A 59,764-nucleotide genomic window follows, 5' to 3' on the forward strand; every position below is an offset into this window, starting at 1 on the left:
TTATTTTACCTTAGAATCAGGCTTACCCTTAATTTACTAGTGTGAAAAGAAAAAAAGCAAACACCGAAGTAAACACTTAACTGATAATGTTACTGAAATAATACATTTGGAAAAACTTCCTGCCTGGAATGTTTTCTGAGGTATGGATCAACTCAAGCTTTGCCCGAGCATCATGCTAAGGACACACACTGTGTCAAGGGTTTAGAACAATGTCTTCCATAAAATACTACTTGTCACTTAGTGTTGCATGCTTAATGCAACTTAAATGGAATAGGCAAAAATATTGCCTTTATCTTTTAGTTTATGATAAAAGCAGAATAGATTGTAAGGAAAAAGAAACTCTCTTTATACACAACACTGTTCAAGAACATCATGTTTTGATTCCCATGGTTTCTTTGTGGAAGATTTGGGGATATCTACTGAATGAGCCCTAAATATTTGTTAAAGATCATGCAAGTGTGGAAAAAATAAGGAATGTGGGGCTGGGGATTCTTTTTTGGTTAATTCAATTTTAATGAAAACAAATAATTGGACATTTAATCTTCCTTTAAAATCTTCCTTCTAGCCTTCAGACCTAGTTCTAATTCCTTGGGATGTGTTACTTCCCCACTTCCTGATTAGGACAGGATTGTTTAGGCTTGTGTAAGATTTGAGTTCCTAAAATTTAAAGACAAATTTCAGGGAAAAAAATGCATCCAGGTGCTTTTTCTACCCTAAAGCGGTACAAAGGCCTTAAATTGTGCTAAATGAGAAGCATGCTTATCTCATCTATAAAAGTTTCAAAATATCTCAGTAAGCAGATGTCCACACAACTTTAACAAACAGTTCTCTATGAATCTCTACTTTACCACTGGATTGTTGCAATGCAACATAGCAACTCTTTGACAAATGGATTGAAAATCAATTGTAGACAACGAGCTCATAAGCAGCTCTGTCATTTGATACCTCAAAAGTACTAATTTCTGTGACTGAAATAATTTGAAGACCCGTATATAATCTTACCAGGTTTTGACTTAGAAGTTCATAGTCAAAAACTTCCTTTTCATATTGCTCTGCAAGTTCTTTACATAAAGCTATGGCTTCTTCCCACATCTGCAATGTAACCACATATTCAAAAAGTAAATCCAGTACCAACAAATAAGTTTTTAATGCATCGCTGTTTAACTACAGTTTTATTGATTATGCTATCTTTAAATTGCAGTCATTTGTTAACCGCAGATTTAAAATGGAAGACTCAAGGCAATCATAAACTCCAGGAAAGCAGATTAATGTAAAAAATAAAAGTGTTTTATGGTTCATTGTAGGAAGGAATAAGTAAACCTACTTTATTCTTGCAATAAGATAATAAAAAATCACCTAATCTTTCAGATACATTAAAAAAGGAGAATAAATCACTTAGGTGCATAACATCCAGAATATACCCCAAGCATGGGAGCGGTGTATGAGGGAACTGACATCTGCCTGTCTTTAAAACAAACACAATTTTATGAGAAATTCTGAAGCATGTGTAATCATAGGTAGCCTTGCATATGACAGCTCTCCTAGTCAGCCAAAAAGTTACAAGACTTTAATTGCCACTCGCCCAGAGAAGCAGCTTCTTTCTTTCCTCACAACTTAATAGCTACCTCTGAAAATTACGATGAGGAATTAGAGCTGCACTGGAAAGACTAGGACAGTTCTTCTCAGCTGCTATAGGCACTTAATGTACGCAGCACAAAAGTGGTCTTAAAGCAGACAGAAACTCTCTCTCTTGAGGATATTTCTCCAATTCTGTCATTCTTATCCATTCAGAATAAAGGAGACAAAAGGGATTTTCTGGGCATCATTCTCTACTGATGTAAGGACGCTGGTGCTCACAGACATTATGACCATTTTTACGTGGTGCCATGTACTTCTAGGCTGGGTAGTTCTGAACCTGACAGCTGCATTCACCTGCCTGCAAACCTCTTCTGACATGTCTGTGGAGAACCTGAATGCCAGGCAGACCAGAAATTAGGAAGATTTGATTATTCTGATACAGTGGGTGGAGAGTGCTACATTGTGGTTATTTCAGATGTCAACAAAAAAAACCTGAGAAATTATAAATAGCACTGCATTCTCCTACACCAAAAATGTTCAGTCTTCTGAATTACAGGAGAGACTTTGGTGTCAGAGTTATGCCTTCCCCCCTCACACCTTTGGATACAGCTGAACAAGACATAATGACCCAAAGGCCTTACTGGGTCGTAAGATTTGTTATGCAGCACTACAGAATTTTTCCCTGCTTTCTAGTCCTTTGCTTTATTTCCAGAAATCTCAACTCTACTCTCATTGTATTGACAAGCAATTTTAGTAACAGATTTTTTTTAAAAAGCTGAACTAAACCCAGATACTGAACATCAAACTACTAAATTTTAAGTTCGAGATGCAATTCTCAGACTTCTCTGAAACAAACATTTCTGTTTTGATCTGTCTGGTTTTTGGGGAGATAATGGCCAAATGGTTTAGAAATGCAATCTGCGTAGTCCATATTGTTTTCCTAGTAAAGTACATTCAACATTTTTTATTATTTTATTACTGCCTGACAGAGATGCTTGTGACCAGTATAAGCATTAGCCTGCTTTCCTTGTGAATGTGGTTACTAAAAGACCGTGTTTATATAGAACACATATACTCTGTGAATAAGCCTTGAGGACACAATTTTTACTTGACCCACATTTCCAAGAGGATTTTCTACACAAACATTTTATAGAGAGAATTATTCATTAAATATTATTATACAACGTAACACATTAAGAAGAGATTTGGCAGGGGGAAAAACTCTGTAGACCTACCTTTCCTTTGTCAAAGTATTCTATGATCTTCTCATACAAATTCTCTTTCAAGTGTCGATAGGTCTGTGAACACTGGAACTCTGTTGACATGACTTGGGGTGCACACTGTTCATCTGACCACTGAGAATAAGACCACATTAAAAACACATAAGACCTCAGAGTTCAATACTTCACACACACGTCCTCCCCCCCTCAGAGTGTGGTCCCCTGGGCTCCTCTGAGTGTTTTTTTTTTTTCCCAGGCATTTTTATGCTCCCACAAAGAAACTGGGAAAAACACCAGGAATGTTTTCATTAGCTCTTCAAACAAGTGCTGTATTTCATATGATAACCAGGACTACACATAACATGTTAAAAACCTGTGTTCCTTCCTGCCCCCCACAAAAATTCTGAATAAAAATCTATGTGAGAAAATGAGTTCATTTTATTTCAGTGTTGTTGTCTTCCCTGATTTGGTTTTGATTTTTTTTGTATTAAAACAGCTGCATATAATATTATCTTTGTCTATATCAATACATACAATATACCTCATATTTTTGTATGATCAGAAAAGTCAAAATGAAGTTTAAGCAAAATAGCACTGTGAAAAGCCAAATTTATATGGTTCTGCACTACAAGAAATTCCATAAGAAATATCAAATTTTTGCTGAAGAATATTTAAATTTTGAATTTTCCCTTGAAATGGAAATGCATCTTATCGGCCATTTCTATTGATAACACCAGTTACAATGAGATTAAACATTAGCTGTAGCAAAAAATAATTACCAGCTTAAAAAGAAAGCAAACTTAATTTGGCAGAGTGATCCATATTATTTAAAATAAAAAGTCAGATGTCCCCCTCTGATAGCTGGAAAAAATTGCATTTAATTTTCATCATTGTTATGTTTGGGATGGTAAGAAATTAACAAAATGAAAACCATGTGGAAGTTAAATGCCCTCAGAATTTATACAGAATATTCTTTCTATAAAGTAAAACTATTTTTGCTACAATCTTTAGTTTTGCCAGTATGCAATAAATCAGAGATTAAGACAATCACTTTTTAATTTATAAATTTGAAAATTGCCAAAGCTTATTTATATATTGTGGTTAGAAAATCTAACCTTCAAGAGCCAAGTATGCAGTAGAAGGGTATATGCTGCTTCCGTGTAATTCTCACAATCTAAATGAAGATCTCGCAATTTATACAAATATCTGTTAGAGGACAGAACAAGAATTAGACTCAATATTGACATGACTGTAATACTAAGCATCAAAAAAGTTGTAGATAAACTCTGTAATGGAAACTTCATAGATGTCCCACAGTCACCACCCAAAGAGTCTTTAAGGACTCTCAAAGAAGCTCTGCACATTTGCTCAGACTTCTCTGTACTCTCTTTGTATGCTGAAACATTGCACACAAAAGGAGGAGAAAGAGCTAACCTCCTTCTGTGAACTGCTGTCAGCTCCACCTCTAAGAGGAAGAACTACTAAACTCAAGGTCTAAGTCAGACCTCCAAATCCTTTATTTCTGGACTATTACTGAAGGGAGCTGCTTTTTTCTGAAGCACTTCTCAATTGCATGGGAACACTTTCTGTGTAAATAGATGCAAGCACAACAGATAACACAAGGTAAAGGAGAAAACGGAAAATACCAGCCCAGAAAGACAAAGCAAGTCCCTGTACAACTTGGAAAGTGGTAAGGGCATAAGTGTTGTTCTATGTTGCCAATGTTCTCCCTGCTCCCTAGGGCAGCATTGCCGCTACAAGCACAACCACTCCCCATTGTGTGACCCAAGTCCACATCTCTTCCAGTAGCCGCAAAGAAAAAGTGCATCCCATCCTCTAACACACCACAGGAGTTTTGAAACAGGAACTGCAACACCTTGCTCTAGCAGTTCAAGGCATCACCATTCCAAGCTGTCAATCCAACTGAAAACGTGTCCCCCTCAGCAATGTCCCCCTCAGCAATGCCCACAGAGGGAGTGTTGTTCCTCCCTGGCCACTCCAGCTGCTAGCTCCAGGTTTAGCTCTGAATCATCTTCAGTGCTCATCTCAGCTGTGATTCTGGGCTTTGTGCTGCAGTGGCTGAGGTGCTTGTGGTTCTGCAGACTTTGCAGAATGAGAGGAGAGGCAGGAAATAATTGTGAGCTTTTGAACAGCAAGATTTGCTGCAGGTCATATGCCAAACCCTTGGAGACAGCAAGAGGCCATGACATATCTGGAAGAATTTGCCAGTATAGCTATAGCTCTTACACAGAAACACTTTACTAGTAATTCGCCATTGCGGGAAGTGTTGCATATTTAAAGAGACTTGGCAGACTGCACAGTTCAACAAAACTTGAATGTTTTTTCTCCCATTCTAAATGTATGGTACACCCTCTGTCAAACCTGAAATCTAGCTGCATTTTCTTTGTTTGAAATAATAGACAATGAATATTGAGTGATTTGATCAACTAAAATTTGATTCTTGGGGAAAAAATGCTGCGTATGAATACAAATTACAGATTCTAGACTGCTGAAGGCTGAGCAAACGATGGAGCAAGAATATAAATGAGGGCAAGGCTACAGAGTCATTATGGACAGTAACTAATGTTAAGTAAAAGAAATCCAAGTACAATGATAAAAACCAAATTCATACAACAACATTATCGCCCTCTCCAAAACAGATCCAACAGAACAACTGCCATACCTGATATACATCTCTTCACGGTTAATGTCCTTGTAGAAATTCTAGGGACACAAACATTCAAAAGTTATCTCTTAGTGACTTTTATTAAAGCACAAGATAAAAATATATATGCTGAGGTTTTGCTTTTCTTGCTAGCTGGATAGCTTAAGAAATACTTTCTTTACAGACTATCTTTAGTTTAAACCTGGCACTACTGCTTCAATTAATATTTTAATTAGTTATTAGTATGTGTTGTTATTATTAAACATACATACGCACACTTCTAGTTCACTAATTAAATCATTAGTGAAAGTTTTTCTGTTTGAGAAGAGGAAAATACAGTGATCTAAATGCGTTAAAAATAAACTACATGCTCTGGCTATACTTGATGGCCAGAAAAGCAGCCAGTATTTATTGAAGCTGACACGTAACACTGTTGATATCTAACACTGTTGTGCAATACCTCTAGAGGGGCTAATTCCAGGGTTAAGCCCATTTTTGTCACCATAACACTTTGTCAGGTATATGAGTTGCTAGGGCTGTGCAAAATGTACAACAAGAATTGCCTCCTGAATTGCTGCAGAAATTTATACCACATTGTGCAGTGACTGCTGAGGAACTGAGAGTGAGTGCAATATGTATTAACCACGTTCCCTTTCCAACTTTTAAAGTTGATAAACGTTCCTCTTCGGCTTAGAGGAATTTCCTGGTGGAAGAATCTCTATATGTGACATCCTCATTACAAAATAGGAATAGAAATAAAAAGACGGGGTGGCCTAGAACCAGATCAGACTCAAATCTTGTTGGCGCCTTACTGCAAGTGTAACTTGCAGGCTTCTTCCCCAGATTTCAAACCCATAATTGTTCAGTTGCTAAAGCAGCAAGTGGGTTAGTTCCTCATGCAAAACTTGACTCCGGCAGAAGCCCACTGTTACACTAAGCCTATCCACAGGTAAAGGTATACGAACACTAGACTTCCTTACTTATCCACAGAAACACAGTGGATAAAACATACAAGCAAAACCAAAGAACTGAGTGGACACTGCCTTCAGGTGTGTGCATACAGCCATGCAAATAGATACAAAAACCTCTTGCCTCAGAGTTTAAATCACTACTGAGCATCGTCAACCACTCCTGTCCCCAAGAAGATTTACCTTCATCTTTAGTGAACGGATTCTAGAGCTCTCCTCAACTCTCACACAAGAATTACGAGAGGAAACATACCAGTAAGTTCACAGTGCAGCTCATGCGGTTGTCCTTGCTTTCATCATTCATCACTGTTCGGTAATCCAGCAGTTTCTCCAAAAGGCCTTTAACCAGGCTGACAAAACTTTCAACCAAGTGGAAAATGCCGGGGTACTGACTCGCACACTCTGTAAGACTGCAAACACAAAAAAAATCCTTTTACAATACTGCAAATGTTAGTACCCCATCAGCTGAAAACCTGTTTGGACCTGGAGGCAAATGCTGAATTAGGGCTAAAGCAACTGCAGAACGCCCAGGAAACTGCCTTTGTGGGTTGGTATTTTATATATCCAGAAGACAGACAGGATGCAAATCCAAAGAAAAAAACTAAACATTTACTTTTCCTGTCTGACAATGACTTCAGATTCAAGGGTGTACCCACAATTTCAGAATGGAGCAACCTGCATCCTTGGTATAATGAACTCAAGTCTCTGGAACATCACACTACTGCAATAAACACTAGACCTTGCTTTCCTCTGTTATGGCACAAGATAAAATGCAACAATTATTTCTTGGTAAAGTTATGTGCAAGTAGAAAGTTCAAACTAACATAAATTACAATTTTAAGTAAAAAAAGACATTCACTAACAAGACCTCACCAGAGAAATTTGCCCTTGAGAAATAAGGAAAACCAAACAATAAATATGGATTAAAATAAGGAGTCAGTTCTCTTCTGATAAAATTATAGGAAAGCAAGTTTTATACTTCATCAACATATTCCAATTTACATTAACAAAATATTAGTATAAGCTGTTCCTATAAAGTGCTGAAGTATTTAGGAGTAGATATTTCACATTACTAACATAGCTTTGTTTTCAAAGCTTAACTGTTTAAACATTGAAGTGATTACCAGCATCTCATTAAGGATTATTTTTTTCTTTGCTTAAGAGCTTATTTCCTCCCTTTCACATTCTGGTTTTCCATTGGGATTCTCTCTGACAAGCTGCATTTTTAATATATATCTCTCTCTATATATATCTATCTATATTCACATATATATTTATATATGCACGTATTGTGTCTGGCTGAGCTGGAGTTAATTCCCCCCAGCAGGGCTGCATGTTGCACTGGCAGCTAGGAGGGTGTTGATAACCCAGCAGTGTTTTGGCTCCTGCTGGCACAGCACCAAGGCTCTCTCCAGCATTCCCCCTACTCACCCCCCAAGGCCAGTGGGCTGGGGGTGGGCAGGATCTTGGGAGGGGACAGAGCCAGGACAGCTGGTACCCAAATTGACCAAAGGAATATTCCACACCACATGACATCTGCCCCTCAGAAATAAAAGCTAAGAGAAGGAGGAGGGGGAGGGTATTTGTCTTCCAAAGCAACTGCTGCACCTACTGAAGCCCCGCTTCCCGGGAAGTGGCTGGACATCACCTGCTGGTGGGAAGTAGAGAATAAACGTTTTGTTCTCCTTTGCTTCTGCATGCAGCTTTTGCTTTATTCAACTGCCTTTATCCTGACCCACAAGTTCTAACCCACCTCCCCGTCCCCATCCTACTGAGGAGGGGGATGATAGAGCGGCTTGGTGGGCAGCTGGTGTCCAGCCAAGGTTAACCCACCACAAGGCACACAGTAATTACATGTATATTTGGCACATTCTATTACTGACATATCAAAATCACCATGTATGTCACAGGAAAATAGTAAAAACAAACTAGCAATTGCAAAATTATCCCTGAAACTATGCTATGTGCTTAAGCTGAGTAGTTTCAATGACAGTATTATTAACGTCTGACCTCTTGGTGTCTCATTAACAGCGCTCAGTTGATATACAAATACATTTATTAATTTATTATTAATCTTTAAGTACACCATCATTTTTTAAACTTTAATTAAAAAGTATTGTTTTAATTAATTGCAAAAATAATGTTTTAATCCTCAGAATTATTTAAGCTTTCCTCAGAATATACATATTCATATTAACTTCAACTGCAAAGAAATGGATTTGCATTTGAAGCTTTGGCCTAGAATGGGACCTCAGCAAAGTACCCAGTCCCAAAGTTCTAACTCAAGCAAAGTAAAAACAGCACATAATATTTATTCCTGTGATTGTACAGATCCAACAGTTATTTGGCTGAGACAGGGAGTGTGTACCTGCCTGTCTGAAAGAACATTTATACTGCACAAGATGTGACAGACAGAGGCTAACAGATAAAACCAGAACACTTTCATTGTTGTTGTCTGACTAGTCTGAAACAATAACTGAAATATTTAAGTAAATTATTGAAACATAGTTTATGACATTAAACATATTGCAAATAGAATGTTAAATACTAAAGGGTCGGGAGAGTTGACAACTGACAGAATAGGCTGGAGCAGTTAAATTATATTTGTGGAAAATAAAGTAAGAAAACCTCAGAATCATATAGGAGACTAGAATACAGGAAAAATTGGGTTATTTTCTATATGTAAGTATCAGAAACAGGATACGATGCTAACAAAGGAAAGTACAGTCACCATTTAAGTGAGTAGTATGAAGTTTTACCATAGCTTCACTCGGAGTGACAGCAAATGAGGCAGACCTGTGAACATTACTCACACTTCTTTCCAATACAGGTAGAAAAACACTGACATAAAACACAAGATATTGTTAGAGTTCAGCCAGGATATAGTACCTAGCTCCAGTCACTAAAGAAAGATGAACTGGAGTGCATGTAGAGGAGAAGAACTACAAAATAATCAGGAGAGAGGAGCACCTGTTCCATGACAGAAAATTTAAAAAGTTGTCTTGCTCAGCTTTATACAATAATCCCAATAAAAAGGAGCCATAAAACTTTAGAAGATTTTTCTTCCCGCAGAAGGGAGCAAGAAATCAGTGAATTTTTGAATAGAGCTCACTCAAAAAAACAACTGCATAACATAGTCCACTGCAGTGATGGGGAACTGGAAAGCTACCAAATGCTCTTTTCTGTTTATATTAGCAGAATTCATTCTCCAAGCTTCTGGAAAAGTGGCATAGTGGCATGTATTCATACAGCTAGATTCTCCTCCCTTTCCCAAAACAAGGGAGCCCTGTCTCTTCTGTCTATTGAGAACAGCCTCTCCTCTGTTCCGTATTACCCCAACTCCTCCTCGGTGCTGTCTGGGACAGCATTCACTAGCACAGGTCACAACCCCGCCACGGCACATGCCAACATTTAGGACTACGGACAACTGCAAGGCAGCACTTAAACTCCAGTTGATCCTATTTAGTTTACTGGGTGTGGGGAAGTGCCCAGCAGCCAACCAGTGTGGGTAGGTGGTGGTTACAGAGGGGAGCACCAACACACACAACAGTCATTGACTGTGCTGAATATCTGCATCCAGGTGGCAACTGGAAAGATGCAAGAATACAGACAAGTTACAGGAAATGAGTTGATGAAAATATGAACAAATGAATAAATCTGGAGCTCAATTTAACTGGGTTTCTATCCAGCTAGAACAGGGAGTTGGGGATAGAGGCTTGAAATCCCTGCTTTGAAAGGTGTGAAGGTAGGAAGACTTAAAGCAGAACAAACCAACCAAACAAAAACAAGAGAGAGAAGAGAACAGGGTCCTACCACAGACAAGTCACCAGCCTCTGCTTCAGCTGCCCCTCTACAGGCATCATTAAACAAATTCAAGCATGGAACACAAAATACTATCTGGAGATACTACAAAGTGATATTTTTAGAAGTGTGGAAACCTTGAAGTCTTGCAGAACATGGGAGAGTATCAAGGGGAAAAAAAGATGTCAAAGAAAGAGGGCACCTTGGGAAGGCAGGAAGATCAAATGCTGTGCAGTAGGTTTGATGAAACTATTTATAACCACACCACTGAAAGATGGGGTTTAACTGGATAGGTACCAGTTCTCCAGAAAAATATCTGAATGCAAGAGTAAACAGCAAACAAGACAAGCAAACAATGTTTCACAGCTCAGAAAAACTAAACTTCAAAGAGTCTCATACACAAGACGTGAAGGAAGCTTTTCTCTTTGCACTGATAAAGTCTCAGTTTGAACTCTCTCTCCAGCTTTAAGGCAATGTAGTATTTCAAAAAAGATGTAGACGCTGCAGGAAAGCCCGTAAAATATTGCATATGATAAAATGAAATACTGGGGTTGTTTACTCTAAAGAGAAGACCAAAGGAAACTTGACAGAAACTTTTATATTTGTTAGAAGCTGCTACAAAGAGAAACAGAATAAAGGATTCTTTATGTCCCCTGTGGGTAAAACAAGAAATAATTGGCTTAAACTGAAGCAAGGAAGATTTAGTGTGGATATTTGGAAAAAAAACTTACTAGCAGCAAGGAAAGTTTAGCACTGCAATAAATGTCCTCTGTGTCAGCTGAATCCCCAGCATTAGAGATGATGAATTGTAGCGACAGTTTAGGCAGGCACCGTGGTTTAGGCTTTGCAGCAGTACAATTAAAAAAACTACGTACTTGCAGGCCTCTTTTTGGTCATACCGAGCACTAGTCTGAGCAGCTCTGCATTGCCTCTTAGCTATCCTAAGAATTGAAGCCAAACAGTAAACATTCAAACTTGAAAAATTACTCTTGCTCTCACTTTACAGTCATTGCGTGTTAGGAAGGGAAAGACACATTTTTAAAACTTCATCTGTCCTTGCCAGTGTATCAGTTTAAAAAAATAGTTTTATATTGCTTACAAAGTGTCAGTACTTTTACTTTTTTCAAGTGTGCCTCTCTGTATTTTATCTGCCTCCTCACAGGACAGAAATTAAAATAACCTAGCGAACACTTAAATTATGTTTGATTTAAATGATGTTTCTTTTAAATTATACTATTTAATAAGAATATAATTACATATTGTCTACATAAGGTAACATTTACATTATTATTATTTAAGTATATAACTCAGTATTTTTTACAAAATTACATTTTCACTGAAAGTAGATGATTTTCCATTGTGGTACACACAAAGTTTTCATGCTCCATCTGGTGACTTTGCGGAGATTGCTACCCCTACACAAAAATACAGTACATCCAAGGTAGCAGGCTTGAGAAAGTAAAACCATGCACACTCAATGTCACAAAGCGTATATCGGTTTTGTCCCATAGCCAGAGTGCTACAGCATTTTTATGGTTAATAACTCATAGGGTATCAATGTTTGAGAAAGTGTACGGTGAGTGAGGTACCTTCCCACTGCTACAGTGTACGGCACAACGCTAGGAACAAATTCTCAGAGGCAGGCGCAGGAATTCCACCGCTGCCCCATACATCACACACACAACCTGCCACAAGCGCAGACACAGCTATTAAGTCCGAGAATAAAACAGTGTGGGCAGCCAAGAAAACAAGGAGATGCTATATCAGGCTTTGGGATTGTTACAAATATAGAAATAGAAATATTTTTATTAAACTGTACCACCTCACAATATTCTCCGTCCAGGATAGTCACGTTATGTACATTCAGGTTATGATCTCTTGGAGTTCAATTTAGACACTAAGAAAGGCAAGTAAGACATTTTAAAATACCTTTTTCTTATTGGTGTGAAATAAAACCAAGAAAGGTTATAAAGAAAAATAGGAAAAGACTAAAAAGTGGGGTGAATATTTGATTAGTTGATTATCTTTGCTTAAAGGTTGGATAAAAAAATGCAGGTTAGGTGTAATTTCTTTATAAATTAGCTGGAGCACAGAATATTGAAAAGTAACCAGGGAAATAGTTTCAATGAGCAAAACTACAATTCAAATCAGGTTTACTGAAAGAGTATGCTATTTCCAGTCCCCTCATTAAAAAAAGCTGCGAAGATCCTTGTTTATTTTTAAGTGATGTTACCAACTTGAGAAATGGAAACAAGATAAAAACACATCCTGAAGGCATTTTATTCTTACGCAGTACTTACATGGACTCAAACAACTGCATGTAGTGTTCATCCCCACGTCCTCCTTCCACCTCATGGTCCAACTTCAAAATGATTTCATTTTCAAACTAATAAAGAAAAATCAGAACACTGAGCAGCTATCCAGAGGTCAAACACATTTCAATATGGCATCAAAAGCCCATCTGTGTACAGTTCTATCAGGTATTCCCGAGGGGTAAATGCTTGAATCTATTCCAGGGGAATAATGCACATCTGCCTGTCTCCAGGTATCTTTGTACAAACTGATAAAATAACCAGAGGAAATACGCTTACGGTGTCTCTATTATGGGTTTTCACAGAACACCTCTGATTCAAAACGCAGAATTTCAGACTAAGTAGAATCACTTTCACCCAGATAAAACACGAGCAATCCTACAGTGTGCAATACCTTATTTAATGCTATTTGTTAGGTCTGTCTAGACCCTAATTAAGAAAAAGCGACACACAAACAAAGCTTACAGAGAAGCACTACATCCCAGTCTGCACAGTCAGCCTTGAAACTTCAACCTAACTACTGGGATCAGTCATTCCTATAATTTTTTTTTTTTTTTTAAGCTGAGTATCTGAAGATGTTATCTATATTATTTACTTGCCATTCCTGTTACACCCTGTAACAATCTCTCATGTACTCTTCCAGTTGTTTTACATAATTAAACAAGGGAACCACAATATTCAGAAAAAGATAAAACTTATTTCCCAAGTTTGTCACACAGATAAAGAAACGTTCTCTCGGAAACTAATGCTAACCTGTAAAATTGTTGTTAGAAACACGCATGCAAATTGTCAATGACAATAACTTGACAGCTTTAAAATGTAATAAACTCCAGCAACACCTCTGGAGAATTTCCAGGTAATATACCATACTAATATACCATTACCCCTTAAAGAAATGGGAGTACCTGCTGGATTATATTCTAACCCAGCACTTTGCAGGGTCATACCCTAATTATATAAAGCGTCTATAAATTGTTAATAAATTGTTAATGTTTTATTGCAATATACCTACACAACTCTAATCTGATGTTTCAAAGCCTTTGCAATACATTATACACAGGAAACTGCTTTACCATCTTGAGTTAATCCAATCTGATATGTCTAGATCAGAATTTGTAATTAGTTCACAATGCTTTTATCATATAGTATTTAGGTCCAGGAAATTAAAACCTGGAAACTATAAAACATACATATGGTTTGTTTGGGGTTCTCCCCCAGCCTCCTCCCTTTCCAAGCACCTTAAAGCATGCCAGATTTGCAGTTTCAAAAAATGTCCTCAAATAGTTGATATTTATGTAGTGTACTCGTAACAGAAATAGACAAGATGAGTTGAGGGGGCTTTTTTGTGTTTGGTGGTTTTTTTTTTTTTCCCTCAATATAAAATGAACAATACCAGTAGAAAATTAAAGAAAAAAAAAATTAAATATAACTTAAGTCAGTTGGAAATTTACCGGGAGAGCATTCCAAGGAAAATATATCCCCACTAATATTGTCCAGGGTCGATCCAGGCATTTTGAACCAAATTTACTGGTGTGCTAGCCTACTGCTGTCCTTAAAACATGATCTGAAACAATTAAAAAAAAGTGCTCAAAAAAATAAAGTGTTTTAAAAATAACCTAGCTGGTTATTTCAATTTTGGAAAACAGAAAACTAAGTAAAATTAATGTAATATAAAAATATTTCATGTCCGAAAATAATATAATTCAATAAGCTTAGCAGAAATAAATACTAATATCAAAATATCACAGGTTTTAAGATATATATATAAAAAAATCACTAAAAGGCAGCCAGCTTATTAGCATAATTTTTCCCAGGCTTCAAATAGAACGCTGTGAAGAAGCCGGTACCTTTTTGCACCTGCAGGTTGGAAACTCAGCACAAATGTAAGTACAACACGAACAGAAATCCCCTTCAAGGCAGAGCCATTCTTTTATTGCCCAGGCTCTAGCTCTGACTACCATAGGAACTCTTTTATACTCTCTGGTTACCGAAGTCAGTCTGACCTTGTTCTGTGCTGTGCCCTTACTGAATACCTTCATCGCTTCTAAGCCTCTTGATGGATTATTTTCTTTGATTCTTCATTCTTTGACATCTCTTTTTGGTTTGTTATATGAAAACCCTAGAATTTATAAAAGCATTCCAAGATTCATTGGCTCGATTCACAGCCTGGGCTTTTAGCACTGCTGAAAGCCTGGACGCACCCTTTCACTAAGTTTCCATTCCCCTGGGCGTGCCCTCTGTGTGATACGCCAAACTCCAAGTGTAAGTGCAGCCACAGTCAGTCTTTGTTCTCATCCAACTCATGTTATCACGTTCAGATTCCATCACATGAGAAAACGACTTGATACAGACTTGTAAAGAATCTGCACTGTTTGTAATGCTTTACAGGTTTTTAATGCCAACGCTTCTTTCAATTTTCCTAATGTGGCTGTTAAGTTCCTCCTTATGCAGTCACAACAAGTCTCCATCCCCTCACCCCAAGATTTCTACTAAAACATTTGAATATCAGATGAATAAATTACCCAGGCATGGCAAAATTTATATTCAATTTTTATTTCTAACAGTTCATGTAAGAATGTAAGACATTGTTCCATACAGCACGGTGAGGGAGCAGAAAGGAAGGACTGCTTGTTTGTGTGTGTTCTGCTGCCCTGTGAGTCAGCTGCAGACACTGAAAATGATGGATTGCTCGTAAGCGAGCTATGAAGCACACACGCTAGTGAGAGCAGCAGGCAGAAGAGTGCAGGTAAGATGACATTTCAGAAAAGCAGGAACAAGTGTAAAACAGACTTTGCCAGGTGCTAAACAAAAAACTTGTGTCCTAGTAAGAGCTAGCTTCAGACAAAAGAAACCTTGTCACAGTATTTTCAAGAAGAGGTGGGAAAGATCTGCCACAAGGTTCTAGCCATTAACCCATCAAGAGGCACAGAGAAGCAATAAAAAACCAGGAGATCTACACTGAATAAAGCTCTGTTGCTTTATGTAGATATAATTATTAAAAGCACTGTAAAATGGCAGAGAATTCAGTCATGTACTAACACAGCAAATGTTTTTTCTTCCACCAAACTTTCAGTATATGAATAATTGTGTTTTTTCCCCGGACTGTTTCTGTGTAATGGAGAACTTTGGCAGACTGGGATCCAGATCATCCCATCAGAGAACTGGAAGCCTTTCAATGCAGAAAGAATTACTGCAGTATTTTATATGCAGTAATAACTGCAGATAACTGCAATGCAAGATATTTTTCCTTATTTAAATATATCCTCATCAAAAAGTTCAGCCCCAAGCTGGAGAAACCAAGCTTAAGGCTAGATATAACAAACTAGTTCTTCCCCTTAGAACACCCAGCAGGTCATGTGTATCTTCCGGCTTAGGTTTTGGAAGGAACAATTAATTCCTTCAGATTGTAGGGAACTGAAAATACGTTACTACATGTACTTCCTTCAAGCAGGTCATGATTTAAGCTCTCCACCCAGAAAAAGCACTCCCCGTTTTTCTGCAGAATATTTTATATCCTTCATTTTTGTCCTGAGATTCAGCTAAACAGGACCAGCAAACGTCAAAGATCAGACTCATTCCAGAATATAGGCCAATCAAATTATTTTACCCCTAAAATCAAGTGCAATTAGGTTAAAACCAGCTTCTTTGAGAAACAGATTTATAAGCAGAAATGTCTGTTTAAACATCCTTAGATCTATCCTTGAGAGCAACCTAAAAAAAAAGAAATACACATTCTATTCAAATGTAGAGTTTTAAGGTAACTGGCAGCTGTTACATGCTTGCTATCCATTCACTGCAGAATTTCTCAGGTTTCACCTTGTCACAGCAACAAGTACAATTCCATAGCGAGACAGAAGAACTACCTGGATTGCTCAACTCAAATGTTCATCAAAGACAGCAGGAAGCCATGCATCCAGCCCAGATCTACTGGGCCATCCCAATGCTGCAGAGGACTGAAGTGGGCTGTAGCTCCTCTGAAGGAGCTTTGACACAGTCTTGAGTGGCCTGACTTGTACACCGTCACACAGAAAGCACAGAACTAGGTGCAGGAAACTGGGTGATACAGATACACCCTCTTTTCTCCAGAAGCAGCAAGAAGGAAGGAGCAATTTCAAACACTTTGCATTTTTTACATCAAGTTAAAACAGCAAAACCACAGCCGTCAATGTGTGAAACCAAAACTGTTCGTACCATTACAATGCAGCACCAGACAGATACGCTTCAAACAGAAATATTTAAACACTTCCCAGGGGGTTGACATGATACACAAGACCTTGAATACAAGTTGTGTAAATACTATACAACAGCATAGAGAGGCGACTTCTCCAGCTCAGCACCAGGTATGGCATATTTAAAGATGACTGAGCAGCAAAGGAGTGTTCACGAAAATATGAATAGAACTGTTTTAAATGGACATAGAATGGTTAAAATCTTCTGCCATCTGGAGGAAGGGGAAAAACGAGAAAATACGTTGCTATTTATTATAAGTGAGATGCTTACATATGAAAGGTCATTGCTGAATATGAATTTGCAAACCTGCGTAGTATGAATATGAGAAAAATTCATAGCAGTATAGGACTAACTTCAGCACAACGGAGCAGCATGTAGTCATCCACTATTTCAACAGAAGTTGGCAGGGAATGTTTCATCTCCGTGGCGTACTCAATAGGCTCTACACTGCCCCTCTAAATATCGAGCTCAGATCTCAGTCTCCATTTAAGAGACACCTCCCAGCGTTCTCCGAGAAAACTATCCATTTTTCAGTAGAAACAGCAATCCCGTTTTCTGATTTGTGTAGAAGGAAAGGACTACTACATTAGTACAATTTCTTAACTACTTGTTAATAGGAGTGTCAAATAAGAGGGAACCTTATTTTTTTCTTTAGAGACCACAAATAATTTTGCTTAGTTAGGAGTACCAACACTCTGTGATCCAGAACAACTCTTTGTCCTGTCACTTGCAGGTTTTGCCGCTCTAATATTAGCTCTTTCTCTGTAATTAGAATACAAATTAAAGATTGCCGGTGGACCAGTACATACTATACCAACAGTAGAGAATAAAGAGCTTTCATTGAAATACAGGAAAAAAATTACTCTGGCAGGTCCAGGCTGCAAAAGACATTTAAATAGCTCAGAATTAATTTCTACTTGTAAGTAGTATGTGTATTAGCATATACACATGTGTATTAGTAACATGGGTAACACAGGTACATGGCAGGTTTGGGACAAGGCAGTATTAAACAAAAACATCCAATCCAGACATTTTCTAGAGCTGAAGTCTGTGGACTTGCTGCAGTAAGAGAAAAATCTATGAATATAGTGCAAGCACCAGTTAAAAATCACCTCTTAAATCCTTCCTAGTACTTATTCAGCAGGTAGAGAATTGATTACTTCTCTAAAAGGCAATAATTTCACAGATGCTGGATCTGAACAAAAAAACCTCTTCCTAAGCATCTTTCCTGCAGTTTCTCAACAAGCTGCAAAAAAAGCCAGTTGTTAGAACCAAAATAAATAAAGAAGCTGGCAAATACAGAATTAAGTTTTAATGCGTCTGTGCCCTGGAAAGGGTCTTTCTCCTCTAACTTAAACAGAGTGTGCCTAATTGTCATTGGCCTCAATTTGGCTTTAAAACCACCTGCTTATCTCTCTAACAGATCCAAGAAATCTCCACATTTCCGAACACACTTCAGTACTAAAGCACTAAACATCTCTGTTTTTTCTCCATGGATCTGTCAGAAGCACCAAGCCATACAAACTTGGTTTCTGCTAATGGGACGATCTCACAGCCTTCTGAAATCCTCATGCATAATGACATTTCAAGAACTGCTGGTAAGAAATATGGGTATTGACAGCAATTGTAAATCACATGCACCAGGCAGAGCCTGCTGAGAACACCTATATTCACTCCTTTAGGAACCTTTGAGAGTTGTTAGCTCAGAAAGATACGAGACTGCAACAAGTTCACTAAGAATAAACATCTGTCCTCTAACCCCCCCAATAGCTAGGTGAGCCCAGAACACACCATTGCTCAGCACTGTTTCCTGGCACAGTCCAACAACAGTCAGGAAGGAAAGCAAATATAGAAAACTTCCCCAGATGGCTTCAGCAATTGTTGGAACCAATGAGAGATACTAAAATGAAAACACCAAACACAAACAGAATGACTTATCTGAACAAAAATATAAACACAGATGAATTAATCTTTCCTAAACCAAGTTAAATCCTTAATGTAACTTGAATCCAGGTTTATTTCAATGGCATTTTCATTTACTCTGCAAAGAGCTAATCTTTGTGGGGTTTTTTGTAAGTTTGGTTTGTGTTTTTGTTTTGTTTTCAGTAAGTCTTTTCTAGCTTTTGGCTTCAGATTATCAGTTAGAAGAAATAGTACTAGGTTGCTTGATGATGTGTCTTTCTTACGGAAGTCTTAATAAAACGTACAACCTTGGGTTATCAACATTTGGAGGATGGGATTCTTTTAACATCACGTGTCCAACACATAGGCAATGAACTTCCCTTTATATGTGAAGGGGAAGGGGATATATTTGCAGGACTACTTCTGTCCACAAACACTGAACCCAACCTGGATAAATTGCCTTTCCAAGATTCGTAGCCCTCTGAGCTAATGATAGGCAGAGCCTTGATGGTTAAAATCAGTAGATTATAATGTCTTCCTCCCTACATCTTCAATCAGACATAAAATTACAAGCATACAGAACATTTCTTCTGGGTGAATGGAAGTCATGTGCGAACTAAAAGGAAGGATCACAAAGAAAATGCCATACACCTACATATATATTCCATTCCTTTCAGTATATATGTACAGTATGTCATTCTTGAAATAACCGGAGGTGGCATTGTGCTTTCTCTCCAATTAGTTATTTCCTCGAAATAGCTAAATGAAATAGAATTCCTGCCTAATAAATGTAAATAACTTTATATCCTTACCACACACATATGCATAAAGCAGGACACGGCCTCCTGAGCGAGCACCAACATGTATGTCCACCCAGCACGGACACTGCCACCCAGCACAGTACCACATCGAGTTACCGAAAGCCATCTTTTTGGCAGTTTATTAAATCATGTGCCAGACAAGCTCTAGTTCCAGTGCCAGTACAGACTCAACTAGTGAAGACATCTCTGTGCTTTTTTTCCCCCTCTCTCATTAGAGAAGATTAGGTTAGAAATTAATTATTTATTTTTAAAGTTCAGCAAAATTATGTTTTAATTGAATGTCAGTCTAGGCTCCTAAGTGCCTAAGGCAGTCTTGAAATAACACGCTATGATTCCCAAAATTTTATACTAAAGCTTCAAGAAAATATCTTTTATAATATGAAATGCGAATCCAAATATGAAAATTGTCCACCAAAAGCTAGAGTTTGTGTTTGTGTATAATTTTCCATTCATATTAATTCTTTGCCTTTTCTAATTAAGATGGTAACTATTTTAAGTAATAAAATGTAATGTGCCTTTCCTTTAAAATATATATTTAACAAAAACTTACTAGAATTGCCAAACTTACAGATGCAAGTTGAAGAAATTTATCTTAATCACCTCATCCACAGGAAAGGAGAGAATAAAAACCACAATTCTTGACCAGTAAATGATCACAATTTCTAAAGCAGAACATTAGAATCCAGTGAGACTCAACTGCTCGATTATGAAATAATTTTAGTGTCATCTGACACTAAATGTGCAATAAAATGAATGTCCTTGTTCCTCAGCACTGAAAAAATATCACCTGAAACTTATCTATATTAGTATAAGAAGTGATTTAAGGGTCACCTAAGTGTCTGGCATCTTCCAGGCTCCTCAGCTGTTGTTCTTGTTAATCAGTCAGTATGACTGATGAGATTTCAGGATTTTTGGTCCGTACAGATCTGTGCATCTCTCCCAAGAGATGAAGTATAAGCCAAGAGCAGGAAAACATTTTTAAGAAGGTAAATATAAGAGTATTAGGACATGGAGAGAACAGATGCACAGAAGCAAAGCAGTCTTTAATCTTGGCCTTGAACCAAAAGCTTTGCACTGTGGAATACAGACCAAAACAGAAATTCCATCTGCTTGTTTGTTCCACACTTAGTTGACACAGAAATACCCCATATGATTTAAAGGATTAAACATAGCTGGGTATATGAGTGACATATTTATGTTTACTTTCCTATGAAAGTCTAAAGTTATGACTTTTGTTTGCCACTTACCATTATACAGATTTTTATAAATTAATTATTTGTGTAACTACAAAGCCTAAATCTCACATTTTTACTCTGAAAGGCAGTGTGCAAACACAGAATAAGGTTAGTCCGTGCCCAAAGAGCTTGCAGAGAATGGAGAAGTCAGCTAGGAAAGAAGCTGACACATACTCACAGCCCAGGGGGACAGAGCAAGCAGTGGCAGGAGATGTATGTTACATTCCCAAATGTCCTATCCCACCATCCCTATTTCTATTCCACCAATAAAAAATATTTAATACTTGTGATTTTAAAATCCTTCACCTTTTCAAAATCACTAGAGAAAATATTTTAGGAACGTCTGTTCTTCACAGTGGTTATTTTTCTCACAGTAAATATTCAGAAAAGTTAGTGTTTCCTGAGAAATCGGGTAATATATCATTAAATATTCACTGCTACTTCTGTTGGACATTCTGTATTAAAAATTGGAAGTTCTGGCTTATCAATATTTATCTCACAAGAAAGAAGTATAATGAAAAATTCATATTAGAACGGACCCCTAGAGGTCATTTAATTCTACACCCTACTTAACCAAGGGCCAATTTCAATGTCACGTCCTGTTCCTCAGACCCTTCTTCTTCTAATAATCATCTATTAAAATTTTGAAAATTTTAATAAAGATGCTGCAACCTCTTTGGGCCCCTATTGCAGCGCCTTATTGCTGTCATTGTGACGAAAGTTTTACTTAAGTCCAACTAAACCACCTGGAGAGCCTACACTCACTTGCACAAGAGCTCTTCCTTTTGTTTTTAATATTTTGGATTTTAATTTCTGTAAGCAGAAAAGCCCAGACAACCGAAATAAACTGACCACATGACATTTTAATGAATTTTCACACAGAATATTTTTAATTACCTTTTTGAATTCTCCTGTCCTTTGATATTCACACAGCATCATGTCAAAGAAAATTGGGATCGTGGCTTTTCGTAGTTCAACTTCTGGAATAAGAGTCATTTCCAAGATGGGTCCAACCATCCCTGGAATGAAGCAAATTTTATTCTGGCCTGAAACAGAAATGAAAATCAGGTATTTGAGAGGAGAGAAAAAGAAAATTGTTTTAGGAAAACACTTAGGACATGCAATCATTTAAAGCAGTGTTTTAAACCATCTACGTTGGTAAAGTCTTAGTCACTCATCTCTATTCCTTCTCAAAAGCTGATAGCATGTTAATGGATATAGTCTCATTCTAGGATGCCAGAAATCAGCATATACACCAGATGAGTTGACATTTTCAGTGAACATTTCAGTTCTTCAGCTTTTGACATCTCCTTTCAAATAGCTGCAGTAATAAAGCTAAGAGTCCCCCAAATTCTATCAGCAGGAGAGTGCCAGACGGTAATGCCACCTGGTGGAACCTTTCTCCCTTACGAAGGAGAAAAACATTACTTGCTTTCATTTGTGAATAACATCAAACATTGTAACCTACAAAAGAAACCAACCAATGCATCAAACATTGCAAGCAGTAATAGAAACACTAGCTATGCAACTCCTAAAACCACACAGAATTATCTTGTAGCACAACTGTTACATCATCTGTCAAATCCAAACCTGCAAAAAACTCAACCAGATGCAAGATGTTCTTGAAATGCTGCTTGTTTCATGGGGAAGAAAAATGTGTGATATGTGGAACAGACCAGCATCAAAATCCAATGACTCGTATAAGGATGTCAATATCGCCCAAAGCTTGGGAGGAGATAAAATATTCCCCTAAGGAAATACGACTAGACTTGTTCTATAACAAAAAAGTAATCTGATTCTGATCTTCCTCTCATATGGGTGCCACACTAATGTAACTCTAAGGGTAACTGAACTACAACTTCAACAGCTTTCTGCAACTTTTTTTTCTTCCACTCATGTTGATTAAAATCGTTATTAATCCTAGTTAAATCAGTAATGTTAATAAGATTGAAAAGAATCTTACGGTGACTGAATAACTTCCAATACCTATACGTATTAGAAATTATACGTCTGTAATTTTTGAAAGCCACAGAAATTCATGCATTACATAGCTGTCCATTCACCTCTCAAAATCTTTGCTCTTCAAAGCAATCCTCTTACATGAGGATTTCAGCTAAATAACGGCAACACCTATTGCTTGATCAAGAGACTAACCTTACACTTAAAACCAAAAGACCTTAGCACACCACTTTAAATAAATACATAAATAAATTTTTTAAAAGTCTTGAACACTATCCTGCCATCACCAACTGGTATTTCCATTTCCAGAATCAAGAATAACATTTCCTCAAACCTTACAATGATTGAATGACTGAAATGGACAAAGGAAGATACTCTGCCCCAGAGAAGGAAGCAATTCAATTCCTCATTTGAAAGGCACTCTTGAGGTCACAGTATGAGATTCACACACATTTGCCTGTTTCAGTCTTGCTGCATATGTATCCCTCAAATGGGGTTTGTACTTAAGATGCTCTGCTGTTTTTCAGCATGCAGATTCCCTTTTGTTAGGGCTACAGCATGAGCCTGAAAATTATAGAAAAATAAATGGAAGGGACATTTATTATTAAGTGAGAATTACTGCATATTAGTTTGAAACACTTCTCAGTCTCTATGCCTCCCATTTTCTATTGGGTATGTAAGACAATATAATATTAAATAAAGTAATAATGCATTTGGATATTAGAAAACAATCCCTTGGTCTTCAACATTATGCTAGATAAAAACTGTTAAAGGCCCTTAAATTTTTATAAAGCCGTTGTGTTTGCTGTTCTTAACATGGACTCTCAGAGTCTGCATGAGTAGGGTGCCAACAGCAAATATCAAACACATACAAGTGGAAAAGTGCTTCTGGAAGATTTGTTGTACTTGGTACTAAAATGAAAACTTGCAAGTTTATTTTAAGAAACAGAGGTTAACAGTTCTAGAATCAAGTGTTCATTTGAAAATTATTAATTTCAAATTTACCCCTACCAGCACTAAAAAGGATGACAGTGGTGTTAAGCCAGAAAATTAATGACTATGCTTAAAACAGGTTTGAGAGTTCACCAATAAATCAGCACAAGTATCAAATCCTTTAAAATCTTTACTACAACTTCCGATACACAGAGATTAAACAAGTTTTCCTGGATGAAATGACTGCATTTTAGCTGAGTCAGAACAAAGAGGACCTCAGGAAAATGGGAAAAATGCTATTAGCTTACACTCAGTATCATCATAATTGCCTTCATTATATATTTCAAAAAGCCTCCATAATACATATTTTAATTGAACAATATATTATTGTTGCCCCTGTTATAGACTCTAAAAGGAGCAGTCCAAACAGATTCCAAATCTGAGACTACTAATTTCTGGAACTGCAGATTCCAACTGAGCAGTAACCTTCTCAGGGAAAATGTACCTGGTTCTCAATCTCAGCAAAACAAGGTTTCTGAAACCTGATTTCAGCAGTCTTGGAAATCTGAGAGGAGGTTGTAAGTTTGCTTAGAAATAAAAAATAGATAGTAGTCAAACAGTATCTCATGTCAGTTCCAAGTTGAACCACAGGAGTGAAAACACTTTTTAAGTTCAAATAGCAGAAATATTTACAAAAGCACTTCATGTCGGATATTTTTCAATGAAACAAGCAATATGCTAGGGATTCAGGTGCAATTAAGTTAATTTCCCTACTCACCAAGTTTGTACCACATGTCACGGATGGCAAAGCCAATTAAACGTCTCATATCTCCATATCTAGAAAAAAAAAAAAAGACATATGGAAGGTCAAAAAAAAAGGACATATGGAATTATAATTTTCTTTATCATCATTTTACCACAAAATTTATGGGAAAACCTAAAGTATACATTTCTGCTTACTTGTTCTGGATTTTGTTGTATTTTGCATGGGAAAAGTTTTCAAGCTGTAGTGAATCCTGGGTAATAAAAGCCACAGCCAAATGAAAATAGTTGTTCCACAGCTGTAAATTGAATACAAGGAAATAGTTTTGAGAAAAGCAGGAATAATATTAAACTATAACGCTGAATAATTTACTAAACCAAATGATGCAAGCAATGAGATTTTTTATTATGCAGACATGTACATCATTAGTATTATGCAATTAGCAGAAAAGCAAGAAAGATGAATTTTAATAACCACTACTACACATTTGCTGTTAATAACACAGGAGCTGAATAAATATTGCTAAAAAAGATTCATATGAGATGCATTAGCTAACAGCATTAAACCATGAACCGCAGCAGGACTAGTGAACACGTTACCTGCCAGTGAATCTGAACAACGTGGAGCTAAAGGCATCCAATGTAACTACACTGTGTTTGAGAACTACTTCAAAAGGCACCTGCTGTCTTCTCTTGGGATTCTGACGCAGCAATGATTTGTGTGAAATTCCACTATATTTTGTTAAGGGCTCTCTACATGAAACAAACTCAAAGTACATCTCTAAATAACTGCTGTACTTGCACTAGAAGAAAAACCCTTGTCTTTCCAGTGCACTACCCTTCGTTTCTGAAGCCAATTACTTGTTCTCCAGACAAGCAAAATGAAATACTACTCTCACATGCTAGGGATGGGAAGGGGAAAAAGAAACTTCACTAGGAAGCACAAATTCAAGGAGGTAAATGCTATTTTCAGAGGCTTCTAGGCAGTCAGCAATGGCTGTAGACACTTCTTTTAAAAACACAGCTGCAGTTAAAAGTATGTGCAGTAGCTATCAGTGAGACAGCAGAGAGGCAAGAGTAAATGTATTCAGTGGTAATTTAAAGGATGGAAACAAAACACCTAACACCATGCTCTTAATTTTGTATGGTGAAATACAACCCTAGGTTGTGAACCGACACTAGAAATAGGTTTCATCAAAAACTTAAGCGATCTCATCCCTTATAACCTAGAAAACTCTCCTGTGCGCTAATAACCAGGTAAAACAGATACCAACACACAAAACCACATATAAAAACTCAGACTTTTCCTACAATACACAGAATTCTCAACTGTCCTCCGTAATGTGACGAAGATCCTGCATTTCATTTATTCCTCCCTTAGAGGCCCAGCTGAAGCTCTCCTTAGCAGACAAGGCTGTTTCTGTCGTTAGGTATTTACAGTCCAGAGAGCACAGTTATCCCTCCTGCAGACACACCGAGCAGCGCTTCGCTGGAGACAGTCAGTAAGCTGTTACATATTACACTATTCAAGGATGCTCTGAATTCACCCAAACCAATTACAGCTTTATTAAAACTACATTGGAATATGAGCACTAGTGAGGCAGCAGCTTTTTTCCCTCCTTAATACCAACATTTAAATTATGTTCATATCTAATTTTTGATTGCATACCAATACTACATACTAATGCAGAGCATTTTTCCCCAGGATAAATGTTATTTATGCCCTGAAAGGCCTGTTTTCCCCCATTATCAAAGATTTTAAAAGATTAATTTGACTAATTTAGAGTTTTCAGTCCCTTGAGAAGCTGTATTTATTGATGTGTAGTTGTAGGGAATATACTTTGCAAGTGTCAATTACACCAGTAAAATGGAAAATTTCTCAAATCGTTCTACATTACGGTGAGAAAAATGAAGCCTTATTACTACAGTTAATGGTCTATTTATTCACTTAATTCCAAGATCAATGCCACCTTTGTCAGAGACACATCCTAAACACTCGATATCTTTATTTATAAAATACATTTCCTTTCATCCTCAGAGTACCCAATGATGGCTGAAAAAATACGATCCTTTGCATCTGAACAGGACGTTCAAGCTAAGGACTTGTAAGCTTTGAACTATCAAAACTACCCTTTAAAGCCCTCAGAAGCAAAGCAGTCTCTCAAAAGTAAAAAAAAAGCAAAAGCTGATATAAAGTGATTTGAAAAACACACACAAAAAGTGCTTATGAGACCTGTTTTGTCAGTCACACGTGCTGGAAGGGCTTCAGATCTGTCCATATCTCTCTACGTTAGGGCTAAAGGAACTTAAAAGAAGAGGATCTCTCATTCTTTTTTTTTTTTTTTTTTTTTTCCCCTCCAGAAAACATGAAGTGCTTTCCCCCTAGAAATATGACTGCTGCAGTATTGGAAAGTGGAAGTAATTTAGTAAGACGTTTCTAGCCATTTCACACAGGAGAGGAGATCTGGATGATTTTTCAGAATAATGACCAGAAGTGAACACTGCTGCGTCCTCCTCCTCCATACACCCCTCTGAAACCAGTGCCTCTTTCGCGCTGACGCCTACCTTTTAGCCATTGTTTTCACTACAGACATCTTTGCTCCACTCTCTCTGATAATGCAGGAGAAACATGAAGTCTTTGGAAGACTTTTTAATTTATTGCAAATTACTGTAGTTACTGAATGCACTTTAGCATAAAACCTAACAGATAAGATGACAGTTTTGTTTATTTTTTTTCTTTAAATATTGTTGTGAAAGCAAGCTCAGCCCCTTGAGACCAGCAGACATAGTACATTTCAGATAGATACTCGGTTCATTACTTTGATTTGGTAGAAAAATGGCACTTATGAACTTTCGGCATCAATGCATAATTGCAAACTGTCTGTAGGTACCACAGGTATTGAGCTAGGTTAGCTAGCAATAACCTTTTGAACCTTTAAATAACATTTATAAGAAATGTCATATATCCTGGAAAACAGTGGATCATTCTCAAGAAGTGATGATTTTACCTCAGAAAAGTTCTCTTTCACATACTGGAATACATTTCTTCATTACTTTAAATAATTTAAAAGGAACATTTTTTTTTTTTTTTTACTATTTCTGTGAGCCTTTTGAGTTCAAACAATTTTTAAACAAATGAATAGCAACTTATGTTTTAAATAAATTGCTTTGAAGAAACACAGCACGTTATATAAACCAACAAAAGTTTGGTTTTTTCCATTTTCATTCTTTAATGATTTTCATGTCACATAATCCCATTCCTTGGTTTCATCATTAGCTTCTTGTTTAATGATGCCACTTAAGAAATATACTTGCAAATAGTTTCTACTTTAGACATCTACCATTCCTATGTTGGAAAACATCCCAAGCCTCTGAAATAAGGCACTACCAAATCCAGCAAAAATTAGTTTTTGTATGCAAAATCTTCCAGAATTTATATCCTGTGTATTTCTTTCCATTCTGAGCAATGAGTCCAAAGTCCAAAGAATTTGCCGATGAAATAAATTTGGTTTTTTCTGAAGAGCCCATCTCAACTCATACATCCCAAATCCAGTATTTATACATCACTGTGGTACGTTTGTTCCACTATCCTGCAAAAGCCCAGCTGCAAAGCATTGATCTGGACAGGCTGTCTGATCTCTGCATCTGAAATTGGCACATTTTTAACAAATTGTTACTTGATAGAAAACAGCAAAAAATGCCAACAGTGCAGTCTCCTTTAAAACTGTATGTTGGGCACATCTGAAATCACCTGCAGTTGCTGTATTTCCAAAGCTAAATCGGCTTTCCTAGTAGAAGCTGCTAATGAAAAAGAGCCAGCCCTACCCTACACCATCCCACCCCACCTCCACCCCCCAGACACCAAAGCCAACCCACAGAGACAAGTCCTCTTACAAATACACAACGTGATCCTGACTAGTAGGCACCAATATGTGGCAAGTAGTCTGGATACTGGCTGGCTGATGAGACAGTTTTGCAATCAATTAGGAGAATCCTTATGAATATAATTTTTTTAAAAAGTATAATGTTGAGAGCAAACACAAAAAAATAAGAGGGAAAAGAAAAAAAAAAGCAATTTACAATCACACAGTTAAGACGTTTTATTGACACCAAATGCAACAAATAAGTTAAAAAAACCCTGAACACCATTAAGACATACATCATCACGATCTTCAGAAAAAAGTCTAACTTCCAACCTCTTTGCCTAACTTATTTTTTCTATTTTTCTTATATATCAACTATACGTCTCCTTATACTATCTTAATACGCTCATTCTGAATAAAGATTCTTAAACTATTACACTTTCCATAGTTGCAAACCTTCAATGACAGGATTTACACTTCAGTGAACCTTTTCTAGTTGTAAACATAGAACATCTATCCGGAAGGAAACATGAGGAGTCAGCTAACCCTGCTCCATATCCCAAGGCAAGATCTGCTAAACTGCTTCAGACAGATGTCTGCTGAATTCTCTACAGAATCTTTAAGTGAGAAATATTTCCGAGCCTTTCTACACAATCTGTTTCAATACACAACTGTGTTTATATCTAACATAAATGCAAGTCAATACCTATTGCAAATACAGAGACATGAGTAGAATATAAACTGCTCGATGTTGAAATTTTTTACCTATTCCAGTAATTCCTACTGAAACTCCAGATCTCTGTGTATTAAATCTTCCTGCTCCAGGTTAATTTCAGTACTGAAGAATGCACATTAATGTATTATGCCAGACTCTTAAAAGGTACCGTATGCATTCACAAGCTTAAGGTACTGTGAGTATTGTGAGCCCTCATTCATTCTTGCTTCATGGTTTATTTTTGGTCAACCACTTCATGGAAATTCCCTCCCTTCTCTCCTGCAAGATTATGTGCTCTAGAGCTAACTGGGTTTTTTTGTTGTTTTTTTGTTTTTTTTGTCTGCACAATAGTAAACACTCCGTAACAAAAGCCTTTTAGCTTTACTGTTCTAGGTTTTGCTGTATGATGACATTGAAGAATACCTGCTGTATGCAATCTCTAATTGTGGCTTGTTTTCTGAGGGTCACTGACCTACGTCTGAATACATCCAGCACGTGAACTTTGCATGCAAAACTCAAAAAAATGCCGGAGAAAACCACCTCCTTACCCAGTAGACATCAGGTGACTATTTAATTCCCTCTAAGAACAATGATTCTCAACCCAAACAGCAACTCTGGCACTTGCTGCCTGCTCGCTGCAAGGACAACATCAGTGTCAAAGCACTGGAATTTGAAAAAGGGCTCTTTACTTAAATGGACTCCGTGAACCAAACTTCTTACATTCTACGGCAGAAAATTTAACAGCACATCACTGCTGTGCTGTACACAGTTTTGGTATTCATCTCTGAGGTATATAACAGCTTCATCCCTGGAGGGGTTCAAGGCCAGGCTGGATGAGGCTTAGAGCAACCTGGGCTAGTTGAGGGTGTCCCTGCCCATGGCAGGGGGGTTGGAACTTGATGACCTTTAAGGTCCTTTCCAACCCAAAACATTCTGTGATTCTATGATTCTGATTCATCATCGAACCTACTGCTTTAGGTTTATGCATAGTTTTAACTTCAATGTTGTAACTGCTGGCCATCAAATACACCACATCCTTTCACAGGTCCCAAGTGATGCCACTTCTTTCCTTTCTGCCTGAATCACCTCATGAGTGAAAAAAACAATTTTGCTTTGAAAACAAGAAAAAGGCCAGGAACCTTTTTTCCTCCATTTAACAAGTGTCAACAGAGTAGGAAAAATTTCTTCATCTTTTTGTCCAGATTTAAAATAGCCTTTTTTAGTTGCTCAATTACTTCACAGTCTACTTGGTTTTTTTAGTTAGGTTGTCTGCTATATATTGTCTTGTAATCTCTCAGCCAAGTGAAAACTCCTCAGATCTACTTCACTGTGGCTTTCAATTGCCTTTTAAAATTTATTTTTTAAATTAAGACTTTTCTTCAACTATTTGTTAATACTCCGATTTGCAAACACCATCCTACAAAGAGTATAAATCATTCACTTGTTCACAAAGAACTTAAAGATGTAACTTTTTTTTTTAAATCTTCACCAATATGCATCTCTATTTTTCCCATCCCAATATATACTATTTCTATAGTTTAAATTACCCTTAATCCGGAATATTAAAGTAGTTGCCTGTGTTTTAGCTTCGAAATTCTTGAGACATTGTTCTTGCTGCATATGCTTGGTAACGATCTGAACTTTACTCACCCCTTTTTCTTTGAAACCAGAAAATCAACAGTACCCATACCTCCAACAGGAGACTATATTGCCCGAAGGCTGCTGCATACTAAATAACTGACCTTTGAATAAACAGGTTTTGTTTGGAGCTTTGTTTTTTAAATGAAAATCCATTTGTTTCACAGAAACTCTCTATACAATAAATAAGTTTTTAGATCTGTAGTAGTCACAGGCATACAGCATCTTTCAAAAGTCACGTTAAATGTAGGTGCACAACTCCTATTCCTTATTCATATCAAGTGAAACAGCTGGACATTATTTGTAAAACACATTGAATGAGCTCACTAAAATGTGTCAGGTTCAGCAAGAGCAGAAGCACATCTCAAGATCACATCTTTTTCTGGAATTCAAAAAAAGAGCCCAACGTAAAGAGCTGATGTTAAGTTTCACTCCATGGTATGCGATTGCCTCTGTTCTGGTTTTAGGAGCATGTCCTAGATTTACTGTAGTCAGTATCTGGCCCACTGATCATAGCCATAAAGGAACCTGCTGGTGTGTACTGTGGCTTTTCTTCCTGCACACTCAGCTCCTCCTGACCAAAATTCACCCAAGGTTAGGAACAGACAGCGGGCTGCCCCTGCTCCACAGGGCTGCCCATGGAACTGAACAGGCCAGGTGGTTATCAGGCTGTAGCTCTTAACAGAACTGAAAGTTATGCTGCTCTCAATTTTTCTCCCAGATCAAAATAACAAAAGCAAGTTTTTTCTCCCAATTGGAAATTTTCTATATGCATGCAAATGAAAATAGCAATACAGCTACAGAGAGATTCCAAACTGGTTAGAAGCTTTGAATGCACCTCAAGGACATCGAGCTTCCGTCAACTGCCAGTTCCCCCCCACAGACACTTTTGTGCCACTGTAACATTTATCATCAGTTTGAACTGAACACTAAAGAAATAACATACCAGCATTTGTTTCCATCTGCAGACTTACTGTATGACTTTTGGCAATGACTGCATTCCCTATGGAATGTGAATGTATTGCTTATTTCATTAAGGCAAATGTTTCTCTAAAACTCCAAAATTTCTTTTCAATACAGACAAAAGATTTGCTCTCCTTTGAGGGAAACTGCATCTCAAAGTTCTACTTTAGTTTCCCATCACTATTCTGTATCCAAAAAGGCTAACAATGAAGCAATGGATACATAACAATGGAAGTAAGCTTGATTCCGCTTTCTTTTGCAAAGCAGCTGCTAAAACAGAAGCTACTTTATTATATTAGCCTGTTGGTACCTTAACTGCTAAAATAAAAACATTCAAGCACTGCAACAGCTGCACAAAGAAGGATTGCTTGTTTGTTTATTAACTAAAAATACTCCAAAACAACCGAGGAAAATCAAAAGGTAAATCTATGAGGAATAACAGCCCCAGAGGCTGCAACTGTAAAATGAACTATTTCATAAAGTATAGAAGTTCCTCCTTCACTTTCAGTTAACCACTGCTCATATTTGCTTACAGCCAAGATATATTAGTATAAGAATAAAAAAGTATATTGTTTCTCTTTTTTGTCATCTGCCCATAGTGATGCAGAAGAATTTTCTTGGACTATAGCAAATGACTTCGGTATCCGTGCTACTAGAGAACAATTCAAGTAAGTGCAATCCACATGAAAAATTACACCTCCCGGGCCAAACTAGCCACAGCCAGAAAGGACAGGACAAACGTGGATTTATACTGCAGAGTAGGAAGATGTAAGCAGTGACTTCAAAAGACAAGTTTTTTATTAGAAAAATTAGTTGAAGTTACTCCTCCTTCCACTCCTTACTATCTCCACTCTTGGTTCCTGTCCATTGTACCTCAGTGCTTTAGAGCATTTTAAGAAAATTCTGTAACTTTAAGGATAATATAGTATGCTTAGGAAAGACACAGACTGCTCTCTTACCATAAAAGGCTCTAGAATACTTAGGTAAAATTTGTGTTACAAATGATTTGGATAAAGTTGATCTTAAGAAAATTAATAAGGTTCGCTAAAGGACCTCTCAAGTTTCTCATTCCAATTAATAACAACATTTTTAGTTCTAAGTGCTTCTCTATATTCAAGCTTCCACAGTTGGAATAGTTGCAAGACACTGATTTATAGACTAAAAAAAAATAAACGTGAAAACCAGTAAAAACCTTTAAAACATTAATTAAATCCTCAGTTATCAAATATCTGAATAAGTATAGATAATCGTGGAAAATAAAATTTTATTTTTAATTAAGAAAATTAGACAATATGCTTTACATTATTCAGACCTTCTTTAGTCCAGAAGCAGCTTTTTTTAATAGGTATATTCAGGGTCTTGTGAGAAGGTTTTCAGAGTTTTTATTCATGGAAGAAAAGTAAACTATCTCCCTGCCTTGTACTTTTAAGTCTCTTCTGAAAACTATAAGGGTACTACAATTCTTTAGATTTACTTATTTACTAGAACATTGTTTAGCTTACTCAAAGCCTCCAGGTATTTGACAAGTCATGAATAAGAGATGAAGCATTAACACATTCCCTTGAACTACAACATTCCTTGTTGAACTACAACTTCCCTGGCTGTTTTGCCAGAGGAATCATATCTGAAATGACAGTTCCAGGTTTAGACTGCTGCTTTAACAAGTGTAAGGCAGTGTACACCTTAGCAGAATCTTGACAGATACACAGTCTTTAGAGTAGTTTGCATATTTTTGGTAGCCTACCCATACCGATGCCCACCAGACCTATTTTATTTGCTTTTAAAAATTACTGACACATTGTGCAGTAAAAATTATCAAGTGTTACAGAAACTATAGGTTACAAATTGGTTGTTAATAAATTGATACAGCCTAGGAGAGATTACATCACAAAAATTACAAGGATTTGAAAGTTTCCAGAATTACTAAAAATAAATTTTAAGTTTGTCAGAAGAAACATCCTTCCCTATGATTAAAAAATCTTCAATAATAACATACATATATACATTGATAAAGTCACAACTTTTGTAGGTATAACATTTTTAATGAAATAAATGAGGGAAACCTCTACATTTCAAACTTGGAGGCCCCTGTAACCGAGTATGAACTGAATGTTTTACCTTTCTTATTCCTATTGGTTTTTAAACTCTTCCTGTGTAACCACTCACATGACGGCTCGGTAGCTATTTGTGGCTGAGGTATTTTATGTTAAGGACCCAGAGACCAATACCCAAGCAGTGTTTAGCACAGAAAGCCTGAACATTCACATGCAGAAGAGGAGAACCACTTAAAGCAGATTGCAAGTTGCAAGATTAACCATAAAATATGAACTCAAAGAAATGAAGAAGGCAGAGCCTGAACTTTCTGTGAACTTCACAGCTAGGGTCAATAAGTTATTATCTAATGAACAGATTAGATTTTTCTCATCAGGAAGCATTTTTGAACTTAAAACAATTACTCTTAACTGCAGTTAATATAAAGACGGAAATAGAGTAATTTTTCATACTATACTTTGTTAGTGTGTTTTCTGTCTATAGCACACACCATAATCAAGCAGCATTTAGTGACAAATCCTGATTTCAAAACTGTATTCACATTTTGATAACAATTTAATGAATGCAAAAGCTACAGACATTTTCATTTTCATCTGAAGCAAGCCAAACATACAGTAAAATGCATGACCAAACAGATAAGTTACAAATTATGATACTGAGGAAACTAAGAAAAGAACAAAACCCTAATTTAAAATTATTCCAGAAGGCACCACCAAATAAATTAATAAATAAATAAATAAAAAGATACACTTATCAGAGAAGACAATAAGTTAGAAATAAAAATAAATTCTAAGTACTAAATACTCCAGGAATCAAACAAAGTTAATCTCTTTCTGCCCTACATACACAGGAGTGACATTGTAAAAGCTACGAGCACTACATCAAAGATTGCCTGACTGAATACACTGGGCTGGCTAAGAAAGAGAGAAAAAAGTTTTCTGCTTGCCAGTTCTGAGAGAATCAGTACAAAATATTCTGGGTGCCTTATCATAAATAATCAAAGTATGATTTCATATCATATCAAAGATGGCCTAATCCTGCCACACTCAAATCAGTCATCTTGATACTGATACAAAGTACCAGAAGGGGCTCTGACAGACCAGAATGATCCTATGTGCACATACTGCTTTGACTCAGCTAAAAAAGCCTAAATACTTACTTGGAGTTCAAAATTCATATTCTCCAGAAATTTCTGGTTCATTGTCTCTGCAAATTTGTTGATGGCTCTCAAGAACACCCTAAAAAAGAAAAGCAATGATAGGGATAAATGAATGTAATCTCTGGGAATCTATTCCAGCCACATGTGATCTTGATGGAAACACATTTAACCACTGAACACACCAGAAGAAGCAAAGTTCACCCATACATGAACGCAGCAGATGACATTCTGTGCAATGGCATGTTATTTATAGTCTGTTATACTTCAAAAAAAGTTAAGCCCATGGTTGTCAAAAAGTTTCTTGATCTCCATTGAAAAATTCAGACAATAGAATTTCTTCTCCTCTGCTGCACGCTGCATTGCATTCTCAAGAAAACACTGACAGCAATTCTTTCAAATACAATTTTACCTTCTATCTGACAAAACGGCACCGTTTCCAGGAGTGTTATTGCCTCCTCCTCATGGGTTTGACAGCTGAAAGAGTTCCTGTACTCACATTATCAGTTAGGAGCTGCCACGGCATTTTCCCAATTAAAAGATACTGTGTGCAGCTTTTCCGTTTTCTCACAAGTGGTGAGGGGAGGATGACACCACTGCCCGTATTCCTCCTCAGGTTCATTATAAAACCACAAAGCTGAGTTAACAGACAGTTACTTCTTCCAAGAGGAAGAGGGTGAACATTATCCCTGTGGCGTGAAAAGCAGCACCTATTTATGCTCATTATCAATGCAGCAAGATTAAGTCACATTTCTAAAGCTAATTTCTTTGTCTAACATTCCAACACAGTACATTCATAAAAAAAAATAATCAATTGTATCTCTTAATATTTATAAAGTTTAAATAATTCAGTTTCATTCAATTTACAATTTTGAAAACAAGTGATCCATTTCCTTCTGCTTCATACATAAAATTTTTAAAAGCCTGAAGTGGCAAACACTGGGGGGACAAACATACTACAACCTGAAAGAGGTGAACACAGAAAAAAAAAAAATCCCAGTTGTTCAAATACCATGACTGATTGTCAACTAACTATTACCAATCAGGAAAAAGACCTAATAGTATAGCAGACAGATCCACAAACCCCCCACTGTCTTCATGTTTAGTAGCATCAGAAATAGCAATAATTCAGTAATTGGAATTACTAACAAAAGATTAAGAGCCCACAGGATATCCACATGTTACTGTCAAAGGACTGCTGTCTCCTGTGTTGGCTTCTCTGTGGTGTTCTAGTCTCCCATCAAAAAGACACACAAATACAAAAAGAAAAAAGAGAGAACAAAACAAGCAAATAAATGTGACAAAGAAATGATCAAACACATCTAATGGATTGTGCCTGAGACCCGGTTTCTTTAGTCAGGGGACACTACGTGACTGAAGAGGGATATGCTGGCATCTATAAAAACAGAAGCACCACGGAGATGAGACTGTTCACTGTTCCTCGTACAAGCACAGGAGAGCGCTGAACAAAATCAGAATGTGCATTCAAAATAGGCAAAAAGAGATAGTTTTTATGATATGCTTGCTCAGCTATGCAACTCATTTCTACAGGATGCTGTGAATGCCTGGATTTATACTGGCTCAAGAGTCATTAGACACATCAAAGACACAAATGAAGGGAGGACTACAAAATGTCATTGGTCACTGGAGGCTGGGAGAACGCAGCAAACTGTTACTTCTTCCCAGCTCTGTTGTTACACTGTTCCCTAGGCAGCCGTTTATGAGCCACTACCAGAAACCAAATAGTGAGTGAAATGAATTTTAGTCTCACCACCACCACCACCACCAACAACCAAAAAAATAAAAAATTGCAAGAGCTAAATTCAGTTTCTTAATGAAGGAGGTAAAGCAAAAGTTCAGCTTTTGGCAGGCTTGTGACTAGGAATGCTATTTAACCACTACGCAATAGCCCAAAGAAGCGCACTGCTTCATAGGGCAACAACCTGCCTGGCTAGACTGAGACCCTTTGCTATGATAACAGTTTTCTAGGAGGAAAAAATTATTTGCGAAAACCCAAAGAATATTTTGTTACCATCCATGTAGCATTACTCTGTAATATTGTAATACTCATGTGATCAAGGAAATAAAGTGATTTATACATGGTATACTTTTTTTTTTTTTTTTTTTTTTTACTGCCATCATAGGGACACTACAGGTTTAACTACTGCAATAACTGTGGCATTGGACAGACTTCTAAGGGAGCTGTGCTGCTCTACTGCACCATCCCACACGTTCAGATGAGCTGCTTTCCAACGGTCTAGGGCACAGTCTGATCTCATCTTCCAGCAGTAGCTCAGCTAACCTTGCCAGCTGGATTAAAGGTCTGATCTGTGAAATTTTAAGTGTCTTCAAATCACCTCTAGTTGAAGAAACCTGATTTTGCTCAATACTGTTCCTGCTGGCTATCGCCACCCTCCTAAACCACCCCTGTATAATCACAGCATCGCCACGTGCATCCACTGCAACTGTAGCCTCTGTTGGTCTGAACAGGCTATTGTGCTTTATTTTCAGCCTTCGATGTGATCAATTCTTATTCTGGAAAATGCGTTTTCCTCTGACAGCTGCCTCACACTACCCACAAGAAAATAAACACATCCTTCCCTAATGCTTCACTCGCAGGGGTACATTTATCTCTGCAGAACTGCCTGATGCTTGACACAAACAGTTTAAGATTTTGCACAAAAAAAAGGGATCCTAAAAAGAATGATCTACTTTAGACAGCACCAAAAAAAAAAAAAAAAAAAAAGACACAGCTAGGCAGAGTCATGGACACCCACACGTTATTCTGTCTGTCAGCATCCCCATTACTCTGCCGAGTAGGAGTTTTGGGTCAAGGCCTTCTCAGCATCATGTCTCTTCTGTAGAACTATATTGGTCTAGATTCTCCTCTGATTTACAACGTATATTTCTTGCCAACTCATGTAATCAAGATCTTCAGCTCCAGCAGCTCAGAGACTAGCATTTCCCCTCACTCAGAAAGTTTTCATTGGGGCAGGAGGGGGTGTCTTCTATTTCTGAGACTTTTTTTATTTCCCAACTTCTTTGTATTTACACACTACTCCAGCACCTACGGTGAAACATGTCACCTACATGTCCTGTTTGGGCAGGATCTGGTATGCTGCTGATAGTTGGTCTTACATTAAAGAACCACCCCCACTTTCCGGTACGTTGTCTTTTAGTACAGAAATATTGTGCAAAATACATCCAAAATAATCATAACTTAAACACTCATGAAATGTATTCATGCAACTCTACTTCATAATATGGACATACTCTTTGTGTCGTATTTTCAAATTTTTGTGAAGAGCTCGTGGTTGAATGTTATCCATATGTAAAAAGCCCCAAGGACACCTGAGAAATACTGAGGTGCTTAGTGTCTAGTAAAAATTATTGATAATATTAAAACTATTTACAGGATTCTATACAATATGATTATATGTAAGCTACCTTCTGTGAATATCCCTTTCATTCTCACAGATATTTTTAACTGACATACTGGAATGACACATTTGCAGGAAGCATGCAATATTTCCAGGCTGCCAAGTTCCAAATATTTTCATGCATTTGTATTTTGCCTGAAGGGTGTATCTATTTCCGTCACTGGAAGTCACTTAGGCAGTAAGTTTGAATTCTGTTCCTGGCTCCTGCCAATGCCATGCTGTCCTACCTTCGTTATTTCATTTCTATATGCCTGAGTCTCCCCCCTTTCACCAAAAAGGGGTATTAATTAACTAGCCACAGGTAGAAAGCTGAGCAGGTATTTATAAAACACTTTCAAATTTTGATGAAAACAAGAGAAAATATAATTTTAATTATTACTGACAGCATCTTCCTATTTAAAGAATTAAATATTGATGCAAGAAGAGAGAGTTAAAGTCATCTGATTGGAGAAGTCATCATTCCTCACATGATTATACGTAACATCAGTTATCAATCATAACTGACAGAATGGAGAAGATACAGCTAGAAAAGAGATGGTAAAAAAGTGTGCCCCACAACAGCTCAGAAAAACACAGTATGTCCTGTCTGACTTCAGAAGAAGTTATTGAGAAAAATTACTGAAAGGAATTATCTTGTCAGTGCAATATAACTTGATTTCCCTTTCTTCTCTAACAGATCATTGGAGCTTACCTTTTCTCCAGTCTGGGGATTGCTGCTCAGTTTTGCTTTGCAAGTTTAGACCAGTGTATACTGGCCAAAGGACCAGATCTTGATTTCTCATACAGGTAATGCCATTAGGTGTTTTTTCTGGTAAAATGTTCTCCTCTTGTCACATACACCCTTAATTTTAAATGTCACACAAGGCTACAAATATGTTCAGGTGTTTAATTATGTTATCTTTTTTACAGTTACTTAGTACGGAGTTAATTTACCATCAGTTTAAATAATTGTGATCTAAAATTACTGAAATCCCTTTACCCACAAAAATATCCATGACACTTCCTGAGTTTACGGGGACTGACGCTTCTAATTTGCAGTTCATACCAATCCCTTGGGCCTGAAGATTGATGGATGATCTTCAAAGGCCAAAGTCTCTAGGCTTAACCTGGGTACAGAAAGGCAAGGTTTTGCCTTAGGACAGCAGCAGAATCACCATGGTTCAACTCCTGCTATCTCCTTTACCTTGCTAAATTTCCTGCTGCTTCTGTTTTGCTTTATTGTATTGTCAGGAAATTTCTTTCAAGTTCTGGCTTGAAAGAAAGCCCAATGAATAGAATCCTGTGCAACTGTACTCAGTTTCAAATACTTACATGTATGTTCTAAATAGGGATAGAACAGTACTGTAAGTAATTTATATAAATAATTTAAGACAGACAAAGCTGAAAATTTATAAGTCATCCTAAGACAAAAATTTTATTTCAAACTGATTCTCTCTCAAGCAAAATAAAACAGAGGGGCTGAGATAGAGCAAGGAAATAATTTTGGTTTCATAAACAACATGTTGTTAATCAAAGTAGGATTTCAAGGCTATTCCTTAGAAGATGATGATTCTGTTTAACAGTAAAATAGGTCTGCACATTGTCCTTGCTTTTGAAGTGTAAATAGGTGATAAACCTAAAATATAGATCTGGAACTCCAAGTTATTTTTAGCAAACAAGTTAGAAGTAGTGCATCAGCTCCTGGCAGCAGAAAACAAAGAGATGATTACAGTAAAAAACAAACAAACAAAAAACCCCAAAAAACTTTAAATCAGCATTGTCTGTTCTTCGGTGGCTTTCCAAAAGCAGGCCCTTTTCTGCACCTAGTTTCAGACACAGAACACTTCTGGGTCCACAAAATGACTCTGGAAAAGGTGCCTAATCAGGTAGAGAATTATAAACCTTCCAAAAATCATTAAATGATCTTTCCTCAGACTCTTACACATGAATTATTTTAAAGCAGTAGTCCAACAGCAGTGAAATGCTCTTGAATATCTTTTCAAGTTCACAAGACTCTAAAATTTAGGAGTTCACTCCTTCAACTTTGAGATGAGTAATCCAGATACTGAAGTGATGGCTGAATTAATTAACTTAGGTATTTATGAGCATCAACTCAAAGTCATGTTAGCAATGTCTTCCAAAGCTGTGATTACACTGATGTAATGACAAGTGGAAAAAATTAATCAAGTACAAACTTCTACTGGATAATTAGACAGAAAAATAGAGATAAGCTTTAAAAGAATATTATTTCCTGTGTTATTGTGAAAGCTCTACTGAAAGAAACCATTAAAATGCTGGAATATATGGGGTTTGTTAGTCACTTCTGAAAACAGATGGGACGTTTTTAAAACTCAGAACTTCCTCCCACAAACCCTAAGTGCTTTTCCTTCAGAGAACCTGGTCCAGAAATTAAAGTCAGAAGGAGTCACACTAACTGCAGTTTGGCAGGTGGTTTTTTTGTAATCCTCAAAGGCTGATCAATCACCACTTTCATCGGTGAATCCTCTACTTGAGCAGATGAGAAATATGAGGGGAGTTCTTACAAAGCCTAAGAGATGCATTGACTATTATTTTGAAGATCTCCGAGTTCTGATAGACATGGTCTTGCCAGTATGCCAATTATATGAAATCCAGAGTAGGGAATAGCAGAGCTGAAATATTATTCCCACACAATTTATGTTGACTTGATAGTAGCATCCTCATAAAATGCTTTGCAGAAGACACCTAATAGGTATTTTTCAGACGAAGCAAGAACAAAGGAAAAGCAGCTAAAGTTAACTGATTCTCTTGCAGGCTTCTGTCATCTTTCCTCTTCCTTCTTGTGTGCAAAGCTAGAACAAGTCATGTTAAATAGAGGAGACTACCAAAGCGGGTCAGACCCAATTCCAAATGCTGATCATTGTCAATGACTGAAACAGTGATCAGCAATTATAAACTAAACCTGGAAGATGCAAAATACACAGGAGACCAGACAAGCAACCAGTGTGACAAGAGAGATTAAAAAGACATGTTTACTATTTCAGTGAGCAAAACAGAACAGCCAGAGAAAGCCTGAGAAACAGGTAAAAAGATAATGACAAAAATCTTTACAGAGCAACAGCAGAAATTATGTCCTAATAATGTGGCAAGCTATCATTGATTCAGAAATGAACAGCAATGCAAGATGGAAACACTATTTAAAAACCTTGTAGCTATGTGAAACCTAGTTATTAAGAGCACAATAATGGCAACGCTTAGGAAGCAATCCACTTCCATGGTAACTGGAAAAATATGGCCAGTGGTGCAGAGAAAGTAGCATAATTTAATCATATTTCTCCCTTCTGTCAACTCAGTATCACTATAGACTGAAGAACAATTTTTGTACCATTCAGACTGAATTCTAATGATAAAGCAATTGCCATCTTCCTAAATTCTTTTTCAATGTACAGCAAGAGAATCTATCCAAATAGCACGGTCAGCAAATAACTGCTATCCACCTTCTCTTGTCTCAATTATATATTGCTTGTTATGCACAACTCATTTGCTTTATTACTATTATTTGAAAATTTACCTTGAATAGCTATGCCGAGCATACAAAAATAATACCTGCTATCATGTATTAGAGTTAATTTGACAGTGGTACAAAAGCAACACCTAGAGAAAGACAAGAATGAGTAATTGCTTTGATGCTATACAACGGAAGTTTCTATTTGAGATCTCGACTTTGCCAACAGTCTCTTTATAAGCAGCTTTTCCTTCAGCATCTACTTACAGCATGTTTTAAAGACTGCTTCTCTCTCATTTAGGAATCAAAATACATTTTCAAAACAGCTTCTTAGGTACACATTTATGTCAAACTCTCTTGAAAATGTGATGTCCAGCATGCTTTAAGAAATCTCATAGCTTGAAAACGAAGCCTACAACAAGCTGTCATAACAGACTCTTGATAGACGTAACTTAGTTTGAAAGGTATTTGAAGGAATTTTCCTTATCTTGTGAGTATCTTTTCACTGCAGTCTACTCTTCTTTTTTTTGTGCATTGCAGCTAATTGTTTGCAAAACAGAAATATCCTGAATGAAAAAAAATTCAAAATGACATGGTGTCTCTGCTGCTAGATCAAGTCTGGGAATAAGACAGAAAGCCGAAACCCAGTTAGTATACATGAATGTAATGGCTTAACATGGTAATATCAAGATGTCAAACTAATAAAAACTCTCATGGCTTTCACTTTTAAAGGAAGTTTGAATTGATACTGTGAAATTACTTTCCATTCTTCCACTGATTTTTTTTTCACCTGTTGACACTAATTCACCCCTGCTGTAATATTTGTACATATCATTTAGTCGTCATTTCTATATATCTAAGAATGGTACAGAGGTGACACTCTGGTAAACATAATTCCATGGAGGTTTCTAGGGGCTGTTTCTAGAATACTTTTGTTGTTTCACAAGTCAAAGGATTAAAATTGGAGAATTACATTAAACTAGTGGATAATGCTGTGGATAACCCCATCTCAGCCTTATTTTAGTTGAGATGGGCTTGAGCCCATCTCAGCTCTCTATTTTATTCATAATCTCACCATAAAACTTCAAAGGTAAAATGTAGTATTTGGGCTTTGCTTTTTCCTTCCTCCCATTAAATAAGCTTTCTGTATTTGAAATCCCTTCTCTATACCTGCATTACACTTGAACACAGCACATGTATTTGGATTTTTCAGATATTCTTGTTAAAAATACTTAGCAGGAGAATACTTTTTGTCTAGAACACATAATTCCTCTCCTTTCAGGGAAGCCTAGCTTTTTCTGAAGCTAAGACTATGATCTGTAATTACAGGTACAGACAACAACGCACCTGCCTCTTGTCTAATTGCTGCTCCCTTGAGCTTACTACTTTACAGACAAACTGTATCAATACAGAAGAAGCTGCATTGAATTAGCAGATTATGACTTTTTAAAAAAGATCATTATGCAGCAAATGCATAACACACAAGTAGGGTTATTTTGTGATGTTACTGTTTAAAAATACGAAACTAGCTGCTCAAAGTAATGATAAATATGAGAAAATTGTATGCATTTAATTTCCTGAAAATCTCTTAAGATGTGAAGAAAAGGGGACACAGAAAGCTTGCTCAGTAGCATTTGCTACACCTGAAGAAAATTACGAATACTGAATTCGTATTTTCAGTCTTCTCTGTAGTGACATATTTAGAACAGTTTATCTGGGTAATCTCTTCACTATTTTTTTACTCATTTGCACCTACGTTCCACGGAGTGGGAAACACTACTCCTTGCTTTACTCTCCAAATGTTTCACTGAAACTAAAATACCTGAAAACAAAAAATAACAGGCCACGTTAGAGATTTCTATATGCAAGTCAAAGTTGTACCTGGAAAGATAACAGTTGATCTTACTGACTTTCTGAAAACATCAAACCAACAAGTTGTTTTTCTGTGTTGAGTTGTTCTCTCCACTGAAGACTTTGCTTTTAGTTCAGGAGGCCTCATACTCTAGAAGCAGGAGCATCCTAGCAGCTGATACCAAGAAAGACAAGATACTCTGCAGTGGGAGCAAGAAAGAGCTATCTCGCAGCATGTTTTCTCTCTGCATTTTAGATAAAAGCCTAAATGACTGCAGTTAAAACACAACAGGCATCCATTGTGTACCACCACCAGGATGCGCAATAGCTGATCCTGCTGAGCAGATGATCTGCTGCAGTCACCACGTAATTAAGCGTTTAGATTCTGGGTAAGCAGATAATTCCACAACATGGGTAAAACCAGCAACATGCAGAGTTAGTGCAGAATAAGCATCTTACAGTATTTGGTGTTACACAGATACAAGCAATTGGGAAGTAGGGTTACAGGAGGCACACACCCAGACTCAAACACCCACAGATGGAAGAGATGATCTCTGCCAGGCTTGTAAGTGACAGCAGAGCATTGAATGACGCAGTCAGACATATCAGCCACAGCTGGAAGTGTAACTCTCCATGGAACAGAATTTACAACCCACAGTGAAACAACTGCCTCTTCTCTACCTGCCTTTTCCATTTTCCCAGGACTAACCTTATGCCACTTGCCCTATTACAAGTACTGACTGTTGTAGGCACTGGGAAAGACAACCAGGAAACAGTTACCCAGACTTAATGGAAAGAGATACAAATCTGAGAATACTGAGACACTGTGTACCAAATACCTTAGCAAGAAAAATAAATAAATAAATAAATAAATGACATGTCCTTTGCCTTTGAAAGGGATTTGATATTAACAGGGAAATTGCATTTCAGCAAGGACATTTTTAGTCTCATAGCAAAAACACACTGTCCAAGGACACATCTTATTACTATACACAATTAAAGCAATGACTGGACAGTACAAACTGTTTGAACTTGTTATAACACTTCATCTACCTTTTTGTGCATGTGTGAATAAAGGAATATTGTCATTAGACATTTATACTTGTTGCTTTAAATACTTGTTCAAATATAAAAACTCCAAAGTTCTGCAATATGCCACAAGCCTATGTGTAAATGTGTTCTGACCCCTTGAAAATTCAAGCTCTTAAGAAAAACAACTGCATTTGTCAGGCATGCTAGGCCAGTCAAAAGTTGCCAGAGGAAAATGAGATCAAAGAAAGGAGTTACTTGCATGTAACAGAGCAGCCTTCTAAATTCTGCCTTATTTGCACAAAATAAACCGCAACACCATCATCCAACCTTAGTTATATAAATGAATCTTAACTCCCAATACATCTTTGAAAAACATAAACCTAAGCTACGTGCATTTTTTTTCCTATTAGGAATAAATAAATAAATGCCCCTTTTTATTCTCTGCAAGACAAATAATGAGCCAGGCAATATTTTAAGCAAACTGTTAAAGCACAGCTGGATAGAATAAATCTGAGTCTTCTTCCACATTTCCTATGACAGCAGAAACTCTTCATATTAATAATCAAAGAATTAAAGTTAATTAATATTTTTTCCTATTTTTGTAATTAAAACGGTATTCTTGATTTTAAAATCTCATCGCAATTGTTATAAATTGAACAGCATATTACAGCACCAGCTGGAGTAAAGGACAGCACGTACTTCTATCAAGTGAACTTGTGTACCTTGTGTATAGCCAGATCCATCAGTGTCTGTGAAGAGTCACAACACCCGCTGAGATCAAAACAGCTATCACAGTATCAAATATTTCTAAAACAGGAAAATATGACAAGCTTTCACTTCCACCAACAGATAGATGGAAGACTGAGCAGCAGTTCTAATACTTGAATTAATTTTTTTTTCTCCCTTCCAACTTCAGACATTTGATGATTCTATGAAATCTAGTGAGTTGGTAGTAGCAGTTCGGTTTGCAGCATCCCTCCCATAAACACTGAAGCTTCTTGCTTGAGAAAGTCATCTTTCCCTACTTTCTGCTGTGTTCAGTTTCCCTTCTCTCACAAATTATTATAAATACCATTCTTGAATAATACACTTAAATTGTGATGACCAGCTGTTCAGGTTTTCTCTCCAGAAAATTTAAAAAGAAAAAGCAGTCCAACCGCCACTGAATTTGTTACGTGTACTTGTTACTTAAACACTGAGAATACAACTTTTAAAATGCCACCTCCTCCTAAAGCACAAAGCAACATTTTGTTGAGCTTCACAGGACAATACTATAAGCAGCTACTTCTTCTGAAAAGACTTTTCCTGTGCAAAGGTAGAGTTCAGAAACATACACATGTATAGTGTGGAAAACATGTTTTCCAGAAGTCATGTGTAACAGAGCCATCCACAGATCATCTATGAAAAAAAAACCAAAAACAACCAGGTCTGGAATCCCTACTGTCTTTTTCTTAAAAAGAAATCCCTGCAGTCCCTTGGCAGGTGAGGAATAGGGACTTCTCCCTCATGGTGCTGGTTGGCCAGGACCTAATGGCACCAACAGAAGCTACATTTCCTGGCAGTCTGAGAAATGGTGAGGTACCGGGGGTGCAGGGGGCACCGATCTGAAGCCATAATGAGATTGCACTGAATTAATAATGCAGCTACAACATGTGAGCTACATGGGAACCAGGGCTTGAGGGTGTTACAAAGCAGTTCATCAGCAAATAAGCAGCTATTTTTAGTATGCATAATGAAAGAGAATTGGCAACACTTCCAGCTGTTTTGTCAAATACCTGCAGCACTAAACCTTTCCAGTTAGATTTGAAAAGGGCTGGGGTACACTTGACTCCGACAGATGCCTGAGAACACTCAGATATACAGGTAATGAAAATATATTTTAGAAAAAGCCTCACTACTGGTGTTAGAAAATACCTACAGTGTTATCTCACATGAGGTTTCCAGCAAATAGGATCTGACCTTGAAATGCACTGGTGAAAAACTGCTTCCTTTTATTTTAAAATACCTAAAAATAATGTCTACAAGGTTCAAAAAACAACTCAAGTGGACACACAAACAATGAAAGTTCTTACTAAACCCCTTTTAGACACCAACCAAAACTGATTCCAGGTATGAATTATGATAAGATCAAGTAATTTCAAACTCTGTCTGAGCAATTACCATTTCAAAGCTCAAAGGAACAGAAGGAAGGGAGGGGAGTGCTTCCCTTTAGTCACTAACCTCCCTAACTATTTCTTTTATTTGCGGAATCTGACTCCCTGCACTCCCAACACTCCACGCTGACAATAAGGTACAGTAGTTTCCTGGGAGGAATTACGTGCCTCTGAATTAAAATTAAAAACAGCTGAGAGATAGTGGACTACATGGTATTACCTAAACCAGCAAGGCATTTCCCCACAAATGCCATGTACCTAGGAATTACGGCTTTTAATAAGCTAATAGCCAATAGTCTAAGTACTGTAAGTGGAATAAAGTGCACATACAAGCAGTAGCAACTAGTAAGAAGTGTGCAGTAAGCAACCTTCATTAGAACAAAAGTTAATTAAATCTACCATGGAGGATCACAAAAATAACTCGGATATTATATCCTCATGACCTCAATGAGGATTTTACTGTTTCCCTAAGTGTTCTGCCCCATCTAACATGCCACAAAAAAAGTGTTCTTCCCATATTGTTGTTAATGGAAAAAGGGAAAAAAACACAGAAAAAAAACCAAAACAAACAAAAAATCCAACAAAACAAAAAGTAGTTCATTTCCCTTTTTGATTCTGACTTGCTAACAGAATACTCCCAGTCCAGTGGGACTAGCACACACAGCCTCTTCCTCCTTCAAATTGGCTCTGGGAACCAGAACACGCTTTGAGAGCAAACAGCACATTATTTATAACAGTGATTTAAAGTAATCCAAGTTAAATCATTCCATCCTGGTACAGGCAAAGCTTGACTAAGTAAGTTTAGTCAAATAAGCTTGTATTGCCATTCTTTCAACTCCCTCCTACCACAGTTTCTCCTGGACATAAATGTGTCCATTCTCCCTTCCTTTGGACAGAGGTGTCTCCCTTCCCAGATGGCACTCTCTTTCTCTTCCTCTCTTTCAAAAAAGAAAAAAAAAAAAGATTTAAAAAAAAAAATTCCCCAGGACCTTATAAGAAGTCATTCTCTCATTCTTTTCTCCTTACCTATGCCAGGCATTCAGTAGAAATATCCCTGATATCATACACGCACTATCTGTCCTTATGTATAAGACTATAATTAGAGTGTCCTGCTCATCAGGAACACCCTTTACCCACGAACAGGACCAAACTTGCAGTACGAGTTATGCTCTTCCCTTTCCTCTGATTTTCCATTTCTGTACTGCAGTATATCCTACAGCAAAACTCCTCCAATGCCCACTTTCCCCGCTAGGTACAAAATACAAGAGATCATCTGGACGAGCCTGTCAGGCTTTGCTGAATGCCCGCAGGGAAGAAGTGCCAACTACATTCTGCCATTGGCTAGGTTACACAACAGACGTGCCTTACGGCCTGGAACGAATATTTTTGCAAATTCTGAAAGGGAAAACTCTTAAGGTAAAATACATCCTTCAGGGCGTAAAAAGGCCCACATATAGCCTCCTGCTCAGAACCGGTGAATTAATATAAAACTTTACCTGTGGTAACAGTTTTTGTGGTTTTTGTTTTGGTTGGTTGGTTTTTTTGAATTTATTTTCTTCTCTCATTGTTATTGTAAGATACCCCAGTCTGACCTCTTGGGACTTTTTCTTTGCTATTTCTCTGGTGTAAAACATGTTAATAAGACAAATCTAGAAAACTAAATTAGTTTTCAACTTATTTCATAGAACACCCACTCCTTCAATAAAACCCCACACAAACAAAAAAAAACCCACCAAAACCAAATTTCTATAAAGACTGGTAACAAAAATCCCCTCTCCCAGTTCTTGATATAATTAAGATCAATAACTCATTTCCTTATGTAATCTTGGGAACAGCAACATCCTCAGAGTATAAACAGTGCCAAGTCAATTTAGGTAAGCAATCTGTTTACAGAAGCACTGTTAAATAGCTTCTAAACATTTTTTATTTTTTTTTATGCTGACTTTTTTCTTTCAAAATTTTCATTTGACTTGTCCAATGCAGGATAAGGTTTAGAGCAACAAAACCCACCTGGACCAAACTGTCCCATTCAATTCAGCGTCATTAGAAGGCATTATCAGCCAACATACAGTAACACAAATGACCTTCTGTTGTCAGTAACGGAAGCAATATCAGTGCCACCAGGTGAACCCCCGAGCCCCAAAGGCATACGCTTTGAACAAGGACTGATACTTCCCCCACCCACATAGAATTAAAAAAAAAAAAAAATCCTATACTTGTGAACAACACAGATGTTAATAGCATTTTCCAGAGAAGGGAAATAGTTATACACAGGAAAGGTTTGATATGCTTACATACAATGGAAGACTCTTAGGTCTCTACTTCACTTTAGTACTAATCTGATACTTTTTAAAGAGCAATCCTCACTACAGTAAAAATCCGTGCAAATCGCAGCAGCCGCAACATAAGAATGCGCACTGAATTCGATTTTACCTTTCTAGCCCAAAGACTGGCTTAGAGAAACAAGCAGGATGAAACTATTGCCATTCACAAAATCTTACCAGGAATTAACACATCCACCAGCATACATGTATCTGCCCACCTCAGAAGAGGGGTCAGCGACCCCTCTGCATGAACATCAGTGTACATGAGTGACAAAGTGAGGTTTAGGCACCTAGGCCCTCACTGCCACTGTCACTACCCGCTAGAACCACAGTCCTCCCACTTTGAATCATGGAACACACACAAAAAGCCCTCTTCATTTAACATCATTCCGTTCAAATCCTGGATTAAAACAGAGCCAATATAAAAATTTGATATCATAATGTTGTCAATTTTCTTAGCAAATCTTTTCCTCAAGACCAAACGCTCCCAGGAGATTAAGTATCCTCTTTCTCTCCTTTTCAATATTACAAAACTGGAAGAGTAAAATTACATAACTGTGACATTTGAAATAAAGAGCATCTACGGACTTCTAAATTAATTGGACCCCACGCATCTTTGAGACTTAATTCTTAGACTAGCCTCTCTGACTTCTAGACAACTCCGTGTTACTGTCATTTCTACAAAACTAAAATAATGTGATCAAAAACAGGTGATCAAAATCCACCTTGCCAACAGAAGTCTTGCCCCAAAAAAAGAAAACACATTCACTTCATTATCCAATCCGGCATATAAAATGCAACGTTTCTTTGAGAACAAGAAGCAAGAATAAGCTCAAGCTTCAAGGTGACACCTAAATACATTTAGAAATGTAAATGAAGTGAATTTTTTCCTCAAATCCAGATGCCTTTTACTGAGATTTTTACCCATGATTTCCAATAAGTATAAAGAGGAGAAAAGCAGCAAATTAAAAAAAAAAATCCACAAGGCAAGGTGGTCACATGCTCATGGCTACATTTTTGTTCAATTTCTTCTGCATTGTAAAACATGCTTGTAAAACATCTACGTGTTCAAATTTTGAGGAAAGTCTTCCTTGCCTACAAGCTCCACAAATAAACAACTTGAACAAACTAACTTTGCGTAGAGTAGCCATGTGCTTTTCTTTGCTTTCTCAGTCCAACTCTCCCTTGCTTTGCTCTGTTACAGACTGGAGACACAAAAAGAAAAAAGCCAATACCTCAGAATGGCTTGGAACAGTTATTAGGAAATAAATCCTCACATAGCCTATCCTGTACCCTATATACTACAGCCTTTCCTTGTTGCCAAAAACATTGATTTCTAACTGATGCCCACAATAAACAACAAAACTCACACCTCAAGGGAAGAACATTTCCTTCCTCTTCAAACAAGCAATATTTCAGAGATACACTGACGGAATCCATCAGTGATACGCTGGCACAAGCCAGCTGTTTAAACCCATTATTAATGGTGGGGGTACACAAAGATACTTCTCTTTTCTTTCCAGTTCAGCACCACATGATATGGAAATTATAAACTAAAAAGAGCTCATGTGGCAGCAAAATCTATATGACATGAAATTTCACTTACACTCCTTGCAGTCCTAACACCAGGACAATAGCAGTCCTGTGGATGGACAAAGCTCATGCAATACTTTCTTTATCCCACCATCATTTACGGTGACACCAAAACAAACAGGTTATAGCTGTCGGTAAAGGTGTACAGTCTGCACATTTCTGCCCACAAGATACTTCCTTCAGTCAATTTTATAATATAAGAGTACTCAAAGATTTCTTATTAAAAGCAAGCTTTCACAGAGCAAACAATAAGGAGCATGATAAATTTAATTATACGAACTTTTGCTTACATGCCCTCTTGATCTAAACAGGCAATATACCAAGTTTGAAGTAAACAATCACGATGAAACTCCCAATGATCTGTAACATAGCAATACATTTCCTCAATGATATGAGCTACAGTAAACACCGTGGATCCAACCTCCTCCTACAAATAGTGCATTGCACTGAAAGATTTGATCTTGATCATCAGATCTTCTAGCAATCCAAGCAACCATATTCATTTGGAAAGAAAACTGTGTTTGATAACTATTGCATCACAAAGAACTTGCTGATATATTAGTGAGGACATTCTAACCCTGTGCAGAAATTGTACATTTAAGATTCAACAAGTCTTTTACAGTTTGGCTTCTGTTGACTGTCAGCATGGAGACCAGCTATGTACTTACACTTTGCTGTTAAATATGTATTTTTTCCTTTCCGTTGTAAGTGGACTTAAAGCACAGGCAGCTAGCTACTTAATGTATTGTCAGTAAATTATTTCAGATTATCACCTTCTTGCAGTCACCAACACAGAATAATATAATCATCTTAGACTTCATGTAAGTCATGTAAGATATGAAACGCGTTCACGAGCACATGGAATATGAGCGCTGATCCTCCAGAGCCATTTTACCTGTTCTGCACCATGCTCATTGCCATCCAGTCTGAAGGGTAAACATTCTTTCCAATGAGATCTTTGAACATGATGAATGTTTCCATCAAGAAGTCCTAGCAAAACAAAATACAGTAAGTCTGTGACCATGTAACACAAAGTTTAGGTGTTCCTGCTGTGATTAAAGAACTAAGATGGAGGGCTCCACTTTGGTCCCAGTGAAGTCAATAGAAAAATTCCTGGTGATATCAGTAAGGCCAAGATTGGAACTGAAGTCCTGTAAAACAGCAGTCTCAGGTTCCAAATGAAAGCTAAAAGTCATTACATTTGGAATAAAAATCTTGAATTTTTTAATTAGCAAAACAATCTCACTATACATAATTAACAGATTTGAAAAATATAGGATTTTTTTATTTAGTCCATTTAGTCCAAATTTAGTTTTCCAAATTAAAAATTGAAGGCACTGACAGAAAGTTTTCAAACAAAACAAACACAATTTATTTCCCTAGAAGTATTTCAATATCACTGTATAATGAACTTAAATAAAACAATCATTTCAGGTCTATTTCACCTACAGCACATACATACAGTTTTACCCTTGAACTTCTGAGCAAGTCACCTAGAAGTCCGCAAAACTAGCAAGCTGTAACGTCATCATCTATCACCAAAACCTCACATGCAGCTCTCTGTGAAGTTTGCACTCTTTCTTGTCACATTACTTACAGAGAACCAAGTGAAAAATAGCTCTCAACAGCATTACTTGAAAACAAATCTTTGTCATCTTCACTGATATATAGTACATAAAAAAAAAGAAATGAAAACAAACCAATGCCCTTAAAAACAGCAAAACCCATTGAATATATTGGTATCTTGTCTTTTTAAAGTTTTTTTCCCCTGCAGAACTGTTCAAGTAGTTTAAGTATTATTAAAACTTCTAGGACCAAGTGCTCAACCTGCTTGGAATCTGAAATGACGTTAAAATACTGTTACATTTTCAAGTAAACTAAAGCACATGAAGAACTGCAAAAGCTACTCTAGGTTTGATCAGTTAGCATTTCAGTTATGGCAACACTGTGACTTTCAGCAAGCAGAGAAAATGGACAGATCTTGCCAACTGATAATATTACCTCAACGGACAAACTCTAGATGGTGTAATGAAAACTTTTGCCAATACCCAGACTTATTTCAGAGTTATGTCAGGAGTATAAAAGGACAGACACAGGGCTACCAAAACAAGTACAAACTTGAATATACCCCAAGTATCGTTAAATTATGCCAGAAAAACCACAAAGCCGTGCTGCAAGAATAAGGCGTTTACTGCATTTAACACACAAGATTATCTGGACCAGGAGCAGACTCAATAGTGAAAATGAAAAGTGGAAATGGATCATCACGTGCAGAGCGAGGAGGGAGGGTTCAATTAGTTGAGGTGGGTTTTGTTATTGTTTTCTTGTGGTTTTCTTTTTTTTTCCCCTCCTCAGAACAGTATAACACAAAGATCCCATGACTTATTCTTGATTATTATATTACCACCTCAGTGCTAGGGTAAACAACAACAACATTTGTATCTTTCCAAATTTCTGATTACAGTATTGTCACAGGTCACCATTAGAAGAGGGAGGCAACACAATGACACAGAGGCAGAAATAGACTTCATTCTCGGCAGAATCAGACAAGATACTCTAAAACAATACTACTTATTTTTCACAGGAAATAAAATATTTAGAGCTATTTATCATCTCCATGATTATTTTGTACTCACCACTAGCTCTGAATTTGTCTGAAAAGTTTCAATGTAAACGGAATAATGCTGGTTGTTCATCTGGTTCAAGATGGCTGTCATGCATGCCACAAAACGACTCTGAAAGAAAGTCAAAAGTGAACACATGCAGATTACTTTAGCAAGAACTAAGAACTCAAAAAGGACAATTCAAAAGCTACCCTGGCAAGGGGCAGGCTCTGGTGAGAAAGTTACATCTTTTATGAAACTCTGCATGGAAACACACGTTACTAGAAAACTTTATACATGAAGTACAACTCAATATTACCTTAAGACTCCCAAAAGGCATATGATGTTGCCTAGGATTCCCCCATTAGGAATTCATAGGAAGAAAATATATTAGCATCAAATTTTTCTAATCATTCTAGAAACATAGGCTATTCACAGGAAGAAATATTGGAAGAAAGGATTTTTTTTTTTTACAGTCTACAGATGTTTAAGTAGCTATTACAGTACTCTGTAAAACTTATAGAACACTATTACTCTAATCTTTCAAAACTTCTTTCAAAATGAAATATTTTATATTTCTCAAATCCTAAAGCAGAAATGCTGAAAGATATAAAGTTATTTATCATCCTAGGTTTTCACTGTAATGTACTGAAAGTCATGCAGACATTTCTCTCTCAAGCAATAGTGAGCTTAATGATTTGCAGTTTTCCTTTAAGACAATGAAGAATCCTCTTTATTGATACTTCTTTAATTTGCTCAAGTTTTAATTATTGTTTTAAAAGTGAACCTGCTTTAGGTGCTCTGATTTTATTAAAATAAGAGACTATGAAGCAGATGAGCATAAAAATAATTTTCTAGATTTACTTGGATCTTTTCATCATACTGGTTTAAAATTGATACAAAGGACTCCCCAGCCCCTCTGCCCAGAATCTAATTTCCACTTGGTACCGAGCAGATTCTCTGTTTAACTCTATCCTTCTGTTACATCAGAAAGGCAACAAAGGCACATGTTACCAAAGTATCAGCTGTAGTTTGTCAGACCCAACCATTTTGTCTACCCCTTAGAGGAGGGAAGCCTTCTTTAACTTCAGGTTACGGCCACTAGAGGTCTTTCATCTGTTAGCGGCTGTTCAGTTTGTACTGCCTTTTATTTATTTATTTATTCCTACGTGAGCAGACCCAGCACACTTCTTGCATATAAACAGTGAAAATTACAATATAAGGGACCTATTATACCTTCTTTTGGAGTAACATTCATGCTAGTGAGAGGCTTGCCTACTTTTTAAGACAAAGAAGACACATTTCCTGCAGGTAAACCAAAAGCTTTCAGGTAAGGAATCGTGTGTTCTCCGGTACTGCTGTTCTTCTAAAAAGAAATGCTGGTTTTCCTGCTGTAGTAGTTCACTTTTACAGTTACGGATCAGACAAATCTTTTCTATGATGTTAACTGTATAGCTGAAACTAATAATGAATTGGAAAGGATTCGGTAATGAAACTGTGTGGTGCTTTTTCTTCTGATGTCTTGATTTTGAAAAAAAAACTACTGACAGAAGTTAGAGAATTGTACATGAAAGAGAGCTTGTATATGAAAGAGAGCTTGTATGTTTAGTAGTTAAACATTTTCCACAGAATGCCTTTCTATACTCATGTTTAATAATCACTTCTTGAAATAAGCAGCCTTTTTTCACAGGCATTGAATAGATGTATTATGTTGCTTAAAGGCATAAAGACTAAAAGGTTACTGGTGTTGTTGAAACCAACTTCTAAAATGTGTCTAGCTATATCTGTGATTACAGTACAGCATGAATGCTTATTCTTAGTAACTGTGTACAGTGATTTGACAGTTAACAGATGATATGCCTTGATCACCAAAAAGAGCCATAAGCAAGGATCACATATTGCTGGACAGAACCTCGCACCAAATTCACATCAGTGGGACTAAATGATACACAAAAAAGAAGGTGACAGTAAAGCTGGTTTGCTACAAAAACTTCCTCCATCATTTCCATGTAACTGTAAAGCAGGAAAATACAGAAATACAGTTTGATCTTTAATAATATACTTGCCAGCGATCTCAGCTATTAGAAATTAACTGCTAGATTCTTTATAGGTCAAAAGCTTGCCCCTCCCTCCTAATCCCCAAATGCCAGCAATAAAGATTCACTTCTCAGATGCAGCCTCGGATCTCTGAAAGTACTCACGCTCTCTCAGCATCACCATTCTCACCGGCAGAACTTAAGTGTAATACAGGACTATAAAAAGCCGTGATCAAATCTGCAAGTACCTCTATGGATTCACTGAAATTCTCTTTGCTGTTTAAGTATCTCTTACAAGAATGTGCAAAGAGCATGAACTGCTTGGAAACAAGGCAAGTTCTGCAGCAGAATGATCTGTTACACTTTGAATGCAGACTGCATGCCCCCTAGATGGACAGAATCAAGCACCACCTACCAATACAATAGTTTAATGCTTATGATTCAAAATTTATTTCATTAAGCCAGGCATTGTACATAGGGATTGAAGAGTATAAAAAAAGTTGTGACAGCAAAGGTGAAGTTCTTCAGATAGGATATTAGCAAGTGATTTCAGCTGTGCTGGGGCTTGTTAGGCTTTATCCTGGGAATTACAGCAGAAAAGGTTGATTTGTACTAGGTCAAACGTGTAAAAAATAAACACATCAAAGTAAACAGTTTACTGATGAGAGAATACTAACAGAAAACCTGACTAAAATAACGTTGAATCCACGGCACTACTAAGAAGATATCTAATGAAATATGTTTTACAACTTAAAAACTTTCATTTCCATTTAAATGTAAAAGAACCCAGCACAGAAACAGCACTGAACTCTTTTTAATTAACCAACTGGCTGGCAGCCTTTCAAAAAACGGGTAAAGAAATGGATAGTATGAACATTGCACTTCTATCGGGAGCAGGAATACGGGTATATATGGGGTCAAATGAAAAGGAGTCAGAAGAAAGTATCTCAGGTAGCATTCAAACTCCCTGTCCACTTAAAAAAGCATAATTAATATCAAATTTAAATGAACTACAAAGCTGGCTGGCTTTAGAATAAACACTTAGAAATAGTGGCTAAGGTAAAAGAAACGTTTTGGTCAGGTATATACACAGTACATCAAAAGGGATCCTAGATGTATTCTGTAAAACAAATAGGGCTTTCTAAGGTCAAGGGGAAAGAACGCGGAATCTTTTCCCCTGTTGTGAAAGTGCACGTCAGCTGTGGATGCAACACCTACAGGAAGAGAAACCTCAGAAAAACCTTAGGGTCACATGGGTAAGATGACAAACTTCAACACCTAGCAACTAAATCCCGGCGTACTTTATAATAGCAGATGGTGACAGGTTGCCGTAGTAACTTCAAATAATACTAGCACCACCAGAATTAATAAAGCTAATGCACTGGAAAACCAAAGAGCAACAGCAGTAACTCAGAATGAAGCTACACTGATTCAAACCTACAAGTATTTCAGTGGCTGTAGGGTGGGTAATGGTCAAGCAGGTGTACTTCTGGAAGGACTAAGGAGGAGGTTTATTTCATGTAGGCACTTAAGGAACATTTATATGGAAAGCTTTACCAACACAGAGCCCGAGTGTAAATATATAACTACATGCACATCATTAAAGGGCAGATAAAATAGAAACATGAATAATTCCTAATCTTTCAAAGACTCCTGAAAGCCACAGATGATGCAGTTACTTTTATATCCCCTTTTTATCAGAATAGTGGATGTTTTAAGGCTCATTTCATTTACCCTCACAATTAATGTAAGGTAAGAGGACTCCTTTACATACCATCATTGTCTCAATCTGTAAGCCTATGTTCACCAATGATGGTTTACATTTGATCAATGCACAGTTCTCTGTATTGTACACAGAATCTTATCCGGAAGGTCCAACATTTTTATGGTGCACAAAGCTCCCATACTACATAGATCAGCTTTAATTCTGAACTCCCTTTCGGGCTAAGTCAGAAGTTTCAGAACTCATCACATGTTAGTGACAGTAATTGTAAAAATGGTGCACATAAAAAGGGCAACAAGAATTTCTACAGGTCAAACAGTTCTCTCTTTTTTGTTCAGAAACAAGTCCAAAAATCTTTCTGGAGGAGGGGTGACAAATATTTAATCTTTAATGTAACTAAATAAAAGCTAACCAATCAACTGCTTCAATCTAATGTTAAAAACAATCAAAATTGATGTTGTAGCACAAGCATGTAATTGAGAAGGTCTCCCAATATACTGCCTTCACAGAATTATTGAGTCATCACACCTGTTTAGTGTCATGAGCTAAAGAGCAAGAAAAGAAAAGCATGGAAGATGCTGAGTGATGCCATGAAGAACCACAGTGGTTTGAAGGCACAGTTTCTCAGAAAACCACACTACACCTTGAGGACTGCATAGAGGGTAGCATAAACATCTTTAACATATTTTGCAAACAGTAAACAGCGGTGCTCTGAAATGAAAAAAATAAGCAGAATTTGAAGTGAATTGCTAATGTAGTTCTGTTTCTTCTCCAGAAATAGATGTCAATGCCAATGCATGTGCTGTCCTAAACTGTGCTGTTTCTAGCTGTAAAAGCACAGAAATGCAAACATCAGAACAGGCTGCTATGCAACAACCTAGAGTGCAGTGTACATCTGAAATGGGAAATAGCTCCTAATCCACGCAGACTTGTAGCTTGCCAATGAGTGCACCTTACTAATAATTAATTTACAATAACAGAGTCATCTACACTTAGGCCTGAGTTTTTAATTTTCCATTTACACATTCATATAGTTCATGAGTTCTGTCTTGTCTTCTATAGCTGACTGAACAGTCGCTTAGGCATCCTGTTTCTACATCTGACAGCTTTTGATTTCTGACTGAAAACATGCTGGGCTGTTTGAGCTTGTTCTACTCTTTTCTTTACGTTCACATGACTTAGCCAAAACGACATATAGCTATAAAACCAGCAGAATACCAGATGGAAAAATACAGGACAGCTTTATAACACAATGCAATAGTAATAGCAGCTGCTCTGTAAGATTTAAAGACATGTTCAAAGTTAGACAATCACGGCAATTTCAAAATAATTTCATTGAAGACTTTTTCAAACATAGATAAAAGCAGTAAGACACTGGCTTAGGGCATGACATAAAAGTAGCATTTTTTAAAAATATGTCCTTTGACATCTATTTTTATTTATTTATTTTTAAATTTGTGTCAATTTCCAGCAATTTTCCAAAAAGAAAATTTCTCATTCTCTGCAATGTTTTTGTTGCTGCTGGGTTTTGTTGTTTGGCCAGTTCTGTGCCATAAATCTGCTCCAGAATTTCTACGGCACTCTCTGGCTAGGATGAACTTTCTACTGTAATTGATTTTACTTATGCTTAAGTCTGTGCTCACAGATGTGTAATTTATTACTTTTCCCATAATATTAAGAGTGTTCCTCTTCAAGGTGTATGTAAAAATACATTATGGATAAAATTATTTAGCATGAAGTGAGAAGGCAGTCATTTGGAATGAGCAATCACTGCTTGAAAACAACTAGCTTGTCCTGAGCACAGTTGCTGCTTCATCTCCTCACTTCACTGCTGCTGTCCACACTCCCAGTCTCGGCTCTGCTCTATCAGATGAGATCTTCCTTCCTTGCCTTCAGGGATATACACAGCTTCATGCTGCATCTCTCCCTTCTCCTTTGCAATCCACTAATTGCTTCACCACCATTACCTTAGTTAGTCTCCAGACTGGTCTCACAGGCCACAAGAAATCTCCTGCCCTGGTACTTAAGATACCCACTGAGAATCCCAAGTATCCCTGTGCTGTCAGGCTGCTCATTTCACTAGTTTCTTATTTGAAGTGCTATTCCATTTCCCTGTTGCCACTAAACCAGATGGTCAGCCAAGTTGGCAAAGCGTGGCTTGTCCTGCCAAGTGTCCCAGTGCACTCGTTCCCACGTTAAAGATGATGCAGTCGGTATGCCATAGAAACAACAGCAGCACACACAAAATACAAGCAAAGAATAAGATTAAAAATATTATCCCTGATTTATTTACTGTGGTAAAGCCTGGCCAGTCTCTCGCATTGAAAAGGACTGGAAACCAAACTGGGTACTTGAAGGAAATTATACAATGGCTGGGATGACCCGGAGCTAAACCCCTGCCGGAAGGTATAATACTTAAGAGCAGAAAAAACCCAGAGGGGATTGCCAGCTGTATAGGACTGCAAAGCAAAACATGCTGTCTGCAAGGGAGATCAACAACTGGGTTGAAGAGAAAAGTATAGAACTGGGCAATTTAAGTTCATTAAAGTGCAATAACATCTTTTATTTCTATGCCACATATTTTGAATTTACACTTATTGTGAAGATGCATGTCTTGGATGCTGACTCACTTCCTTAAAACTAAACAGAGCCACTGCCTGTATTCCCAGAACTAAGTCACCCTTTAATTGATTTTGTTCTTCTTCAGCTGCACCCACTGAAGACAGAAAAATTAAATTAACTTCAACAACACAATCAGAGATGAGACTAATAC

General features: G+C 37.1%; 1 protein-coding gene across 1 annotated transcript; it reads right to left on the reverse strand.

Moving 5' to 3' along the window:
• Nucleotides 1-1,002: 1,002 nt before the first annotated feature.
• On the reverse strand, nucleotides 1,003-53,364 carry LOC104460367 (dedicator of cytokinesis protein 2-like; the record flags this gene model as incomplete). Its single annotated transcript, XM_010081660.1, has 13 exons — nucleotides 1,003-1,092; nucleotides 2,814-2,933; nucleotides 3,914-4,004; nucleotides 5,482-5,522; nucleotides 6,685-6,841; nucleotides 11,108-11,173; nucleotides 12,533-12,618; nucleotides 21,630-21,778; nucleotides 24,403-24,461; nucleotides 24,585-24,685; nucleotides 34,777-34,855; nucleotides 51,525-51,619; nucleotides 53,266-53,364. Coding segments are annotated over 13 exons (1,233 nt in total), but the record flags the coding sequence as incomplete, so codon positions are not given.
• Between the last annotated feature and the right edge of the window lie 6,400 nt (nucleotides 53,365-59,764).

The sequence above is a fragment of the Pterocles gutturalis genome, unplaced genomic scaffold, assembly GCF_000699245.1.
Source record: "Pterocles gutturalis isolate BGI_N339 unplaced genomic scaffold, ASM69924v1 scaffold40289, whole genome shotgun sequence".
In the NCBI taxonomy this organism is placed as follows: Eukaryota; Metazoa; Chordata; class Aves; order Pterocliformes; family Pteroclidae; genus Pterocles; species Pterocles gutturalis.